The 70,724-nt window shown below is 49.0% G+C and overlaps 1 protein-coding gene and 2 pseudogenes across 3 annotated transcripts; 2 read left to right on the top strand and 1 right to left on the bottom strand.

The window, feature by feature from the left end:
- Positions 1-18,475: 18,475 nt before the first annotated feature.
- LOC101179384 lies at positions 18,476-19,783 on the bottom strand (annotated as a pseudogene).
- On the top strand, positions 18,874-61,344 carry BDH1 (3-hydroxybutyrate dehydrogenase 1). 2 transcript variants are annotated; one of them, XM_030823067.1, is made up of 7 exons: positions 18,874-19,055; positions 28,334-28,459; positions 41,613-41,685; positions 42,657-42,767; positions 52,461-52,602; positions 58,783-58,935; positions 60,574-61,344. In XM_030823067.1, the coding sequence occupies exons 2-7, from the start codon at positions 28,377-28,379 to the stop codon at positions 61,041-61,043; spliced, it is 1,032 nt and encodes a 343-aa protein (XP_030678927.1). In that variant the 5' UTR covers positions 18,874-19,055; positions 28,334-28,376; the 3' UTR covers positions 61,044-61,344. The 2 variants fall into 2 exon arrangements, with proteins under 2 accessions (XP_030678927.1, XP_030678928.1); XM_030823068.1 differs by lacking the exon at positions 42,657-42,767 and having other exon boundaries at positions 18,891-19,055.
- Positions 61,345-66,175: 4,831 nt separating this feature from the next.
- On the top strand, positions 66,176-67,693 carry LOC101177509 (annotated as a pseudogene). Its single transcript, XR_004032417.1, has one exon. The product of XR_004032417.1 is annotated as an uncharacterized LOC101177509 (transcript).
- The last annotated feature ends 3,031 nt before the right edge of the window (positions 67,694-70,724 follow it).

The following is a 70,724-nucleotide window of genomic DNA, read 5'->3' as shown; positions in this document are numbered from 1 at the left end:
AGAGAGAGACAGAGAGAGTTTAGAAATTGTCTCATGTGACTGTAGAGGCTTTGTCAGAGGCATTTGAACCACAGCAACTCCATCTTGAATAGGGGCTCGGTAAAATAAGGCCAAGACCTACTGGGCTGCATTCCCAGATGGTTAGGCATTCTAAGTCACAGGATGAGATAGGAGGTCACAAGATACACGACATAAAGACCTTGCTGATAAAACAGGTTGCAGTAAAGAAGCCGGCTAAATCCCACCAAAACCAAAATGGCCATGAGAGTGGCCTCTGGTGGTCCTCACTGCTACACTCCCACCACCGCCATGACAGTTTACAAATGTCATGGCAACATCAGGAAGTTACCCTAAATTGTCTAAAAAGGGGAGGCATGAACAGTCCACCCCTAGTTTAGCATATCATCAAGAAATAGCCAAAAAAAAAAAAAAAAGGGCAACCAGCAGCCCTCAGGGCTGTTCTGTCTATGGAGTAGCCATTTTTAAAAATCATTTACTTTCCTAATGAACTAGCTTTCACTTTACACTATGGACTTACCTTGAATTCTGCCTTGCATGATATCCAAGAACCTGCTCCTGGGGTCTGGATTGGGACCCCTTTCCTGTAATAGCATGGTAAGTCCAAAATCTGTAGAGTAGGCTAAGAGCCTGGAGACTCAAGGAGGAGTTACAGTTTGAATCTGAAGGCAGTCTGCTTGCAGAATTTCTTCCTTTCCTGGGGAAGTCAGTCTTTTTCCATTAAGGCCTTTAGCTGATTGGAGGAAATCCACCCAGATTATAGAGGTAACTGCTTTACTCAAATTCCATCAGTCAAATCTCATTCAAAAAACACCTTCACAAAAATATCCAGAATAATGTTTTGATGTAGGATTTTTCTTCTTGGTCACTTTGCAAGCTGGGAACCCCCAGCTGGTGATGTCCTGTCCAGGCCTCACTCAGCCAGGCTGGCATGCCCCAGCTTGCCTGTGTTATAGCTTGTACCTGCATTCAATGGTTCCCGAGCTCTTGTACCACACCCAAGAAGAATGAGGATACACTGGACATGGAAGGGTGAGGGGGGTGGAGAAGAATTTTATTGAGTGACAGAACAGCTATCAGCAGAGAGGAGACATGGGAGTGGTCCCCCAGCCCCACAGTCAGGTGGTTCTCACCTCCCAAAGTGGCTGGGTCTAGGGCTTTTTATGGGCTCAGAATAGGGGAGGGGCAGGCCATAGGTAGTATTGGAAAAGGCAACATTCAACTGGTTAAAAGGCATTATTCAGAAAGAATCAATCAGGAAAGGATGGGCAAACAGGAACAGAAGTTCTAAATCTAAGTCGTGGGTTTCATCTGGGACCAGCAGTCCAGTCTTTCAGCTCTATTTTTGGCTTGAAGGTGGGGTTTCACCAGGGACCCACCCCTACCTGCCTATGCATTTGGCTGCATCCCGTAGCCATCAGTTTGACCAAATATCTGGGTACTGGGCTGCCATGAGGAAAGCAGCTGCCAAGGACTGAGCCCCTCCTCTGCATAATAAAACCTTTACAGAAAAAAATTTACAATTTTCACTTCTGCCAAGTTGACACATAAAATTAATCATCACCAGTCTGCTCCTTGTCAATTTGGGACCCACACATATCTCCTTAAATCATATTTAACCTTCAAATAAAGACAATAACAAGATCGTAGTTCTGTCTAACATGACACAACTATCCTCCCTACAACTGCATCCTACTGCAATAATCCTTTTCCCAGAAGAGGATACAAAGTCCTTAGGTGTGTGAAAGGAAAATAAATCTTGGGGCCCCAAAATCACTAAGCTAAAGGGAAAAGTCAAGCTGGGGACTGCTTAAGGCAAACCTGCCTCCCATTCTATTCAAGGTCATCCCTCTGCTCACTGAGATAAATGCATATTCTGATGGCCCCTTTGGAGAAGCTAATCAGAAACTCAAAAGAATGCAACCATTTGTCTCTTATCTACCTATGACCTGGAAGCCCCCTCCCTGCTTCAAGTTATTCTGCCTTTCCGGAGGGAACCAACGTTCATCTTACATATGCTGATTGATGTTTCACGGCTCCCTAAAATGCATAAAACCAAGCTGTGCTCCAACCACCTTGGGCACATGTCGTCAGGATTTCCTGAGGCAGTATCACAGGCCTGCGTCCTTAGCTTAGGTAAAATAAACTTCCTAAATTGACTGAAACTTGTCTCATTTTGGGGGTTCACAGGTGATATTTACTCTTCTTGAGATCCTGTAACTTAAACACTATGATGTGAAGTTAGCAATATTAAATTCTATGAGATAAAGTAATGCATCTTATATTGCATGATAAAGGAATACAAAAGGGAAGGAAACAAAGGTGCTATACGCACACTAACATATTCATAACAAAATAAGGAAGAAACACTCATGACAATTACAGTTCTTGTCTTTATAACTGGTCATGTAGTTGTAGCTGGTATTAATAACTATCTTATTTCACTACTCATTCCATATTCCCTTTGCCCTCAGCAAGCACCTGAGCTGGCCATGGATCATTGCCTGGTGAGGTGACCAGAACCCTCATTCCTAAAGGGTCTGGGTCATTAGTAGTCCTGCCTGGATTGGGTTGTTGTAATTTTCCATTGACTTTAATCACAGGGCATGGGAATGCTAAGAGACGTCCTATGGGATCTCCTGTATTTCAGACATACTCTTCCTTACCTCCATTGCCACATTCAAGGGGTATGGCTTTGGTCCCACCTTCTTGAATCTGCCTTCAGATTCAAACTGTAAATCCTCCCTGAGTCTCCAGCCTCTTCTTGGAAATGGCCCTATCTAAAACCACTTGGCCATTTTGAAATCTTTCTCAGGTCCTGATTCTGGGTTATGCTCAGGGCAGTCTCTGAAGATTTCTCATCCTGTTCAGGCCGGTTCCTGTGCTAATTTATGCCCACACATACCTGGCAGAAAAAGCTAAAGATGGAGTCAGTGGGAGCTGCCCTTTGGCATCATTTATTTTTAATGTATTCCTAAGCTGCAGCATCTGTCCTTGACCCTCTGCTTGTCAGAGGGCCAAACTCACAGACATTTTAAGCTTAAAACAAACAGTTACAAAGCTGTTGAACTTTGCCCGTGCAAGGACAAACACAAAAACATCCCAAGGCCCACCACCCCACACCCCCACTGTACTTGTCACACATATGTGAGAATTTCCATTCTCAGCTAAAGGCAAGAATATACAGAAAGCCTGGAAAAGGTTTCCAGGGGTGTCAATACGTCCTGTCAACTGAGAATTAAGAGGATCTGGCTGGTCACTTGCCTGGAGAGGATCCTGCGTGCTGATAGTGCTGAGGGAACCCTGTAGCACCTGCCAGCTAAGGTGAGAGACAGCTGAACTTGAACGTGAGGGCTGTCACTGAGAGCTGACAGCAGAAGAAAATTTGAGCCATGGGTAAGGCCTGGTAGAAAGGGAGGAGGTTGGGGAGGAGTGAATAGACCTTTGGAAAGAGGTGCTGTTAACCCAAAACAGAGGGGCGGCAGCTTTGCAATTAGATTTTCTTTTTGAAATAGGAGGCTCTGTCCCGGTAGCAATAGGGATAAATAAAAGGTAATATGTATTCATTGGGAAAAGAATTGGAAAAAGAATTAGGCAAAATAAGCATGTGGTTTTGTATCTTGTTTTTTAAAACAGCTTGTTGTAATACATTAGATATTCTTTGAAAAAAACAGAATTTGAAGTTCAGAAAATCAAATCAGTTTTAGGGGTTGAGAATCTCACTACATATTTTGTCTTTCAAAATGGTTTGTTTATTTATTTATTTAGAAATGGGGTCTTGCTATGTTGTCCAGGCTGGAGTGTAGTGGTACAATCATACCTCACTGCAGCCTCAAACTCGTGGGCTCAAGGGATCCTCCTGTCTCAGTCTCCTGAGTAGCTGGGACTATAGGCAGGCACACCTCACCTTGTTCCCAGACCAAAGTGAGGGTCAGGCTGCTTATTCTTGTGGCCCAGTAATGAGATGCAGATGAACTGGGAAAGAAGGCAGTTTATTGCTGTAACTGGGTACAGGGAGAAGGTCTGGAAAATATCACCAGAACAATTCAAAATTACAAAGTTTTCCAGAGCTTATATACCTTCTAAGCTATATGTCTATGTGTACGTGTGCATTCATCTAAAGACATAAGTGATTAACTTCTTCTAATCTATAACTAAGATCTGAGTCCCGAAGGCCTTCCTTTGGAGCCTTAGTAAATTCACTTAATCTAAATGGGTGAAGGTGCTGGGGTGATTACCCTTATCTTGTGTAGTGCTGAATCACAGAGTTTGATTGGGGAGTTCCTTTATTCCCCAGTAAAGCTTGTTTGTGAAGGTCTGGGGAGTTCCTTAAGATCCACAATAAAACTTGTTTAATCCTAGATGGGTCCTGTTAAGAATTCCTTCATTATTTGGTCATGCTTCAAGGCCCGGGAAGGGCCTAGGCCGAACTCTTGGTGGACTTTCGTTACATTCAAGCCTTTGTATAGGGCACTGATGCTATCAGCTTTTAATATGTAACTTAACCACCCAGTCAGTGCTGAAACAGTTGTTATGGAGGCCTACCTGTTCAGCCATTATGGAGACCTGGCCTGCCACAACCTTGCCTGGCTAATTTTTAAATTTTTGTAGAAACAAGGTCTTGCTGTTTGCCTAGGCTGGTCTTGAACTCCTAGGCTCAAGTGATCCTCCCATCTCGTTCTCCCAAAGTGTTGAGATTACAGGCATGAACTACTATGCTTGGCCATCTTTCAAAGTTTATATGTGTATTCATCCATTTCCTTATTGCTGATAAAGACATATCCAAGAATGAGTAATTTATAAAGAAAAAGAGGTTTAATGGACTCACAGTTATGGCAGAAGGCAAAAGGCACATCGTACATGGTGGCAGGCAAGAGAGAGAATGAAAGCCAAGTGAAAGGGGTTTCCCCTTATAAAACCATTAGATCTCATGAGACTTATTCACTAGCATGTGAAAACTGTGGGGGGAACCACCCCCACAATTCAATTATCTCCCACAGGGTCCCTCCCACAACACATGGGGATTATGGGAGCTACAACTCAAGATGAGATTTGGGTGGGGACACAGTCAAAACACATCAATATAATCAACTAGAACCTATAACTTTTCCTCATTGAAGACATCAGAAATTGCCATCTGTATTGTACTGATTGAATGAAATTTCTGTGTAACAAAGCAATTTCAGCTTCTGTTGGATTATCCATATGAATGATGCCCAGCTGATTATAAAAAATTCTGTACTCCATGCTGAGTTCCTGTAACTCTAGAAAAAGGAAAAAAAAAATCTGTACTCCAAATAGCCACAGAAACTGGAATTTTAAAAATCCCTTTCTTCAAAGAAAGAACCTCAGAACAATTGGTGGTGGCTTAAACCAAAGCATTTGGAGTAGGACAGACTTGGGTGGGATCTGTCTTTGCCACTTCCTGGTTGTATTGTTGTGGGCAAGTTATTTGAACCTGCTAACTGTCAATGCTTTCAGTTGCAAATGGGAATAATCTTAAGCTACTTTTAGAATTGTTGCAAAAGTAAGTGAAATAATGCATAGAGGGCACTTGGCACAGTGGCTGGTACATAGAAATCAATGACTTATTGCTAAATTGTAGTATTATTGCAAACAGGGAGGCTGCACTGATTTATGATTCCACTCTAAGAATAAAGCACAATCACTGAGATATCATAAGGACTCAATCAGTGCAAACCGAATGAATGAATAAATTGTATGGGTTGCTGTAGCTTAGGGCAGGATGGGCAGAGGCGTTTTTTTTTTTAAATCAAATATCCTCATATTGTTCCCTCTTCCAAGATTCCAGTTACCTCAAAATAACATTGCTTAAATTTACAGACAACCCATACCCATGCACAAAATGCTTGTGCTGAAACAAACACTCAATTAATGAATACGTAAGAGTTAAGTGATAGAAAGTGGGTGGGGATGCCTGATACTCTCCATCTTTTTCCCTTGAGGTCAAGCACTTGTTTTACTTGCTCATTCACTGCAAGGAAAAGGCAGCTCCTCCAGTTCTCATTCATCCACAGAATTCAGTATTACAGTCATGTTAAGATCAGCTGTCAAAGGCCCTTTTCAACACACTAGATTCTGAGCACGCAGCTTTGTTTTAGAAGCAGCACAGAATAATATACTGGGCTTCTTTCCTTTGCTGTCAATTCCAGTAAAAGCTACTCAATACTTGTAAAATTCTACAGATTAAGGGTATGATTTCTAGCAAAAAAAAAAAAAAAAAACTCACAAAACTTTAATAAAATTCAATTGCATCAAAACAAACAGAAGACTGTGGGGTTTGGGGCAGGAGACAGTGTTTTTATTCTCTATCCCCCAGCAGAACTCAGCAAAGCAGGCTGCACACTGGCTCTGTGAGGACTTGGAGGTGGCTGCCTAAGGGCAGGATTTAACCTGCACTGTCCTGAATTAACACTGAGCACTTAATACTGAGGGCAGAGAAGACCGGGCATTCAGACCCCGGGCAGGGCCAGATCCAGCAAGGGAGGGGCTGGGAATGATTAAATTCAGCTGGTATTGGAGGAGAGCGTGAGCTAGGAGGCAAAGAGACAGGAGAGAACACCATCACCTCTCAGGTCAGGGGCCTCTTTTAGGGTACTTCATTCTGACTGAGAATCTTTCAGGATACTACCTCTTCTACAAAGCCTATCCTGAACCCTTATTAGAGCTCTGATGACACTTATTTGTCCCCTTTTAGAAGACTTACAGGACTTCTAATGATTCATTTAGCTTACATACATGCCTCATTTCCCTCCATGAACCCCCAAAATCTCAGACAGGTCTCTCAGTTAATTTAGAAAGTTTATTTTGCAAAGGTTGAGGATGTGCACCTGTAACACGGCCTCAAGAGGTCCTGATGACATGTGCCCAAGGTGATCAGAGCACAGCTTGGTTTTATACATTTTAGAGCGACATGAGACATCAATCAACATATGTAAAATGAACATTGGTTTGGCCCAGAAAGGTAGGACAACTGGAGGCAAAAGCAGGACAGGAAGGGGGCTTCCAGGTCACAGGTAGATGACAGACAAACAATTGCACTCTTGAGTTTCTGATTAGCCTTTCCAAAGGAGGCAATTAGATATGCATTTTTCTCAGTGAGCAGAGGGATGACTTTGAACAGAACGGGAGGCAGGTTGGCCCTAAGCAGTTCCCAGCTTGACTCTTCCCTTAGTTTAGTGATTTTGGGACCCCAAGATTTATGTTCCTTTCACATTTCCCTCCTTTTCTTTTTAAAATCTTTTGGAGAAAGCATTTTAGGAGAAAATGAGTCTCTCGTCCCAGGTTTCATCTGGTGTCTCATGGCTAGGATGGTTTATTCCTAGATAGGTAGGCCCCAAGTTATTAGGAAAGCTCATATTTAGAAGGTTGTGAAGTCTCATGTCCTTTGAAGAGAAAATAGGGGCAGGAAGGTAGAAAAACAACAACAAACAAAAGAACAATCCTAGAAAATCGATATAGGCCACATTACTCTGAAGTTTATACATCAGTAGGCAGGTATGAAAGTGGCTAATGTATGTAAATAAGGTTGCTGTTATTTTCTTCCGAAGGTTGTCTAGCTTCAGTTTGTGGGGCTTTATGAAAGCACAGCTCATTTTTCAGTAACTCCAAATTAGGAAAAATGGGAAAAGAAGAAGAAAAAAATTGAAAACAAAGTAACAAAAATTACTTTGAAGAGTTGGAGCCAAGAAAAATTAGAATTCAGTTCAAACTTTAAAAAATAATAAAAATCAAGAAACATTAGGCAAGACTAGAATCTAACAACTGCTGTACTATAGTTTTGAATCATAATGTTTCTCTCTCCAGTTTACCATTGTACTAAAGAAAAATCATGGTAGGACTGGTTTGCTTTATTATACTTGGCCTAATTATTTGTATACAGTGCAGCAAGAGTAATTATTTTTTTTACATAGGCTTTTAAATTGGCTTTGATGGAACTTTGTTCCATAGACGGAATCTCAGATAAGACATTTTTTTAAAGCTGAGCCCAGCTATAGATTTGTGCCATCAAGTACCTATGAGTTGAGCGATCCTTTCCTCTTGAGGTTCCAAGATAAACTTGGGGCTCCTGGGCCTGTCAGAAAGTGACATTCTTTACTTACCACACATCAGGAACCCTGTACAACGGCTGTGTAGACAAAGGTATCACAGCAGTTTATCCAATGGGCTTTTATTGCCTCCATAAGTCAAGTTTGAATCCTTAAAGGAAAGCACACCATTCCAGTCAAAACTTTAGTAAAATAACCAGTTTCTCCAATTGTGTCCTGTTACAAATGAAAACAGATTCTTATTGCACTTATGCAAATAACTGTATTGTCATAAGTTAAGAATACTCACGCATAGTTCCCAAATTTTGGAGAAATCAGGTAGACAGAAACAAATATGCTCTAAATTTTGTTCATAGGAGTATACTTTACTCAATTGTTAAAGCTGTAAATAGCTTAAAAGACGTTTTCTTGTTTCTGAAAAACAAAACAAAGGATCAGCAACATTTTAAGCAAAAAGTTTAAAAGATTACTTTAGTCTTTTGTTAGTTCAGCTCATGCAGTTAGCTTTTGTTCTGATATTCATGAACATTTCAGTTCTCCATGAAAGTCCTGAAAGTTTTTTTCTCTATTCTAATGTTCCAATCTCCAAAGTTATCAGAAACCTGCATCTAGGAATACCTGTTAGGGTTCTACAGTTGATTATAATACCACTTTCTAAGGAGGACCAAAACAAGACAATTGTTTGTGGATGACAAAAGGTTTTAAGGCAGCCACAGTCAAAGACACAACTGACAAAGAAACTTATCTCTGTGGCAGCAACAATTTAACATAACAATTATAATTATTACTGATAATGTACATTAAGTATGAAAATTATAGGAGTTTCCTGTGACTTTGGAACACATACCAATAACATATTTATATAAATACAGCCCAAAGAAAGCCAAACACCATTTCATATTTGACAAAGTTTCCTGGATGATTTTTATACCAAATAAGCCAAATTATGTCATTTTGGACTTCAGGAAACCTGATATCTTAAAGGATTAATTGAAGCAGAAAAAGACATAATTTATAATTTGATTTTGGAAAGGTTATCAAATATCAAAGGTTTAAAACACTTGATATCACAGGTTATTGTAAAATGAGTCATTCATTTGACCAAAGTGATAAGTCAAGGATTTTAAAAAAAGGCAAAAACCTTCTCTTTGAGAAAAGAGAGTTAATTTTCCAAACAATAAGCCCTCGTAAAAACAGCAGGAAGCTGGCTGGGTGCAGTGGCTTATGGCTGTAACCCCAGCACTTTGGGAGGCCAAGGCAGGTGGGTCACCTGAGGTTGGGAGTTCGAGACCAGCCTAACCAACATGGAGAAACCCTCTGTATACTAAAAATACAAAATTAGCCAGGCGCGACGGCACATGCCTGTAATCCCAGCTACTAGTGAGGTTGAGGCAGGAGAATCGCTTGAACCTGGGAGGCGGAGGTTGCGGTGAGCAGAGATTGCGCATTGCACCCTAGCCTGGGCAACAAGAGCAAAACTCTATCTCAAAAACAAAACAAAACAAAAAACAAAACACAGCAGGAAGCCAAGTAAATTTGTTCTCTAAAATTTTATAAACATTCTATAAAATTTTAATCTTGACCATAAGCTATAACTTCCATAAGCCTTTCATAATCTTTATAACCTTTACTTAGGAGTTGGTTAATATTTCCTAAAAACCTTGTTAATTTGACACGGGCTCATATGCTGGTCTTGCATCAGTGTGCCTTTGACATTAATGATTAATTTATAGAGAAACTGAACTTATTTTATCTCTCAACATTGGCTCTTACATTCTCACATGCCCCTTTCCTGAGATACTCCCTGGGCCTAGAGAAGTTGAATAACTTGAATTTTTGGCCCTGTGTTTCAGGAATGCAGTTTATTTTGATTGGTACCTTCTACTGAGACTAAAGATGGGACATTAATTGCTGTCAGTGTTTAAACTTTGGCAGGACTTGGTATCTTTTTTACACCCAAGAGTCAAAGCCCTGTAACTAAATGTCACAAGTACTTTAAAAGCTCAGACAGAGAGATATATGGGTGTAATAACCTTAACTTAAAAAAAAATTTAATCTCAGTTTTTTCCCTAAGCAAACCAAAACTTAATAATAATATGACAACTTGATCATCTAGGTTTTTTAAAATAAATCTTCTTCTTGTGACTTACACAGACTGTTCATGACATGCTTGGACTTTCTGGTTTGTTCTGAACATCCCTCTTTCTTAAACAACCAGTCATTTTACTCTAGGACTAAATTTACCATACAAGATTCTTTCTTATATGAAATTATTTATCTTTAAGCTTTCTTACCAGAAAAAACCTCTTTACTTTTATAACTGTCTTTTTTTTTTTTTTTTTAGATGAAGTCTTGCTGTCACCCAGGCTAGAGTGCAGTGGCAAGATCTCAGCTCACTGCAACCTCCGCTTCCTGGGTTCAAGCAATTCTCCTGCCTCAGCTTTCCAAGTAGCTGTGATTACAGTTGCCTACCACCACGCCTGGCTAATTTTTGTACTTTTTAGTAGAGATGGGATTTTACCATGTTGACCAGGCTGGTCTCAAACCCCTGACCTCAAGTGATCTGCCTGCCTCAGCCTCCCAAAGTGCTGGGATTACAAGTGTGAGCCACTGCTCCCAGCCATAACTTTCTTTACATCTCTTTTATTTCCTTTTATATTGTTTTAAACATGACCTTTAAATAAGCTTTGAATTAGACAAAAACTATTCATCTTTTTAAAAATGACACACTTTTTTAAAAGAATGTTTTCCTACAAATATATTTTTATTGGAAAATACCCATATAATGAAATATCTATTACTTAATATAACTTTAGATTCTAAATTATGATTTTGTCTACAAGTATTACATGCACCTAATTTTTAAAATTGTTTTAGATTATTTATGAAAACTGTGATAGTCATCATTTAAAGTTAAGGAACCATCATTGCAAAATTATAACAGAGACGTGAAGAAGATTTGCCTAACTGACTCCATCTTGCTTTTAACCTCCAAACTCTCCTTGTTCATTCTTCTTTTCTCTCCTAGGAAATTGTTGTTTAAGGATCCTAATTCTAGTCCGGAGATGCAGTCTAAAGGGTCTTCTTTTTCTTCTTGTCAGCTAATAGTCTTAAATTTGCATGTTAAGGGAAACAAGTCAGGTAAAAGACAGCAAAATTTACATCATAAGGTACAAAGTGAAAGTTTGGTGAGCTGGAGGGAAATTAAAATGAATTTAATTAACAATTAAACATAAAAATTATAGACATCTATCATAAAGGCCTTCAAATATATACACATGTACATGTACATACACACATACACACACACACAGATTCTATAACTTTTACTCCAGTACTTTAGCCATGAGATAAATACAAATTTGCCAGCTTGAAAGAAAAACCCAAAAAACTGTTAGATCCAAACAGTGGTTTTATCTCAGTGGAAAAATAACAGCATACTTAAAGCATGGCAGAAAGGAAAATAGAGAAAAAGGGACTAGGAACTCTAGAATTTGCAGGTTGACCTTAGGGCTCTTTTTCCTTAATGTAAATTTGCACAAAGACTGTATTACTTCCATTTTACTCTGGCAAATAGAGGTGCCATAAAACCAATAAGGTGCTCTAAAGGGGGTCATTCTCCTTGTTTTCTCCTCATTCTCAGATTATTTGTTTCCCACTTCTTTTTTTTTTCTTACAAGGAAGAATGGAGCTGTGGCCTAGGGTTTGTGTGGTGGATCGATGTGAGCTGCTTGTGGGCAGGACTCCACAGTATGTCATCACTGAGTTGTTTCCAGCCTCTTATGCATCTCAGTTTCTCTCTCCAGAGGTCTATGACCTCTGAGAGGGCTCAGAATGCCAGGTGATCAGCCCTTATATGCATTTCCTAGATGACCCATTTTTAAAATTAATTTTTGTTGGGGATTTCCCTGCAGGGCCACTGCATGTTGCACGGGGTCAACTCCCCAGACACTCTTACGAGGCCCCTGGTCACCCAGGGGCACCTTTCGCTGGGAAGAGCAAATGTCCTTTCTCTTTGGAGCTGAGAAAACTCAGTTTCTCATTTGCCTATGAAAACAACAGTTCAGTTCCTCACATAAATGCACACAGCAAACCGAATTGAGATTAATTTGGGGAGAAAAAGCAATAGAGAAGACGCTTTAGAATGCATCTCTGAACTAGAATTAGGATCCTTAAACAACAACTTCCTAGGAGAGAAAAGAAACCAGCCAAGACCACTTCCTGTAAACTGTGCTCAACCACCTGTAACTTTGTAGTTCTCGTCTGCCATTATATGCTCCAAGGTCAAATCCTCTCACAGTGCAAGGTCATCTCTGGTTCTCCCAGAGCCAAAGAGGTCAGGTCATGCAATACAGGAAAACAGAGCTTTAGATATAAGAAGAATCTGCCCATGACTCTTTTTTTTTTTTTTTTTGGAGACGGAGTCTCGCGCTCTCATCCAGGCTGGAGTGCAGTGGCGCGATCTTGGCTCGCTGCAAGCTCCACCTCCCGGGTTCACGCCATTCTCCTGCCTCAGCCTCTCCGAGTAGCTGGGACTACAGGCACCCACCACCACGCCTGGCTAATTTTTTGTATTTTTAGTAGAGACGGGGTTTCACCGTGGTCTCGATCTCCTGATCTCGTGATCTGCCCGCCTCGGCCTCCCAAAGTGCTGGGATTACAAGCGTGAGCCACCGCGCCCAGCCCCATGACTCTTGAAACTTTACAAAGAAAACAGAACACTCCAAAAGGGGTGAGTGGCCCCTTTGTTCTGAATTCTTTAAAGGGGTTCAAGTCATTAGAAGCCTTCTCTAGATTTTTTTGGTACTGCACATGGCAAAGGGAGAAGGAGGTATAGGGTGGAAGAAAAGTAAATGAAAGGAAAGATTTTTTTTAAGACAGGAAGCAAACACAGAAACCAAGTGCATGTTTTTGTTGTTGTTTTGTTTTGTTTTGTTTTAGCTGCAAGAAATTTTGGCCAGATTAGAGAGGCTTTGTTACCCATAATTTGGAATTCTCACTCGGATTGGACCAAGTCTGGTAGAGTTGGTCAATCTGCTGGGAGTGTGACTAGAACAAACAACAACAAAATCCCAACAATATGATCGCTGAGCACTCTAAGGAGAAATTCAGACCAGCTGGTTGTTAAACTTCAGCCAAGACAAAATCCAACTCAGCTACTTACCTGGGGATGGGTCTCAGGCTGAAGACTGCTTTTTGCCATCCTAGAAGCAGGAAAAACCTCGAATTTATCTTCCCTGCTGGGAGGGAGCTCAAGCTCCCTAAAGGAGTTGCCAGCCTTCTATCATCATGGAAAGGGGAAATACTGCCTTCCTTGTTGGAAGCAAATTAAACTCCAAAAAAATGTAGGTGGGGGGAGTTGTACAGAATAATAAACTCTAGATCTTGACCAAATTTGGGGAGATCAAGGGTTCTCTGGAGGGGGTGCTCCCAGACCTCAGCAAATTGTCCTATTGGTTAGAGCCGTAAGGTTAGCTCATGCTGCTACCAAGCACCAATAGATCTGTCAAAGGTCAGGGGCATCTCCACTCAGAATCCCTCCATGGTTACCAAAATGTGAACCCCCCAAATCTGAGACAGGTCTCAGTTAATTTAGAAAGTTTATTTTCCCAAGGTTGAAGATGCACACCCGTGACACAGCCTCAGGAGGTCCTGACAACATGTGCCCAAGGTGGTCAGAGCACAGCTTGATTTCATACATTTTAGGGAGACATGAGACATGAATCAACATATGTAAAATGAACATTGATTTGGCCCAGAAAGGTGGACAACTTGAAGCAAAAGTGGGACAGGGAGGTGGGTTCCAGGTCACAAGTAGGTGAGAGACAAATGGTTGCATTCTTTTGAGTTTCTGATGAGCCTCTCCAAAGAAGGCAATCAGATGTGCATTTATCTCAGTGAGCAGGGGGATGACTGAATAGAATGGGAGGCTGGGTTGCCCTAAGCCGTTCCCAGCTTGACTTTCCCCTTTAGCTTAGTGATGTGGGGGCCCCAAGATATTTTCCTTTCACACCTCTGTTTGAAATGCTTGTTCCTTGGTGCTGTAAAGAAATAGCACTTGAACATAAATTTAATTTCCTCAGCAAGGCCATTTTTATACTTTCTGCAGAAAGGGTACACTCACCAGCAGTTTTGCCACGAGCGTACACAGAACAAAGGAGACAGGGTCATTTATAACCTGATGCATCTGCCCTACTGCTGTGTCCGGTTTCCATTGGCTGGAACGGGACCTCACGTTCTGTATTTGTCCCGACTGGCTAGTAACTTAGAACTTTTTAAAAGACGTAAAGCAGAGGAGAACAAAGGAAGGAGAAAGTAACTTGTGGAATGCTGAGAAAGGTAAAAATACCTTCAAGTAAGGAAGAGGAACAGGCTATGACCTAATGCTTGCTTGGACCAGTATAAGCATGCCAGGGCAAATATTTAGGCTAAATTGTGGGAGCTAAGAACATATGATTTCTTTATTACGGCTAGCAGATATTTAAGAATGTTAGCACAGGTCTTTGAATAAATTTTGCTTCTAAGAGAAGTTACTATTTATTCCTAATTAGAGGGGAGGAAAATCTTTGAAGACTAACCTCTACTTTACTTTTCACACCTCCTTGAAGGCAGGGACTAAGGACTGTTTCCCTCCCAAAACTAGCTTGCTAATTTGCAACAGTACCTCCCTGGGTTGAGGAGAGTGTGCTAAGTGCTGAATACCCTGGCCTGAGGCCTTGTATCTGAACAGAGAGGAGGTGGTTTTACAGTAGGGGGAGGGAGACAGAATCTTGGTGCGTGCAGTGTTGGGAGTGACCTGATTTCCACAGACTGTCTGTGTTCAACCTCACAGCCGAATGTTCTCCAGTTCCAAAGTCAACAACCAGAATGGCAGAAGGAGGGGAAAGGTTGAAGGTGGGGCTGAGAATGGCTTTGTCTGACCCCTTAACCCAGTCCCAACTCCTCAGCTGGCCCTTTCTCCTGGGAGTCTCTTGCTACTATCTGTGTCAGAGTTCACTCGTGATGCCCTAAGGGGCAGAGCCTTTGGGAAATAAAGGAGAAAAAGCGCAAACCAAACAAATAAATTCTTCCTTAGCAGGGTTGGGAAAGATAAGCTGAGATGTCTCTTTTGGGTTAACCATTGGCTTAATCTGGGTTTCCCCAAATAGCAGAGCCTGAGCAAGGACTTGTGTATAGGTAGTTTATTTGGGGAATGAATCTGTTTTGTATGGTTAAAATAAGGAGAAGATCAAGGTATGATTTCATGAATCACACAGTTTATTGCCATACAAAGAGGTCTTTCTTTTTTACAATTGTTAAAAAGGGGGAGACTAATGAGAACAAATCTCACAGGGGATACACTCAACAGACAAGTTACATTAATCACATAATGAATGAGTTCCAATTTCATTTAGAGTCCAATTATTAAAGTTCAATTGAGGCTGAGCGTGGTGGCTCATGCCTGTAATCCCAGCACTTTGGGAGGCCGAGGCGGGTGGATCATCTGAGGTCAGGAGTTCAAGACCAGCCTGGCCAACATGGTGAAACCCCGTCTCTACTAAAAACACAAAAATTAGCTGGGCGTGGTGGCAGGCACCTGTCCCAGCTACTTGGGAGGCTGAGGCAGGAGAATCGCTTGAACCCGGGAGGCGGAGGTTGCAGTGAGCCGAGATCATGCCATTGCACTCCAGCCTGGGCGACAAGAGTGAGATTCCATCTCCAAAAAAAAAAAAAAAAAAAGTTCAATTGCCCACTCAGGATGGAAAGCAGACTTCTGTGGATGCAAAGTCCAATCAGAGTTTGAGACACAACTTTCTAGGAGAGGTTCTAGGGAGGGACAGCTTGACTAATACAATGGAGATCCATGAAGACACGTGAGGTCTCTTGCTGCTAGAGAGTAGTGCCAGTTTTGTGAGATGAGGCTTCAAAAATAGCTTCAAGGCTTCCAGAGAGTGGCCCAGCCACATCCTAAACTCTCCAAGTGTCTGTCAAAATCTCGGGTTTCTATGTGTTTTGGAGTCCAGTGGTTGAGGTCAGTAGCTCCCATGCGGGGTCTGATAAGGTGTGACATGACATTCCCTTGGCTAGGGAGAGTTCACTGCATGTTCTAATCACAGTAAAACAATGTCACTCTCACAGCAAAGTGAAAGGGTTTGGAATCATTTAAAGCTACATAACAAAATCCCAAGGAATTGGAGGGGAGTGCTGGGAAGAGTCAAATAGGGAAGGAGGGAAAGAGAATGGCATCCAAGGGTGTATTCGTGAGTTGATCAAGTTGGTCACTACTATTGGCAAACAGAATGCTATCATTTTAGGAGCTGTATAGAACATATCTCAGAATTGCCCGCTGGAAGACTGGAAGAGCAGAGTATTTTTCCAGCAGTTCCTGCCTGCCCTTCGGTCAAAGTTTGTCCCTTGAGGTGTTCCTTTGCACTTCCAGGTTTACTCATGTGTCAGAGTGGGCCGCGGATTCCTGCGAGGGTCCCAGGTTGCAGTGCCAGAGACGCAGAACACCAGGTGCAGCTGGGGCAAGGTGCCCTCAGGTTATACCTGTTCACAGCTGGTTGTCACAGCAAAGCTGGGCTGGGAAGATGTAAGGCCAGGCGTGTCATACAACCTCAGAAAGGTCAAATATCCTTTTCTGTCTTATGCAAATAGGACTACAATTCAGTTTAATTCTCAGAGTCAGGATCTATGTTTTTTTCCCTTGGGGTAAAGATGAATTCTTCCTTTAACTGCTTTTCTAGCAAAGCATAATCCTCAAGGTGTAATTTCAGTATAGTGATTTATTTTTAACCCTGTGGTACTATATGCCTAATGTTCTGAAACACCGTCACTGGAGCAAATCCAGGCTTGAGTCTATCTGTGAAATGGGCACAGAAAACCAAGTGCATCCTCCCTTCATGATTCTCCCAGTCTTCAAGGCTGTATGTGCCAGGAGCTGGGGATAAAGAAGATAGCCTTAGCTCTCCAGAAGCTCACAGAATGGACGGACAGAGCCAACAGTTTTATTTGTTTGTTTGTTTTTTGAGACAGAGTCTCCCACTGTTGCCCAGGCTGGAATGCAGTGGCACCATCTCAGCTCACTGCAACCTCTGCCTCCCAGGCTCAAGCAATTCTTCTGCCTCAGCCTCCCAGGTAGCTGGGATTACAGGCATGTGCCACTACAAGGGGCAGGGTGTCACCACATTGGCCAGGCTGGTCTCGAACTCCTGGCCTAAAGTGATCCACCCGCCTCAGCCTCCTACAGTGCTGGGAATACAGGCATGAGCCACCGCACCCGGTCTACAGTTTTCTTTAAATCTTCATCAGGCCAGTACTTCCCTCCTCCTGTTTTCATCTTCCTGTATTTGTGAGTTTCATTCATTCTCTTCATTCTATTCATTCCTTCTCTTTACTTTACCTAAACATAGTTGTGAACCCCCAAAATCTGAGCCAGATCAATTTAGGAAGTTTATTTTCCCAAAGTTAAGAATGCACGCAAGAGAGACGGCCTCAGGAGGTCCTGACATGTGCCTAAGGTGGTTGGGACACAGCTTGGTTTTATACATTTTAGGGAGACATGAGACATCAATCAACATAAGTAAGATGAACATTGGTTCAGTCTGGAAAGGTGGGACCACTCGAATTGAGGAGGGTGCCCCCAGGTTATAGGTAGATAAGAGACAAATGGTCGCATTCTTTTGAGTTTCTGATAAGCCTCTCCAAAGGGGGAAATCAGATATGCATTTATCTCAGTGAGCAGAGGGTGATTTTGAATAGAATGGGGGCAGGCTGGCCCTAAGCAGTTCCCAGCTTGACTTTCCCCTTTAGCTTAGTGATTTGGGGGCCCCAAGATTTATTTTCCTTTCACATGGCTCCGCCACTAATGTGTCCTGGTATCTTCTCTCCTCAGCCTGTTTCTCATCCTGGAAACTGAGGTGTGCTGGCGCAGGGCGATGGCGCGGTGGGGCGGGGTTGGGAGGAAACCCTTATCTGTGGCCGATGGCCCTCCGTTGTTCTATTATTAAAACTCTGGGAAACTGCTATTCTTAATTTATTTTTAAAGACCCTGAGGAGCAATTCTTTAATTTTTTTGTTTTTGTTTTTGTGAGACGGAGCCCTCTGTCGCCCAGGCTAGAGTGTAATGGTGCAATCTCAGCTCACTGGAACCTCCGCCTCCTGGGTTCAAGCGATTCTCCTGCCTCAGCCTCCGGAGTAGCTGGGATTACAGGTGTGCGTCACCACGCCCTGCTAACTTTTGTATTTTTAGTAGAGACGGGTTTTCACCATGTTGGCCAGGCTGGTCTCGAACTCCTGACCTCAAGTGATCCACCTGCCTCAGCCTCCCAAAGTGCTGGAATTACAGGCGTGAGCCACCGCCCCTGGCCTTTAAATAAATTTCATCTGATCAAAATAAATTTAAAAACCAACCAACCCTAATGGGCTCTAAAGACAGCAACACGCACAGGACCTGGAAAGAGCATCTTCCTCACCGGAGTTTTCCTCACTTCGGGGAGCGGCCCCTTCACCCACACCCCCCCCCCCCCCGCCGCCTCAGCCCCCGAGGCTGAGACCCTTTCCGCACCTGGCTCCACCTCCCTGGCCCTCGCCCCCGCCCAGCGGTCGGGGAGCGAGAAGGCGGCGGGGGATCTGGCGCCCGGCTTAGGGGCGAGCCGGCCGCACTGGGAGCCTAACGATCAGGGCATCTTGGGCGGGAGAAGGGCCAGCCGGGCGCCCAGGGCGGAGGAGGCGGCTCGGCGGCCCCCCCACAGCCACGCCGCCGTGAGCCCCGCCCAGCGTAGCCCCAGCGAGCCCGAGTGTCGGCGCGTCCCGGTGGCGGAGGCGGCAGGCCGCGGCGGTGCTGGTGGAGGGGCTTCCAGAAAGACCCTGCGGCAGCGCCCCCACTCGGCTCTCCCCGCAGGAGCGCGGGCACCTGCGCGGCGCCGGGTGAAGGCGAGCGCCTCGGCGAGCCCTCTGCAGCGGAGCCCCCTGCCCATTTGGTTGTGGGTAAGAGGAGGGGTCCGCGTCTCTGCAGCTCGGGCGGGATGCCCCGGCGCCCTCTACTCGGCTTGGTTCGGCCTCACGTGTTCCTTTAGCTCGGAAGCCGGGATACGGGTGGGGAAGGGGGGCTCGCGCCCTACAGGCCGAGCCCTGCGGCCGCAGCGGGGTAAGGGTAGGATGGGCCGATCGCGCCCAGACCCCAGGGGGTCCTCACTCGCCTCCCTCTCGGCTTCTCTGTCGGCGTCTCCGGCAGCATGATCTGGCATTTATTATTCGGAATAATGTGCCAGGCAGGAGGGGGCCTTGGGTTAAACACGCGGCCCTGCAGCTCCCAGGTGAAACGACTCATCGTTTCCTGCCGGCGCATCTTACTGAAGGGGACCCAGGCCCCACGAAGGGAAGGAACCGTCCTCAAGGTCACGTCGTAGTTAAAGGCCGAGCCCAGACCGAAGCCAGGTGTCCTGCCTTCTAGCCCCGGGCTCTAGGCCGTGTCCCCTTCCCGACCGAATCTCCCAGTCCTGTCCGCGTCCCTCCTCCTCCTCCCGGGTCCTCCGCAAGGCTCTGTTCCCGGGGTTTGGGGAGTGCTCCCTCCGCGCCACAGCGCCCCGGGGAAGAATGCTGGGCAGCAGGCAGGCCACAGGGCCGGGGAAGGAGGAGGAGCCGCGGGGACAGGCTGGGGATGCCAGAGTGGTGACTGGCCAGGTTGGGCGCCCAGGAGGCGCACCCGCGCGAGGACAAAGGGGCTCTGGCTGGGCGGTGCCGTCTCAACCAATGGGAGGCGCGGTCCTGGCCGAGCCCCCTGTCTCCCCGCCCTCCGGCCGGCCGTTGGGGAGCGCGGCTCTGGGATTGGCTGCGCCGCCGTCTCGGGCGTTCTCGCGCTCTGCTTACGTGCTGGCGCGCGCCTGATAGATACCCTGTGGGTTTGAGCGCTCGAATCGGTCCCAAGCGGCCCAGGCGCCTTGGGCGTGCGTCCTGCGCGCGGCCGCTTCCAGGCTGCGCCCTTCTGGGGAAGGGTTTGGTGCTGCGCGCGGCGTCGAACTCCGCGTTTTTTTTTTTCTTTTCCAGCCAGTCATCCTGGAAATCTGCCTGTAGTCAGCTGATGCAGAGTCACCCTGCAGTTCCTACTTTGAGGGGTTGCAGCAGCACATATTTCATTATGGAGGGCCGCCTGCAGGCCTTGCGCTCACAGGATCTTTTGTGACGCTGCAAATGTCCTGGTCAATGTCCTTCTTTCTATAAGAGGCGTTGGAGCCGGGCTCTGCATAGGGCATCTATATCCCTGGCCGGCAAGGAAGCTGACCCTTGAAATTTGTGAAGCTTTCATATTCACTCAGTACACATTTACAGAGCCTCTGCTTCCTGTCAGGCACCACACAATAAATATTTGGAGGAGCAAGAAGAAAGTGATTCAACATTTGGGTCTTGCCTGTAGGGCGCTCACAGTCCCGGTGGGGATTGGTGGTAGGATGGGGGCTTGTGAATGTTTATAAACAGAAATCCCTCCAATACGACCCTGGTTAGGTAGGTGCTGTTACAGAGGCACAGAAGGGAGGAGATTGGGCGAAAGATTTTTGAATTAGGGGATTAGAAAAGGCAGGTTGGGAGAGTTATTTGAACCAGCTAGGACTTGGTCAGATGCAGTCAGCGTGGTATAGGATGAGCAAGGCTCGGAAATTGGAAAGTACAGGGCTTGCTGAGGGATGGTGTAGCAAATGGTTTAATGAGTAGAGGAAAAAAGTATAGTTGGAGATACGGTTTGGAGGAGCCAGGTGAGGACTCGGGGGCTCAGCTTGTGTACTCGGGTTTGAAATGCAGTAAGCACTTGTGAATACAAAGGCTCCTTAATCATTTGCACTGCTGTCATTTTTTACACCTAGACCGAATGTCTTGGAAATGGTTTGATTCTTCCTTCTTTCATATCCTACACTCAATCTGTTGGTAAATGGTAGTGGACTCTACCTTCAATATTAAGCCAGACTTGCCAATTGTAATCACTTCCATGGTTTTCACCAAGGCTGGCGTACATTTCTAAGGAACGCGTTTTCACATCTCACTGGAGTGCTGCAATATACAACCCTCGTGACTGCACATGGTGGCTCTGGATTACTGCCACAGATCCTAACTGGTCTCCCTGCTTCTGCTCTAGTCCATCCTCAACTTATTATTAACCCAATGAGAGTTATCTTTTTAAAAATGTAAGTCTGATAATGGCACTCCTCTTCTTAAAACTCTTTTTTTTTTTTTTTTGAGAGTCTTGCTCTGTTGCCAGGCTGGAGTGCAGTGGTGTGATCTCGGCTCACTGCAACCTCCACCTCCTGGGTTCAAGCATTTCTTCTGCCTCAGCCTCCTGAGTAGCTGGGACTACAGGCAAGCGCCACCACACCCAGCTAATTTTTGTATTTTTAGTAGAGACGGGGTTTCACCATGTTGGCCAGGATGGTCTCGATCTCTTGACCTCGTAATCTGCCCACCTTGACCTCCCAAAGTGCTGGGATTACAGGTATGAGCCACCACACCCAGCCAAAACTCTCTTAATTCATTTAATTATGTGCCAGCCAGGCGTGGTGGCACACACCTGTAATCTCAGCAGTTTGGGAGGCCGAGGTGGGCAGATCATTTGAGGTTAGGAGTTTGAGACCAGCCTGGCCAACATGGTGAAACTCTGTCTCTACTAAAAATACAAAAATTAGCCAGGCATGGTGGTGCATGCTTGTAACCCCAGCTACTTGGGAGGCTGAGGCAGGAGGATTGCTTGAACCCGGGAGGTAGAGGTTGCAGTGAGCCAAGATTGCAACCCTGCACTCCAGCCTGGGTGACAGAACGAGATTCCATCTCAATGAATCAATCAATCAATACTGTGTGTCTGTTGTGTACAGGGCACTGTTGTAAATGTTGGAGATACAACAGTGAACAAAACACACAAAAATTCCTGTTCTCAAAGAGCTTATATTCTAATGAGACTGAACAACAACAAACAAGATAAATATGTACAACATGTAGAATGCTATAATGTAATGAAGTGCCAAGGAGGAGGAAAAAATGGAAGCAGAGAAGGGGGATAGTCAGGGTTGGGGTGGGATAGATGGGGTGGCCAGATAATGTCTTAGTAAACATTTCAGTAAAGGACTGTGGCTATTGGGGGAAGAGTGTTCTAGGTAGAGGCAACAGTAAGGACAAAGGCCCTAAAGCAGGAGGTGGCTTGCCATGTTCCAAAGACAGCAAGAAAGCCACTGTGACCAAAGTACAGTGAACCAGGTAGGAATGAGGTCAGAGAGACGATGGAGACCCAGAACATGGAGGGCCTTGTAGGCAAACTCTAGATTCGGCTTTTACTCTGGCAGGAGTTTGGTGAGGCGTGACATGATCTGATTTATGTTCCGCAAGGTCCTGCAGGCTGTGTTGACCAGAATCTGGAGGAACCACAGTGGAAGCGGAGAGTCTAGTTGGGAGGCTATTGCAATAATCCAGGCAAGAGGGGATGAAGGCTTGGACTAGGCTGGTAGCGGAGGATCCTAGATATACGTGAAGGTGCATTGATAGGACTTGCCGAGCACTGGGCTGTGGAGTGTGCAGGAAAGAGGAGTCAAGAATGAGGAAGATTTAGAGGAACAGGCCTGCGGGACAATAGCACAGGCTCAGTTTTGGACAGGTTACATTGGAGATACCTAGTAAACATTCAAGTGGAGACATTGGATGCGCAGTTGTCTGAGTTCAGGGGAGAAGGTTGGGTTGGAGATCAACCTTCGGGAGTTGGCGGCATGTGAACCATATTTAAAGCTATGAGTGCTCGTCATGGTGCTGAGAACAGACCAAGAACAGAGTCCCGAGACTCCGTTGTTTAGTGGCCTGCCTTTAATGTGGTAGGCAAGCCCTGTTCTCCTAGCGAAAGAATGCCCGCTTGATCTGGCCGTTGTAATTATGGCAGTTTTGACAGCTCGGGTAACACTTTGTCTTGGGGAAGGACAGAAGAGGAGTGGAATGGGGGAAGCACATGTTCCAGTGTCGTTATAAGGTCATTATAAGTGAGGCATTCTCAGAATAGGGGTCAAAACTGAGAATTAATACACCTCATACGCTGTTGGTGGGAATGTGAATTAGTACAACCACTACAGAGAACAGTTTGGAGGTTCCTCCAGAAACAAAAAATAGAGCTACCATACGATCCCGCAGTACCACTGCTGGGTATATACCCAAAAGGAAGGAAATCAGTATATTGAAGAGATATCTGCACTCCCATGTTGGTTCCAGCACTTTTTACAATAGCTAAGATTTGGAAGCAATCTAACTGTCCATCAACAGATAAATGGATAAAGAAAATGTGGTCCATCTACACAATGGAGTACTATGCAGCCAGAAAAAAGAATGAGATCTGTCATTTGCAACAACATGGACGGAACTGGAGGTCACTATGTTAAGTGAAATAAGCCAGGCACAGAAAGATAAACCTCACATGTTCTCACCTATTTATAGGAGCTAAAAATTAAAACAATTGAACTCATGGAGATGTAGTAGAATGATGGTTAGCAGAGGCTGGGACAGGTAGTGAGGGTCTGCGCAGTGGGGAGAAGATGGGATGGTCAATGGGTACAAAAAAGTTAAAAAGAATGAATAAGAACTAGTATTTGCTAGCATAACAGAGTGACTATAGTCAATGATAATTTAATTGCACATATAAAAATAACTAAGAGTATAATTGGATTGTTTGTAACACAAAGGAGAAATGCTTGAGGGGGTGGATACTCCATTTTCACTGAGGTGATTATTACACATTGTATGCCTATATCAAAATAGTACCCCATAAATATATACAACTACGATGTACCCACAAAAATAAAAAGTTAAAAATAATAATGTTCTGCCTTCGGTATGTTTTAGCTACTATTGATTTGGCGGCAAGTGGCAGAAACTTTGAGCTTTGCTTAAATTACACAGAGGCTGTAAAGGCCCAGCATGGCTTCCGGAGCTGGGGGGCAGGATGGCGGCAGCTGCTGCTGCTGTTGCTTTTCTCCCTCCCTCCACCTCCACCCCTGCTGCTTTCTGCATGAGCATCTTATCCCCCCCACCTCCTGCAGATTGGCTTTCTCCCTCTCTCTGTGGCTTCAGGGCCCAGTGGAGTATAGCTGCCGTCCTCCAGCAGCCCCATTGCATGGCCCTGCGCCACAGAGCATGGTTCCCATTCTCTCACGGTGCCAGGGGACAGAACAGCGGGTTCACCTTGGGTCTGGTGTCTCTTCCTGGCTTAGTCCTCCTTGACCAAAACATAGTCTCTGCAGCTGCAGAGGCCAAATCCTATGGGGGAGGGGCAGGTCTGAGAGGAGGGGGCATCAGGTGAGCAGGACAGACCCCCGAAAGGTAGTCACTGCAGAGCGTTTGTGGTGTGTTATCGGAGGAGAACTGGTCACCACCCAAGCCTAATCTGGTGACTGGAGTGTCTCTCAGGACAATCAAGGTGTCTGCACTGGGTGTGCCTAATGTTAGACCCGTGGCTTTTATTGAAGGTCCCTGTGAAACAAGCTCTGTGAGTGTCATCTCTGCATGTATGATACAGTGGTGGTGAGAACACTGTCTACTGTATCACTTGATGTTCCTATGTAATTATTTCTGACTTTTGTTTGAGAATGGTTACTTCTCTAAGGAATGTTAGGTGTCTTTTTGAATAAGGGCTTGAAAACTTGTCAGGTTTCCCGTTTGCGTGACCTCAAGGAAGCTCCCACGTATAGCTGAGCTGGGCTGGAACTTTCAAGCAAGACTCTACGAAATGTTCGGAAGAGGAAAGGCCATATATATATAAAATAGTTCTTTGATTACGGTGCATATATATATATAGTCAGGAATCTCAAAACTCAAATGCCCATAGTGTCCAGGCAATTAACAAAGATGATATGGATAGTTTTAACATAGTAAGTACAAACTGTTTGTATTGAGTTCAAGCATAGCTTAGCTGCCTAGTTACACTGCTTTTTAAAACAGCAGGCTGGCCAAACAAATCAGCCAAGTAGAACATGGTTAGGTAGGCCGCCAGTTGTGGGATTTGGGAAGCCGACACAAACTTGCTGGTCTGAAGCTCTTCAGTGTGGGGTCTCTGCCCTGGATGTTTCCCTGCCTAAACCCAGCTTGCCCTCCTCGGGGGCAGGACCTTTGCCTCCCACTTGGGAGTGCCAAGGGCCCATGTAGGCTTCATGTCCAGAAACACCTGAGTTCTCTTTCCTGCCTCCTGTGAGCTGCTTTGCTGCAGATGCCCTGCCTCTGCTGAGAATGTTAGTGCTGGGAATGCCTGCCCCTTTGAGGGGAGCCCTTGCTGCTGCCTCACAGGAAAGCCCACAGCTATGACCTCTGCAAGATGGTCATGTCAGAATGGGACACAGCGAGCCCAGCAGTGAGGAAGGATGCGCACACCGTTTTCTTTTCTTCTGGAGTAGGAGTGCTTTCCATGTGTTATACCTTGACAGTGGAGAGGGCCCTTGAGAGAAGGCCCAAGTGTTTCTAGCATTTAAAAATGTCTCCAAGATTCCAGGTTGATATGTGAGCATCTTGATGTTGTGACAGTATCTTATGAGTTTGGTCCCTGGGAGTCAAGCCCCCTGTGCTCAGTCACCTCAGGGCAACTAATTACTTGACTTTCAAGGCTGAGGAGACTGAGCACCCGCCTCCCACAGCCATTTCTGTTCCCAAACTAGAAGGCAAGAAAGTGGTGTGTGAAGTTTGAGAACTTAATATTTACAGAGAATAAGGCCTGGCACAAAACATGAAGATGGCAGACAGCAACCCTGAAGAATCTTTGGGAGCCCTGCAGTGGAAATAGCTGCATGTTTCAGAAACACGCGTGCAACAGACTACATTGAGAACAGTGCATTGTTCAAGGGCCTGAGTTTTTTGTTTGTTTGTTTGTTTGTTTTTTGAGACGGAGCCTTGCTCTGTCACCCAGGCTGGAGTGCAGTGGCGTGATCTCAGCTCACTGCAACCTCCGCCTCCTGGGTTCAAGCGATTCTCCTGCCCCCGAGTAGCTGGGACTATGGGCGCCCGCCACCACACCTGGCTATTTTTTGTATTTTTAGTAGAGACAGGGTTTCACCATGTTAGCCAGGCTGGTCTCAAACTCATGACCTCAGGTGATCCACCCGCCTCAGCCTCCCAAAGTGCTGGGATTACAGGCGTGAGCCACCGCGCCCGGCCAAGGGACTGAGTTTTTATGCACTTTTAACTATTTTGACTTTAGTACTTTTAGATATTGCTGACTTCAAGGAAAACAAAATGGAAAGCAGCTGTCTATTTGGAGATCAGATTAAAGCATTCTCTGCCACAGGCATTGAGCTAAGGGGTGGAAAGGACTTTAATTATAGATGACTGAGTGGGAAGTCTCCCAGTGATGGTGACCTCAGGCTCTGGTCCCGGGTCTTGGAAGGAGGAGGTAGAGATGTATGTGCTTAGCCAGCTGGTCAGTACTTAGTTGGCAGGAGGGGGTGCCTCATTTAAAAGTCTGAGCCAACACGGGCCTGTGCCTTCCATAAAACCATAAAAAGCCAGTCTGGGCTCCATTCTGCTGCTCTCTGCAAGGAGCTTTCCATGGAAACTTCTTTTGTGGCCACAGGCCGACTTTCCACCCCCAGACTGCCCTGCGGGAGCCCACTCAGCTCCCGTCCACTCCCCAGGGACTCAGAGCGCCTCCTTTGCGTCAGGCTCGTTCTAGGCACTGAGGATTTGGTGGTGAACCAGGTGGACAGGGTTCCTGTGTCACTGAGCTTAGGATCTAGTAGAAGAAGATAAGGTAAATAAACATGGTAGTTTTGAATTAAGGTAGCTGCTAGGAGAGTGATCTTACAGAGAGCAACCTGTGTATTGAATGGGAGCCACTTTAGTGAGGGAGTCAGGGGCTCAGCCTCCGGGATGAGAGCAGAGCAGGAGCCAGTACTCTGAGGCAGGAACACCCTCACAGAGGCACGGAGTTCTCGGAGTCGGTGCTGGCTACGGCGCAGTGAGCAAAGAGGAGGGTGGCCCAGTGAGCTAGGGGCCTCCAGGGAGGGAGAGGCCAGCCCCCGCGGGCATGGAAAGTTGGCTTTAAACACGGACGTCGCATAGGTTGACCGCTGTTAAAAAGGTTTCTTGGGCTGCTGTGCTGAGAGTGCGGTGTGGCAAATAGGGGCAGGAGTACAAGCGAGAGTGTCCTGTAGTTCTGGAAAGGTAACACCAGAGGGATTTCTGCCTGCTTTCCTTTCCTGAGGATTAAACAGATTAAATGTCTCCACCTGCTTCCAGTAGAGTGCATGGCAGTGGTTGCTCAGTTAACATTGCTGAGCTCTGGGCCCAGGTGGCTGGTTATCAGTAAGGTTTGGGGTGGCAGCAAACAGGCAGGGGAGGAGCCTCCCAGGCAGTACCTTGTTACCGGGAACAGTATGACAGACTACAGCCAGGTAGGCAAAGGAGAGGCTGGAACCCATTTACCAGCCCGCCTTCCTTCCCTTAGGCCTGGAGGAATCACTATTAACAGAACAGGAGGGCAACGCACACCCGTGCTGATCAGCGGTCAATAATGCTAAAGAGTCGCGGTGCCTAGTAGCCTTAAGGTGTTACCAAGAGATTCTTGTTGCAATAAGGTTGCTTTAACCTCAGATGGGGAGGGAGCGGGGAGGGGTGTGTGTGTGTGTGTGTGTGTGTGTGTGTGTGTGTGTGTGTGTTAGTTAATTACAAGAGTCTCTTATTTGGCAGCTCCAAACTCTATGCTATAATGAATTACTGATTAATTCAGCCTCAGAGCCAGAGCCCCCTTGTTTGTTGGGATGGGGGAAAGAGGTGGGCAGCCGAGTCAGATGCTATGTGGCATGAGGACAAGCTGCCTGCAGGGGTAGGTGGGCGCCTCAGGAATGGAGGCTGATGCCCTGGGGCACCACAGGTGGGTGTTTCAGCAGGTTAGAGGAATAGGACTTACCGAGTCAGAATCCCTGAGGGGTTAGGTCCCCAAGTCTCCCAGCGGTTGGCAGGTTTGAGGATCACTGATCTGGGCCAACCTGCTCACGTTATGAGTGGGTGATGACTTGCCCAGGGTTGCCCAGTGCGTTTGGTGGCACAGCTAGAGCCAGAACCCAGGCTTCCAGGCACCCTGGCTCTTTCCATCGTGAGGGTGCAGCTTGAGAGAGGAACCAGAGTGGACTGCCTGGTGGTACCAGGACTGGAGCTGGGTGGAACAGATGCAGCCTAGTTTGACTTTCACAACCTGAGAGAAACATGACTGCTCCTGATTAAAGCCCGGAAGGCAACAAAGTAATGCTGAGGGTGCGTTTGTGTTTCAGAATCACCGGGAGGAACTGGGCCATTCTAACACCTGTTGCTACCATGCTGGCCACCCGCCTCTCCAGACCCCTGTCACGGCTCCCAGGAAAAACCCTAAGTGCCTGTGATAGAGAAAATGGAGCAAGGTAAGCAACTAGAGGTGGAGGTGGCCTTGAGGGGACACTTTCTGAGCAGGCAGAGCTTTTCACACATGGATGGTGTAGGCGGTGATGAGGCCTGATTCTCAGAGATGCCTCTGAGTACCTATGTCTCCCAGCAGAGGAAACTCAGAGGTGTCCTGGGAAGACATTTCCCAGGGCACACAGGGCAAAAAGGAATATCTTTCATAACCGCTTTTTTTTTTTCTTTTTGATGGAGTCTCTCTCTGTTGCCAGGCTGGAGTGCAGTGGCGTGATCTTGGCTCACTGCCACCTCCGCCTCCTGCGTTCAAGCGATTCTCCCACCTCAGCCTCCTGAGTAGCTGGGATTACAGGCACCTGCCACCATGCCCAGCTAATTTTTATATTTTTAGTAGAGACGGGGTTTCACCAGGTTGGCCAGGCTGGTCTTGAACTCCTGACCTCAGGTGATCTACCCACCTCGGCCTCCCAAAGTGCTAGGATTACAGGCATGAGCCACTGTGCCCGGCCATAACCACTTCTTAAAAAACCCTTTTTTGTGGCTCACACTTGTAATCCCAGCACTTTGGGAGGCTGAGGCGGGCGGATCACGAGGTCAGGAGATCGAGACCACGGTGAAACCCTGTCTCTACTAAAAAATACAAAAAATTAGCCGGGCGTGGTGGCGGGCACCTGTAGTCCCAGCTACTCGGAGAGGCTGAGGCAGGAGAATGGCGTGAACCCGGGAGGCGGAGGTTGCAGTGAGCCGAGATTGCGCCACTGCACTCCAGCCTGGGCGACAGAGCAAGACTCCGTCTCAAAAAAAAAAAATTTTAAAAACCCTTTTTATTTTGAAATAACTTTAGACTTATACAAAAGTTGCAAAAATCGTTGGAAAGGGTTTCTGGATCCCCTTCAGCTAACTTCCCTAAATGTTAACATCTTGCAAAACCATACTGCAATGATCAGAATCAGGAAATTACCATTGATAGAATACTATTAACTAGTCTACAGACCTTATTCCAGTGTCGCCAAGCGGCTGCTGATGGACTTTTTTCTGGTCCCGGATCGAATCCCGAATCCCACGTGGCATGGAGGTGTCACGTGTTTTTACTTTCTTCCTACTGGGGACAGGTCTTCAGTCTTTTTCGCTCACGACCTTGACACCCTGGCTGGTTATGTTGTACAATGTCTCTCAGTTTGGGTTTGTGTGGCAAGACGCCCGCGGCAGTGAAGCGGTGCTTTTCTCAGCCTATCGTGCCAGGAGGTACATTATTTTATGTGGCTCATTACTTTAGCCACCTGGATAACTGCTCTTTTAAAACTTTATGCATGAAATCAGTTAACTGAAATGTCCCAAGACTTCACTGAATCGTTTGTGTGATTTCGAGGAAGGATTATATAAGTACAAATTAGACAAGCAGCTGTTCTTCTTTGAGAGCTTCTGGAATTGCCTTTTCCCAGGGGATTCAGTGGGCTCTGCTGCCACATTTTACTCTTTTGCAGTCTGAGCAAGGAAAAAACAAGAAATGCCTTTTTCTTTCTGTTATATTTGAGGGGAGTGAAATTGAAGATTAGGTTAAATTCCAAAGTCCCAGGAGCTAGAACACTGATATTTCTATAACAATAATATGTTTAGAAGAACATGCATTTAGACTGAGACTCTGTTGCCCAGGCAATGTGGCAACCTCTTGGCTCAGAGCAACCTCTGCCTCCCGGGTTCAAGCAATTCTCCTGCCTCAGCCTCCCAAGTAGCTGGGACTACAGTCACGTGCCACCACACCCGGCTAATTCTTTGTATTTTTAGTAGAGATGGGGTTTTGCCATGTTGGCCAGGCTGGTCTTGATCTCCTGACTTCAAGTGATCCGCCTGCCTTGGCCTCCCAAAGTGCTGGGATTCACCGCGCCCGGCCCAGCTTTTAGCAGCATTTGCTTGAATTTATTTCTAAGAGATACAGAGGCGTGGCTTGGAGCTGGGGCTCCACCTACCTGAGGACCCCACGTGAGAAGAGTTTAGAATGCCCCATTGGCACAGGCGGCAGGAGGCCCCTGCCATCAGAGCGGGGACGGAGGGGGCCCCTGCCATCAGAGCGGGGACGGAGGGGGCCCCTGCCATCAGAGCGGGGACGGAGGAGGCCCCTGCCATCAGAGCAGGGACGTACGAGACTCCTGCCATCAGAGCGGGGACGGAGCTCGGCTTTGTTGAAGGGCTTTTTAAAGAAGGTGACTTGCTGCAATTGTTTTTTCAGTGAGTGATTCATAAAAACGGCAAGATCTGTCTCCAATATGGCTTTTAGAGATTTCTGGAGTTTTTTTAGAGAGGAGAAGATATTCCCACAGGAAGTTAAAATACTTTTACAGAAGTTTTGTTCTCAAATGTAAGGAAAGTGAGGCATTAGTCAAGCTCCTGGCTCACTTGAGGGGAAAGAAAGGTTGTCAAAGGGAATTCGGAATCTTCTGGATGGACTGAGAAGTAACTTGGTGAGGTTGAGGGGCCTGGGCGGTGGGTGGGCAGCTGCAGAGCTGTCAGAGTAGAGTCAGTGTCGTAGGGTGAAGGCGTGGGCAGCGTGGAGGGGGACCCAGGCACAGAAGGAGGCTGGCATGGTGGGTAATCGCCATGCCTAGGGTCCCACAGTCCCTCAGAGGGAAAACTTTGGCCGGGTCGTTTTGCTTGAGTCTCGGTTTGAAAGGGCCTCATACTCCAGCCTCCACCCGTGAGTGAATCTTGCTGATAGCATCCTGACCAAGTGACCTTATCGCCTCTCTTTGGATATGTCCAGCGATGGACAGGTTCGTAGCTCTCATAGCAGGCCTCCTGTGTTTGGACATCTCCTTACTGAGGAGAAATCTTTTCTCCTGTTAATGCCACTCCTTGTTCTTGGGTCTGCCCCTGCATTCACACTGAATGAGTTATTCCCTTCTCCCCAGGGGCACTGTGCCACCTCAATACCCACCCACTTGCCTACTCTTATTCCACCCACATGGTTTTTCCTTGTTTATCTCTCATGGTTTCCCCACTATCATCCAGGTCTCCCCCCTGAATGATCTGCACTTTGCCTGTGTTCCTTCTTAAGATGTGATGCCTGAACAAAACACCCACCACTGTTGACATGCCCAGAGCAGGCATCACCCAGTACACGTGGCTCCATCCAGATGAAAACCTTCCCAGGAGTGGCTGGACAAGGCCCCCAACCCCAACACCTGACAACCTGCTGTGCTCACTGGCTCCCCATGGCCCTCCGATTTCAGATTTCTCAGATTTCTGGCTTTGCCAGAAGACTGGCATCCCTGGGGCAGGTGCCTTCCTCACATCTGGGACCCCGCCTCCTGGGCTGTGGTCACCAGTGCTCAACTCTGCCAGGCCAGGTGCAGCACATAGTGCTCCTGGGGTGGCCTGACCCGGGCAGAGTGGAGAAGGGCTCTTGCCTCCCCTATCCTAGTTTCTTTCCTGTCCAGCCTAGGCTCACATGGCTTCTTTTGGCCGCCACATCACGTACGTGATTCATGGTCAAACAGGCTAAATTTTTTTTACAAATGCTGCCGTGAGGCCATATTTCTCCCGAACTGCACCTGTGCCACTGATGTATGTTCCTCCTAAGCCCCGTCTTGTTAGATTCAAATGGACTCATGGCTCCTCTCAGCAGAAAGCTGGGTTACTGGTTATTGTTGCTGATTCCTGATGGGGACAATAAAAGGCACAGACACACAGACTGGTAAGATAGAGAAGAAGCCAGAATGAACGCCCTGGCCATCATAGGGGGTGATCTCAAATGCGGCCGGGACGGCCAGGGCTCTGAGGACAGCAGGCTCTTCCACAGGGCCTTGGGGAGGTGCCAGACTGCACCTCTTCCTCCCTCTCTTATTCTGTTCCTGGGTTAGGGCAAAAATCAGGAAGCTCTCGTCTTCTGAATCTCACAGCCACCCCTTTGGGTTCTCCCTTCCGAAAGTGTGTTGACCGGTGGGGCGCGGCGGCTCACGCCTGTAATCCCAGCACTTTGGGAGGCTGAGGCGGGCGGAGCACCTGACGTCGGGAGTTTGAGACCAGCCTGTCCAACATGGAGAAACCCCGTCTCTAATAAAAATACAAAATTAGCCGGGCGTGGTGGCGCATGCCTGTAATCCCAGCTACTTGGGAGGCTGAGGCGGGAGAATCGCTTGAACCCGGGAGGAAGAGGTTGCAGTGAGCCGAGATAGAGCCATTGCACTCCAGCCTGGGCGACAAGAGGAAAACTCTGTCTCAAAAAAAAAAAAAAAAGAAAGAAAGAAAGCGTGTTAACCATCTTGAGCTTAACTTGTGCCTCCCGAGAGGCTGACACCGGCATAGCTGTTGGTGTTAGCGGCTTGGTTGGCCAGCAGCTTGCTGTTACTGCAGGACCCTCCTGGGCAGAGGAGACCCTCCAGGGAAATACACACTATTTTATGTGTTTTGGGCCTAACGCCTCATGGGCATTCTTAGCCCTAGGAGACCAGTGTATGAACTGGGATTGCCTCACGCTAAGAGTAGCAGGAACCCCTAGAAGTCCAGGGCCATTGTGGCTGTGGGGAGCCCAGGCTCCTTGTTTTTTTCTGCGGTGTTGTTCTGAAGGCAGCTCAGGATCCCAGGATGCTGTGATAGCCCTCCACCTCCAGGCTCAGTCCAGGCGGGAAGAAGCAACGCCCCTGCATCGGGAAAGCGAAACGGCAATCGTGGTCGACCTCCGCTTGCAGCCTATTGGCCAGAGGCAGGTCACGTGACCACTAGGTGGGGGGTGATCTGGAAAGCGTTGGGCGCACTGCTGTCCCCCCCGAACAAAATCCAGACTCTTGTTAGTGAGGCAGATGAGAAGAACGGATGCTGGCAGGCAAAGAGCAGTGTCTGTCACAGCTCAGCTGGGCCGTGGCCTCCAGCTGTTCACAGGGATACTGGGGCTTTGGTATTCAAGGGGCTCCACAGGGGAACCCCCTGGGGATAGGTCTTTGTTTTTCTTTTCCTGTAGGGCTGTGGTATTGAACTTTGGTTGTGGGTTAGGATCACCCAGAGAACAGTGAGGGAAACAGTATCTGTGCCTCATCCCCGGGTCAGGAGTGAGGCTAGGCAAAGGAATACTTTCAAGAACTTCCCTGTGATTAAAAAGAAAAAAAAATCATTCTATGGAGAATCTCAAACATATGCAAAAGTAGAAAGCTGAGTATTGATCCCTGGTGTACCTGTCACCTGGGTTTCCATAATTATCAGCGCATGGCCAATCTTGTTTCAGCTACGTCTCCATTTTCCTCTCCCCCTCATACTAGATTATTTTTCGAAGCAATTCCTGGACGTGGTATTTCATTTGCAAATATTTTAATATTTATCTCTAAATGATAAGAACTCGTTTTAATAACATAACCACACAACCATGATCACATTTCCAAGTGATTCTAATAAACGGGCCCAGAGAAGAACTGCTGTGGCTCTAGATGAACCAGTTCTTCCCCCAGGACCTGGTGGACGGGAATCCCCTGAGGTGAATGACACAGGCGGATTTCTGGGGCCACCCCTTCCTACTGAATCAGAATGTCAACGAGAGGGGCCTGGGAGTTTGCATTTTAACAAGCTCCCCAAGTGCTTGTTAACTAACTTTTGAGAGCTGAGGCAGTAAGGTCTTCCTGGGCCCAAGTCCCCTTCAAATTAAGAAGCAGTCCCAAGATGGGGATCCCACAGGGACTGTAAGAGCTGCAAAGTGAGGGAAGAGGAATTAGAGTAGGATGAGGCAATCCCAGCAGTGGCCAAGAAGGAAAGGCCGAGAAGTCCAGCAGTGCTCAGGAGGCAATCTCATGCTAGCTGGAGCTGCCCGCCCAGGAATATTCATAGCCCCACCTTACCCACCTTGTCAGGGTATTGCCCTGGGGGGGCAGGTGAGTCGAGATAGAACCTTCTCCTCTCTGGAAGAGTAGAAATGCACCACTGACTGTTGGGTATGAATGGTATAGCCTGGTATAATACACCCAGAGTCAGTCAAGTTCAGGTCTGAATATATTTGACAGTGGAGAGACAGTTTAGAGAAAGACGGGCAGCAAGTCAATCTGAAATAAGCTCTCTTGCCTAGACCTTTTTGTTACTTGTTTTCTTTTGTTTTGTTTTTGTTTTAAGACAGGTCTCGCTCTCGCCCAGGCTGGAATACAGTGGCACAATCTTGGCTCACTGCAAGCTCTGCTTCCTGGGCTCAAATGATTCTCCTGCCTCAGCCTCCTGAGTAGCTGGGATTATAGGCGTGTGCCACCACGCCCTGCTAATTTTTGTATTTTTAGTAGAGATGGGGTTTCACCATGTTGGCCAGGCTGGTCTCGAACTCCTGGCCTCAAGTGTCTGCCCGCCTCGGCCTCCCAAAGTGCTGGGATTACAGGTGTGAGCCACCGCTCCTGGCCACAACCTTTTTGTTACTTTTAAAAATGTCAGGTAGGCTGGGCACGGTGGCTCACACCTGTAATCCCAGCACTTTGGGAGGCAGAGGCAGGTGGATCACTTGAGGCCAGGAGTTCGAGACCAGCCTGGCCAACATGGTGAAACCCCATCTCTACTAAAAACACAAAAATTAGCAGGGCGTGGTGGAACATGCCTATAATTCCAGCTACTTGGGAGCCAGAGGCACGAGAATTGCTTGAACCTGGGAGGCGGAGGTTGCAGTCAACCGAGGTTGTGCCACAGCACTCCAGTCTGGGTGAAAGAGAGAGACGCTGTCTAAAAAAAAAAAAAGTGCTAAGGGTGTGGCCCTTGAGGAGACAGGAACAAATCATCTAGTTCCACTAGGGATGTAACTGCCCAATGGATTCACCTTGCTCGCTGCCTAGACAGAACCGGTTTATCAAGACAGAGGAATTGCAGTAGACAAAGAGTAATTCACGCAGAGCTGGCTGTGCAAGAGACCAGAGTTTTATTATTACTCAAATCAGTCTCTCCAAACATTCAGGAATCAAGAGTTTTTAAGGATAATTTGGTGGGTGGGGGAAGGCCAGTGAGAGAGTGTTCATTGGTTGGGCCGGAGAGGAAATCATGGGAAATTGAAGCTGTCCTCTTGCACTGAGTCAGTTCCTGGGTTGGGGCCACAAGATCAGATGAGCCAGTTTATCCATCTAGGTGGTGCCAGCTGATCCATCAAGTGCAGGGACTGCAAAATATCTCAAGCACTGATCTTAGGAGCAGTTCAGGGAGGGTCAGAATCTTGTAGCTTCCAGTTGCATGACTGTAAATTATGGTTTATAATTTGTAATCTGGTGCCTAATTTGTTAGTCCTACAAAGACAGTCTAATCCCCAGGCAAGAAGGAGGTTTGTTTTGGGAAAGGGCTGCCATCTTTGTTTTAAACTACAAACTATCGGCTGGGCGCGGTGGCTCACACCTGTAATCCCAGCACTTTGGGAGGCTGAGGTGGGCAAATCACCTGAGGTCAGGAGTTCGAGACCAGCCTGGCCAACATGGCGAAACCCCGTCTCTACTGAAAATATAAAAATTAGCCGGGCGTGGTGGCGGGTGCCTGTAATCCCAACCACTTGGGAAGCTGAAGCAGGAGAATTGCTTGAACCCACGAGACGGAGGTTGCAGCGAGCCAAGATCGTACCACTGCACTCTAGCCTGGGTGACAAGAGTGAAACTCCATCTCAAAAAAATAAAACAAAACTATAAACTATAAAGTAAGTTCCTCCCAAAGCTAGCTCAGCCCACAGTCAGGAATGCACAAGGATGGCTTGGAGCTTAGAAGCAAGATGGAGTTGGTTAGGTCAGCTCTCTTTCACTGTCTCAGTGTTTTGCAATGGTGGTTTCAATGCCACCTTCTCATTCTTTCTGCAGAGCAACACTGGGGGTCATGGGAAAACAGAGTGATGCTCTTTGGATGGAGTCATTGGCGAGCTTTGGGTGTACCGACCACACTATCCTGCTTACTTGAGACCATCCATGCACAAGGACTTAAAATCCAGACTCCTCTGTGGCAGTGCAAGAGGACAGGGGGTTACCTTGGCAGGTTTTCCTAGTGAACCCTCATTTCTGTCTAGTGAATTTAACATTCTTTAAGAACATATTTTAATAATTTTTTAAAAGCTTAATATGTTGAATAGGTAATCTATTTACATGGTACAAAATTTGAATGGCAGGCCGGGCGCCGTGGCTCATGCCTGTAATCCCAGCACTTTGGGAGGCCAAGGCAAGATCACCTGAGGTCAGGAGTTCGAGACCAGCGTGGCCAACATGGTGAAACCCCATCTCTACTAAAAATACAAAAATTGGCCAGGTGTGGTGGCACAAGCCTGTAGTCCCAGCTACTCAGGAGGCTGAGGCAGGAGAATCGCTTGAACCCAGGAGGCGGAGGTTGCAGTGAGCTGAGATCGTGCCACTGCACTCCAGCCTGGGCAACAAGAGTGAAACTCTGTCTCAAAAACAAAACAAAACAAAACAAAAAACAAAATTTGAATGGCATCAAATGGTATACAGAAAAGGTAAGTCTGTCTCCCATCTCCTTTCCCCCGTTACCACCTACTCATTCACCCCTACCTCCTCCACTTGTCATTACTGGGTTAATATTCATTTAAAAATTAACAGGACCTCTGCTTCTGGGAAGATGGAGTAGGTGTACTTTTCTCTATTCTTTCTGTCAAGTACAACTAAAAAGCCTGGATATTACATCAATTATAAATAATTTAGTAAATATGTAATATATAAAAAGCCTCTTAAAAGGCGGAGAGAAGAAGGCAGACCAGCTAAGGACCTCAGGACCCAATATATGACACAGTGATGAGTTCTCTAGGTTTTCTTTTTGTTTCTTATGTCCCAGACTTGGAGTTGAAGAAGCCGGCAACCCAGAAATACCAGTAGGCTCAGACGCAAAAAGCCCCAACAAAAATTTGCTCTCTCTAGCCAAATGACCAGCCCAGTAAGACAGAACAAGTGGGTTTGTTCCAGGGATATAAGGATGGTTCATTATTTGAAAATTAGTCTCATCCACCAAATTAATGAACTAAAAGAAGAAAACTTACGTGATGCTCTCTACCAATGCAGAAGATGCAAAATTTGGCACATATTTATGATTTTAAAAATCTCAGGAAAAATAGACATAGAGGGGGAATTTCCTGAACTTGATGAAAGGTATATACCATAAGCCTTCAGCTAACATACTTAAGGGTGAGACTGAATGCTTTGACCCTAGGATGGGGAACAAACCAAGGATATTAATTTTCACCACTTATCCAACATAGGTTTATAATTTCTAGCCAGTGCAATAAGGTAAGAAATGGAAATAAAAGTCATATAGATTGGAAAAGAAGGAATAAGACTCTCTATTTGCAGATTACCTGATTGTCTTTATAGAAGATCCCAAGGCATCCACAAAAAACTCCCAGAACTAATAAGTAAGTTTAGCAGGGTTACAAGATACAAGATAACACACAAAAGTCAATTGCATTTCCGTATACTAGCCATAAACATATGGATATCAAATTTTAAAACAATACCATTTCGACCGGATGTGGTAGTTCGTGCCTGTAATCCCAGCACTTTGGGAGGATGAGGTGGGAGGATCACTTGAGTCCAGGAGTTCAAGGTCAGCCTGGGCAACATGGTTAGACCCTGTCTCTGCAAAAAATACAAAAATTAGCTGAGCCTGATTGTGCATGCTTGTAGTCCCAGCTACTGGGGAGGCTGAGGTGGGAAGATTGCTTGAGTGTGGCAGGTGGAGGTTGCAGTGAGCCGAGATCACGCTACCGCACTCCAGCCTAGGCAACAGAGTGAGACCCTGTCTCAAAAAATGAAATAAAATAAAATAAAACAATACCATTTGTAGTTGCTCAAAAAAAGAGAGAAACAGATGTAACAAACATGTTACACATAACAAAGCATGTGTAGGATTTGTTTTTTGTTTTGTTTTTGTTTGGTTGGTTGGGTTGTTTTGAGATGGAGTTTCACTCTTGTTGTCCAGGCTGCAGTGCAATGGCACGATCTTGGCTCACTTTGACCTCTGCCTCCTGGGTTCAAGCGATTCTCCTGCCTCAGCCTCCCGAGGAGCTGGGATTACAGGCACCCCGGCACCACGCCCAGCTGGTTTTTTGTATTTTTAGCAGAGTCAGGGTTTCACCATGTTGGCCAGGCTGATCTCGAACTCCTGACCTCAGTTGATCCACCCACCTTGGCCTCCCAAAGTGCTGGGATTACAGGCATGACCCACCATGCCCGGCTGCATGTATAGGATTTAAATGCTGAAAACGACACAACACTGATGAAAGAAATCAAAGATCTGTGTAAATGGAAACCCCATACTGTACTCAGGAATTGGAAGACTCAACAAAGTAAAGATGCCAACTTTCCCCAAATTGATATACAGGTTTAGCACACTTTCTATAAAAATCCCAGTCATATTTTTTATAGATAAAGACAAGATGACTCTAAAATTTATATGGAAAGGCAAAGGAAATAGAATAGCTAAAAGAATTTTGAAGAAGAAAAATAAAGTAGCAGCACATATATCAATGAATCAGAATAGAAAATCCAGAAATAGGCCCACCCAAATATGCCCAACCAATTTTTGACAAAAGTGCAAAAGCAATTCAACGGAGGAAAGATAACGTTTTCAAAAAATGGCGCTGGAGCAAATGGACACAAAACTTAGACCTAAGTCTGACGTCTTATACAAAAATTAATGGATCATAGACTTAAGATGTAAAACATAAAACTATAAAACTTTTTTTTTTTTTGAGAGAGGGTCTCCCCCTGTCCCCCAGGCTGGAGTGCAGTGGCGCGATCTCAGCTCATTGCAACCTCCGCCTCCTGGGCTCAGTTGATCCTCCTGCCTCAGCCTTCCATGTAGCTGGGACTTACAGGCATGAGCCACCACGCCTGACTAATTTTCGTATTTTTTGTAGAGATGGGGTTTCGCCATGTTGCCCAGGCTGATCTCGAACTCCTGAGCTCAAGCAATCCGCCCACCTCAGCCTCCCAAAGCGCTGGGATTACAGGCATGAGCCACCGTGCCCAGCCAAAGCTATAAAACTTTTAGAAAAGAACATAGAAGAAAATCTTTGGGTTCTGGGGGCAAAGAGCTCTGAGACTTGACACCAAAAGCATGCCCCATAAAAGGAAAATATTAGACTTTATTTAGGGGTTAAGAGTTTAGACTCTGGACTGTCTCAGCCCTGGTTTCACTGGTTAGCTCTATCACTAACTACACTGGGCATTGAAAATTCCTCTGTTGTCCCACGTGGTGCATGGGTGATTGCAAACGAGGACACTGAGATCCTGAAGGCAGAAGTAATTTCTCCAAGCAACGTTGTTGGTTGGTGGCAGAGTCTGGGTTACAACCCCTGGTTTCCTGATTCCGAGTGCAAGTGAAACACTTTTGCCCCCGCACTAGACCCTGCTACAAGGATAAAAAGGCACGTTATAGACTGGGAGAAAAATGTTGCTTTTACCACGTATGCAACCAAGGACCAGCAGCTGGGACATCTGAAGAATTCTCAGCATTCAACGGGGTAGAAGAACAAACAGTTCAATAGAATATGGGCAAAAGACTTGAAGAGGCATTTTACCAAACGTACGGCACTGTGGTCTGAATGTTTGTGTTCTCCTCAAATTCCTGTGTTGAAATCCTAACCCCCAAGGTATTGGTACTAGGAGGCAGGGGCCCTGGGACGTGATTAGGTCATGAAGGTGGAGCCCTCGTGGGTGGGATTAGTATCTTTATAAAAGAGACCTTTGCCATGTGAGGTTACAGTGAGAAGACATCTGTCCGTGAAGAAAGTGGGCCCTCACCAAACACAGTCTGCTGGCACTTCGCACTTCAACTCCCCAGCTTCCGGAACTGTAAGGAATACAATTCTGTTGTTTATAAGCCACCCAGTCTATGGTATTTTGTTATAGCAGCCCAAACAGACAGAGACAGGTGACAAATAAACATGAAAAGATGTTCAACATCATTAGCCATTAGGGAAATACAGATTAAAACCACAGCGAAATATCATGATACAGTTTTCAGCATGGCTAAACTAGAAAATAGTGACACCACCAAATGCTGGCAAGGGTGTGGGGAAACTGGGTCGTTCAGACACTGCCACTGGGGATGTAGCATGCTTTAGCCACTTTCACAAACAGTTTGTCAGTTTCTTAAAAAACTAAACCTGCAACTACCATATGACCCAGCAGTTACACCCCTGGGCGTCTACCCAAGAGAAATGAAAACTCAACGTTTGCGCAAAAACCTGTGTAGGAATGTTCAAGCAGCTTTATGCATAATATGCCCAAACGGGAAACAACTGAGCTGTCCTTCAGTAAGTAAATAGTTAAGCAAATTGTCATACCCCTGTGTCACGGAGCACTACCTAGGAATAAAAAGGAGCAAATTATTGATACATAACAATCTGGGTGAATCTCCAGAGAATTATGTTGAATGAAAAAAGCCAGCCCCTGAAGGATACATACTGTATGATTCCATTTACATAACATTCTTGAAATGCTAAAATTATAGAGACGGGGAACAGATTTGTGGTTAAAGATGGAGTGGGGTGGGAAGAAAGTCGGCGTGGCTATAAAAGGGTAACATGAAGGATCCTTGTGGTGATGGAAATTTCTGTATTTTTATTGTATTGGTGTCAGTATCCTGGTTGTGATATGGTAATACAGTTTTGCAAGATGCTACCCTTAGGGGAAATTAGGTAAGACCTGGCATCTTTCTGTATTATTTCTTAATTGCATGTGAATCTACAATTATTTCAAAATAAAAAGTATGATTGAAATAACTATCAGGAAGCTTAGCCTACTAGGGATTAAGACATTGAAATTGCAGCAGGCTTTAACAAAGCTATACTACTGCAAGGATAGTTCACACTTGAATTAGCTTGAAACATTACCTATCTATGTCATCTTGGAAAGCAGAAAATGGAACTTTATTGGAGTGGGACACTGCATGGCCAGGGTTTAGCAGAGCCTGCCCAACAAAAGCAGCTTCAAAATTGGGTTTACTCTCAGGAAGGCTCTTCCTGGACAGTGGCAAACGTCGCCGTAGCAAATGCTGGCTCACTTCCTATCAGCCAGCAACCCTGGTGGAAAGAGGGTCTCTTACTCAGTTGTACCAGCAAGCTGTCTGCAGGAGCCGGGGCTGGAGAGACACCCAGCGCTGCTTTAGGCCAGTGTGGCTGAGGGTCTGTCTAGTCTGTCCTTGTACTCACGGCTTCCTTTTCTTTTGCAGACGCCCACTATTGCCTGGTTCTACTTCCTTTATCCCGATTGGCCGTCGGACTTATGCCAGTGCGGTGGAGCCGGTGAGTGGAAGCCCAGCTACCTGGGAGCCAGTTGGATGGTCAGAACCCTTTCTTCTGGGCCCCTAGGCCCTGAGCTACCCTCAGAGTGGGGCCTTAGTGTTTCCAGGACACTCGGAGCCACTTTCTCACTTAACCCTCCCCCAAAGCCCCTCATCAGTAATGAGCTCACACACCCCCATCCATGTGGGGAGGAAGAAGTAATGAGGCACTCCAGCCCCTCCCAGCCAGGAAGGTATCACTGGAGGCCTAGTGGGAAGCCAGAACTCCCAGCCCCACCCAGCAAGTTAGGGGTTAAGAGTTTAGACTCCAGAGGCCCAGCGAGGTGGCTCACTGCTATAATCCCAGCACTTTGGGAGGCCGAGGTGGGTGGTTCACATAAGGTAGGGAGTTTGAGACCAGCCTGGCCAACATGGAGAAACCCCATCTCTACTAAAAATACAAAATTAGCCAGGCATGGTGGTGCATGCCTGTAATCCCAGCTACTTGGGAGGCTGAGGAGGAGAATTGCTTGAACCCGGAAGGTGAAGGTTTTGTGGTGAGCCAAGACCGGCCATTGCCCTCCAGCCTGGGCAACAAGAGCCAAACTCCGTCTCAAAAAAAAATAAAAGAAGAGTTTAGACTCTGGAATGTCTCAGCCCTGGTTTCAGTTCCAGCTCTATCACTAGCTACATTGAGCGTTTTAAAAAGACCTCTGTTTCTCACATGTAGCATGGGGGATTGTAGATGAGATCCTGAAGGCAGAAGTAATTTTCTCAAGCAACATTGCTGGTTGGTTGGTAGCAGAGTCTGGGTTAGAACCTGGCCTTTCCACTATACCATGGTGCTTCTCCAGACAGCAAGAACAAGGTAGGGAGGGCCAGGCTTGGGCCACTCAGGAAGCACTAACTCTCACTGCACAGAGGGTGGAGAGGCCTGGTCACTTTGCCCCTGTACCCCCGGTTCCTAACATGGAATCTGACCTTGTGAAACAGGTTGGCAGCAAAGCTGTCCTGGTCACAGGCTGTGACTCTGGATTTGGGTTCTCGTTGGCCAAGCATTTGCATTCAAAAGGCTTCCTTGTGTTTGCTGGCTGCTTGATGAAGGTAAGAGACGAGTTATCTTCTTCACCATTGTCTTTTACACATAGTCATTGTTTTATAGTCTTTTAAAAATTGCTTCGCTAACAACTGGCTCAGCTTTGCTTAAACCAGCCTGTCCATTTTCCACTGGCTTTAGTCCCACTTGTTCTTCATAGCTTTGTCCATCCGTCATCCATGCATCCATCCATCCACCCATCCATCCATCCTCTCATCTATCCATCATTTGTCAAATGCTGTGATGTACCTGACACTTTGCTAGGTGCAGTAGAAGAATGAGACCTTGTCCCTGCCCTGAAGTTGCTCCCGTCGAGTGGTGAGGAGACAGCCATGCATAGACACAGCTGAAGAATTAGAGTAAAGAAGATTCTCAGGGGTGTGTGAGAATGTTCGGCGAGACTGTATAGAAGGAAGGGATTGATGATGGCATGCCAGAGGAAGTGACGTTTGTTCTCGGCCATGGCGAGTAAATGACGCTGCCATAGGTGGAGACTGGGAGGAGTTACCTGCCGGACAGGAGGAATAGCCTGAGCAGAGGCTTGAAAGCATGAGGCTCCTTTGGGACACATGAAGTAGAATTTAAGGTGCGTGAAGGGAAGCACTGAGACCTGAGACTGCAAAAGCAAACAGCGGGCAGTGCCCCAGTTAGAGAGTTGTGCGCCCACCACCACAATCCACTTTAGAATACGTCCATCACTCAGAATTCTCTCTCTTGACGATTGGCAGTTCATCTCCACATACACCTCTAGCCCTGAGCAGCCACTGATTTCTATTTATGTAGGTTTGCATTTTCTGGACTTTTCATCTACATGGAATCATACAATACATGGCGTTTTGTGTCACGCTTCTTGAACACTTAGTGTAATGTTTTTGAGAGTCATCCATGTTGCAGAATGCATCAGTAGCTCGTTCCTTTGTATTGCTGAATGGTATTCTGTTGTGTGCCTATGCTATATATATATATATTTTTAATTTAATTTATGTTTTTGAGACATGGTCTCACTTTGTCTCCCAGGCTGGAGTGCAGTGGGGGCAATCTCGGCTCACTGCAACCTCTGCCTCCCGGGTTCAAGTGATTCCCCTGCCTCAGCCTCCCGAGTAGCTGGGACGACAGGCATGAGCCACCATGCCCAGCTAAGTTTTGTATTTTTATTAGAGACGGGGTTTCACCATGTTGGCCAGACTGGTCTCAAATTCCTGTCCTCAGGTGATCCACTCGCCTCGGCCTCCCAAAGTGCTGGGATTACAGGTGTGAGCCACCATGTCTGACCCAAAGCACTATTTTTAAAAGCTACTTGGATTAATTTTTGTTTTTTCTTTATCACTGTGTTATTTATTTGAAATATAATGCCATTTATTTGTGATCTGTTTTCCTTGTTGTTGGTTCTTGTTGATGTAATTTAATTTCTGAATATGTAAACCATTAACAAGGCTGTAAAGTCAAAAATTATACAAATAGGTAAAATCAAAGTAGTGTTATTCCCTCACCCCCTATCTGTTCCACTCCATTCTTTCATTTTCCTCCATGTTACACAACTGTTGGCATATTGCATATACTCTTTGGTTTTTTAAAACATTAACAATATATCTTGGAAATTAGTTTGTATGACCTCACAGAGATCTCTTTCATTTCGTTAACAGCTTTGAAGCACCCCACTGAGTGGGCGGATCATAATTTACTTCACCAAAATCTCCTGTAAATGAGCATTTAGGTGTTTTCAATATTTTGCAATTACAAATAATGCCACAATGAATAACTTTGTATTTTTATTATTGGGGGGTTATCTTTTTTTTTCTTTTTTTTGAGATGGAGTTTTGCTCTCGTTGCCCAGGCTGGAGTGCAGTGGCCCAGTGTCGGCTCACTGCAACCTCCACCTCCAAGGTTCAAGCAATTCTCCTGCCTCAGCCTCCCAAGTAGCTGGGATTACAGGTGCCTACCACCACATCTGGCTAATTTTTGTATTTTTAGTAGAGAGGGGGCTTCACCATGTTGGTCAGGCTGGTTATCTTTAGAGTAAATTCCTTGGGAGTGAGATTGCTCTTAGATCAGAGTGTAAATAAAATATATTGCCATTTTAAAGATATTCCCAAATTTTCCATCCTAGGGGTCATGTAATTTTACATTCCCTCCAGGAGTGTATGAGTGCCTATTTCCACACAATTTCACCGACAGAGTATGCATCAAGCTTTTGGTTTTTGCCAGTCTGATAGGTGGGAAATGTACCTCAGTGTTGTTTTTATTGTATTTCTCTTCTGAGTGCATACCCCTGTTCTTTAAGGACATGACCCAGAAGCTTCCCAGATATCACCTGTGCTCTCATTCTCTTGGCCAGAACTTAAGTCACGTGGCCTTACCTGGCTGCAAGGAAGGCTGGGAAATGTAGTGAGTATTCTGAGACAATCTGTACCCGGCCTAAAATGTCAGGCGTTCTACTGCTATAGAAGAAGGATGAAGGGAAGAGTGGGCATTCAGGACAACTTGCTTTCTCTGCTCAGTGGGTGAGACATTTTTCTTTATTTTCAAGGCAGTAGGAACCCAGGGGAGGAATTTCCCGTACTATGTTGATATCTTTGTAATATTTGATACCCAATGTAAAATTTCAATAATATAAACAAGTACAAGAAATCATTTACATTGCCATGCTCTAAACATCATTCCATCTGGATCAGAGAAGGTTTTGTTTGTCCTTTTAATCTTTACTTCTTTGAATTGTGAAAGTAATACTACATGTTCGTAATAGATTCAAATAATACAGAAGTATATTATGTAAAAAAGTGAAGTCTTCCCAATCTCTTGCTCCAAGGCAGCTTAAATGCAGGTGTATACATTATTTGTGACTTTTGCTATTACAGGTCGAGTATCTCTTATCTGAAATGCTTGGGACCAGATGTGTTTTGGATTTTGGATTTTTCCAGATTTTGGAATATTTGCATTACACTTGCTCAGCACCTCTGATCCGAAAATCCAAAATCCAAAGTGCTCCAATGAGTATTTCCCTGGAGCATCATGTCGGCACTCAAAATTCGGATTTTGGAACATTTCAGATTTGGTATTATTGGATTAGGGATGCTCAGCCTGTATTAACAAAGCCTTGGTGAGCCATCTTGCACGTACGTCTTTGCCTCCTTCCATTGGCGATTCTTAGGAACATTTTGTAGATGTGGAAGTGCAAGTTGCAAAGGTGTGCAGGTTTTAGGTTTTGTTCAAATCCCCAGACTGCTCCCCTGAAAGGCTGTCGCACTCCTGACAGTGCTCAAGAGAACCCGGCCAGGGAGGGTTCTGGGGAGTGGGTGTGGCATCCCTGGTGCTGAGTTCTTCTGCAGAATGTGGACCTACCTCAGCAGGTCCCAACAAGAACCATGATGCCATAAAAATGTTGCAAAGTCCCTTATCCTATGTTAGGCTTCTGTGCCATTGTGCTGGCTTGTCCAGTGACACAGGGAGCCACACTCAGACTCCACAGCACAGGGCAGAGGCTGCTCGATGCTGCAGAAGACTCTTCAAAAGGCCTTGGGTTCTGGTCCCAGATTGACCACTAACCCCAGAAGGGGGTAAACACATCCCCTCCCTGGGCCTCGGTTTGCTCTTACTTACACTAATAGGATTGGACTGGTGATCTTAGGCCCTTCCACTCCTGCAACAGTGATTCTAGAATTGGTTGACTGGTATTTTGAAGAAAGTACCAGACAAGCTCATGGGCAGGTTATGTCTGTTGGTGTCTACCTCTTGACCCATTCCATCTGCTATCTGAGATCAGTCAGGCAAGTCAGAAATAGTTAGCGCCACCAGAGACTTTGGATAAGGCACCATGGGGCCTGAAAGGGGGAATTTGTTTCTAGCCTGATTCTGTAGCGTTAGCCCCACGATGGATTCTGGCTATATCTGTACCTGAACACTCTCTCTGCTCTTGTTCAGAATTAGTGTTGCTCTTATCTCTCATATCTCACTGCCTTCGGCCAGCTCAGGAACTTAGCTCCAGCAGACGTCTGCCGCCTCCTACGTCACTGGCTCCACGCCCTCTCCTGGGTCATTTCAGCACATGCACACACACACACACATACACACACACACTCACTCACTCATACACACAGACCCACACCACCACACCCTGTGTGCATTACCTCCCCGCGGCTCTGCTCCTGTTGCAGAAAAGCACCCCCAGAGGGGATGCAACCCACCTGGATCAGGCTTTGCCCCATCACACTGTTTATGTACTTGTTTATTTATTCAGCAGATATTTACTGAGCACCTAAGATAAGCTGACAGTGTTCCCTGCCGGAGATACAGCATATAGCACCTCAGTGAAAAGTTCTTGCCCTTGCGGAGCTTATATTCCAAGGGGGGACAGTAGGCAAGGAATAAGAGAAGTAAATTGCTTCTCTGCAGGGTGGTAAAAGCAGATAAAAATAAAGCAGGGAAAGAAGCTAAAGCATGAATGTGGTGGATGGGGTGTCAAATTTTCAAGAGGGAGGAAAGATCACACCAAGAAGGTAAATTGGAGCTCCCTCATCCAAAGGAGGTGCGGGAGGGAGTGTCACAGAAGCCAAGGAGGTGCGGGAGGGAGTGTCACAGAAATCCAGGGGATGAGGATACAGCCCAGTACAAAGCTCCAGGAGGGAGTGTGCAGGGTGCGCCTGAGAAACAGCACGAAGCCTCTGGCTGAAGCAGAATGAGGGGGGGAGTAGTGTGAAGTGAGGGGCACAGGAGCAGATCTTGTATCAGCACAGGGAAGGCTTAATGAGAGGTGGCGTCTCACCCCCATCTGGAAGGATGAACGGGAGCTCCCTGTGAAATGGGGGCAGGTGGCATATGAGGCACTGCCAGTAGTTTGAGGTCGCCAAAGCCCAGTGTCCCGGTGAGCTGGGAAAAGAAGGCAGGACCAGGCCAGGAAGGTCCCTGCGTGCCTCGGACCCAGCTTTTATCAAGGATGTCAACAGCCCCCATTTCCCCAAATCCACTGGCCGCTTCTCAGAGCACATCATGCTCAACCCAGCAGCAGCTTTTGACCAAATAAACCACCTTGCTCACAACACTTCGTTGCTTGACTCCGTGCTCTCAGGGTTCTTCCCCATCTCGCCTGCTAGCTCCTCCTCTTGCCTATCCTGTGAACATCACAGTGCCCAGGCTCGCTCCTCTCTGAAGTGTTTCTAACACGTGTGATAAGATGCTGACGTATGACGTGTGTCGAGTGTCCTCATCTTCTTCCCTGAGGTGATAACCACCTGAACGTGTATGCTAGAGACGAAAACCTTTCTGCCAGAATCAGCTTTTCGGCTGCCTCAGTATCATAAGAAATGGAGGTAGAAGATGTTGAGGAGCTGGAAAGAGTTGTTAGTGTGCTGATATCTTCCCTCTGATGGCAACTAAAACGAAGCGGGCTTCATATGAACGCCTTGGAGAGCTTCTGGACTTCTCCAAGTTCTTGAACTCCGCGGAGAGCTTCTTGGCTTACCGTGTGTGCCCTGGAGTCTGGCGGCCACAGAAGGTGATGCTAGTGTCTACCAGAAGAAGTCTAAAGGCCTGACATTGAGACAGGAGTGGCTCGTCTGGGAGCGGAGCATGGAGAGCTGGTCGGGAGAGGGCTGTCTTTCTACCTGGGCAGGAAACAGGTGCCTGGCCCTGTGTGGACAATGAAGAGAGCTGCTTGGAGTCACCTTAAAGGTAACCATCCAGTGAGCTGGCTAGGAGGATCCACGTGGCCCCAGCCAGAAGGGGGTACATCACCAAGGCCAGGGGCTGAGGGAGCAGATGCCCGGCTGGGAGAGGCATGCTGCCCTGCCTGTGGAGTGGCGGTCGGAGGTCTCCGTGGCAGAATCTTTGCGGACTCCGCAGAAGCACCCCAGGAAGGAAGAGCTGGCTTTTGTGCACCTGCCGTCTCAGGGGCAGCAAGAGCAGACATCAGCCAGCCTCAGACGACTACAGGCTTGCCCCTAATTTGCTGCCCCTGGATCCAACCTTGGAAGTGTCAGAAGTTAAGAATAGGAGGGGGGAGGAGCTAGAAAACAGTGAGAAAGACAACCTCCACCAGCACCTACTTCCCACAGCCCTCAGGGCTGGGCACGGGAAAGCTTTACCTCGGATACAAGTTTGGGAGTTTGGGTTTTCAAACCGGGCTGGGCTGGAATTATTTGCTTAAGAGACTGAACAGGACTCTTCATGCCAAAACAAAGAGGCTGTCTGTCCACTGTCTGAGAATGAGCCGAAAAGCTCTAAGACTTGCCTGAAGTTTCATCCAGGGCTGGAAAAAATAGCTTACAGGTGAGGTTGAAAGGGACAGGAAGATAAAGAAGTGGGTTTATCAGTAAGCCTGTTGCACACGCACCAACACAGCGGGACCAAAAGCTTGTCCCTGAGCAGCCACACAGAGGTGGACAGAGACTCCAGACACCTGCAGAGGGAGCACAGAGACCTGCAGAGGGAGCACAGACCTGCAGAGGGAGCACAGACCTGCAGAGGGAGCACAGACCTGCAGAGGGAGCACAGAGAACTGCAGAGGGAGCACAGAGAGCAGAGGGAGCACAGAGAACTGCAGAGGGAGCACAGAGAACTGCAGAGGGAGCACAGAGAGAGGGAGCACAGAGACCTGCAGAGGGAGCACAGAAATCCTGGGTCCAGGGAGGTGGTGTGGCCTGTGGGGGAGTCTTGGCCTGAGGACAGGTAGACCCTGAAGGGGACGGGCCACCAGAGTCTGCAGCCAGCGGGCTGAGGGTGGTTGGGAAGGTTTCCCTGAATAACTGGGGGCAAACTGGTAGTTTCTGTCCCTACTGGCTTGGTTGTCAGGAGCAGGGTGTGGAGGCTGCCCAAAGGCAGATGAGGGTTCCTGGGGTGGGTCAGTGAAGATAGGAGGGTAGCGTTGCTGTCCTCGGGAGCCTGAACTCTAAGCCTGAAGCCGTGGGCAGTGAGATTAATCCCCTAGTTTCCTCTGAAAGAAGACTCTTCACTGTCAAACTGCCAAATTAAGAGTTTACATGGGCACCCTGACTTGGAGTGGGGGGTTTCCCCTGAGGACTGCAGGGCCCTTGTCGTGACGCTGTCTAGGGGCACCAGAGAGGTCTTGTATAGGGTCTGAGAAGAGCCGAATGATAGCAACAGTGTTAACCAAGTCCCAAGAGGAAGGACATTTAGATACCTCTTGTGCATTTCAGCTAGAATCCACCTTTCTGAGGTTCAGACCATGTGAGCTCCACGCCAAGGGGCATTTGAAGAGCCACCAGGTAGAAGACGGTATTAAAGCAAGACACGTGTTTTCCTGGTACCTGTGTGCCGTCTGTGGTAGGCAGGGGTCTGCAGGCGCCACATCATCGCACCCTAGACCTGAAGATGGCATTAGTTCTTTCTTGGTGGAGCCCTCTGTGGGAAGGACAGCATGAGCCCCAGGCCCATCTGTCCCGTGCATCTCATGCCTGCGTCTTGTTTGGGAAGGTCGGCACATCTAGGAGATTTCAGAGCCAAACTTTAGACTCACCGAGCCTCCAGCCTGGCTGCTGTGTCCGAAGGCATCCCTGGGGCCTCTGCAGAGACTCAGTGGGTCATGTCACATTGCCTTTTCAAAGGGCCACTGGGGAGGCTTCCTTTCGATGGAAAACCAGGCTGTGAAGATGACAGTCTAGGAAGGGAAGGGGTGTTAGGGGAGATCAGCCCGACCTCCTGGCCAATGCCTGGATTGTCTCTGTACCATATTTCCCACACCCCATCCTCAAGCATCCGCCTAACCCCCAAACATCCCTCCTACCTCCAAACAACCCCCCACCCCCACTCATTGCCTAAACACCTCCAGGCAGCTCATGCCATCTCCAGACTGTGAAGATCACACTTCATTGTGGGCCGAACTGGACTTCTTGGTCCTGGCTCTGTTCTCTGTGGCTGCATGGAACAAGTTGGCTCCCTCAGTCATGTTCCACTCAAGTCTTCTCTCCGGGTGACTATGTCCAGCACCTCCGGCCCCCTTGGGCAGTCCCTTCACCATTTCCTCCTGTGCCCTCTGAAATTGCATGATGCGATGTCTCCATTCCCGGGGTTAGGGTTCTTCTGGTTGAAAGCATTCAGAAGGCTCAGCCTAACCAGTAGAGGACCTTCCATCCCTGACAAATGCGGACCGTCCTGGGCTTTCCACCCTTGCCCACTCCTGGGATGTTTGCTTCAGTAGCAGCTGTGTGTGCCATGGGCAAGCCCTTGGCTGGAGAGTGGGCATTTCTCTACCCTTTTATTCTTGGCAGCTAGTCCAGTCCTCTTACAAGAGGTGTCACTATGCCATGCACCACTCAGGAAAATTGCTGCCAATTAAGTCATTTGTGACCAGTTATGTTTAATTTTCACATCGAGTGTAGCTCATCCCTATGGTGAAAGAAACCATGTTTCATAGAATAGGACGAAATATGACAATACAACCTGCCTGGTGACACGAGGGTTCGTGTGACAAAGCACGTCAGCACTTAGCACAGTGCTCAGGACAGTGGACACTCAGGAAATGCCGTCTACTTAGATGAAAGACCCCCAGCGGCTCAGCAGTGCTCACAAGCAGACTCCTGCCCACCTCTCCAGCCCTGCACCCCCCACTTCCTTATGCGTCTGCACTGCCTGCAACTGATGGCTTATGGTGGCGTCCTCTTACCTCTTCCCGCAGTGCCCTGTCCCCATCGGCCCCCTCTTATGAAGGTCCTTAGCTGCTGTCACTGCCTTTGGAAGGTCTCCCCTGCTCGTCCCTCCTGTGTCCATCCCACCTCCCGCCAGTTTCCATATAGCACACACAGTCACTGTGTTGGTTATGTACTCACCTGTCTCCTTCCCTAGAACATGACTCTGGGAACGGGCTGAATGATTGATCTTGACCTCCAGTTCCTAGCACAGTGCCGGAACACGATAGGGGCCCAAGAAATGTTTGCCGAGCAAGTGACGCCTTTCTCGTGTTTAGCAGGACCTGAATTTGTGTGGTGCTTTAGACTCTAACAGGCTTCTTACGAATCCATTTCCTTACTCCATTAATCTGAGCAGGTCAGGACAGGTGGTGATGTTCCTGTTTTACAGCCAGAAAAAATGGACACCTATTCAGGGGCACCCCTGAGTGCACAAAGCCTGCTCAGTGACTGAGCTGGGATTAGAGGCTGGCTCTGGCTTCTTACCAATTTGGAGTTGATGGGCCCTTGGCTTAGAACAGAGGTGGCAAACTGGCAGCCTGCTGGTCCTGTGTGGCCTGCGGACGTGCTTTGGCCCACGCAGTGTTTTTTGTTTTTTGTTTTTAAATGTGCGTAAGGTGCCAACACTTAAAAGAATTAAGAGATTTCCCAATTACTAGCTAAAAACGTAAGCATCTGGCAGCCCTGGGCTTCCAGCCCCATATGGTAATTCCTGATATGTCCTCTACTCCCCAGGGCCCCCACCTGCCCCACAGAAGTTGGCAGCCCCTGCTTGGAGAAAGAATCCTGTCGTGAGGCCTTGGGGACCGGCTCTCCATCCTATTCGTGGTTGTGTCTGTGGCACAGAGCTTGGTGCCCAATAGGTCATCAGTGCTCAGGATTAAAAAGAACCGCATGCTGGTGGGCCAGGCCTGGCCAGGCCTCCAGGGAATCCCATGGGCAGTTGCCAGTATGCCTGAGGCTTTGGCTGGGACTTGAGGCCAGCTCCTGCCTTGGCAGGGGTCCTCAGGGTCTGCCTCAGGGTGGGAAGGAAGGAGGTAGAAGCAGCTCTTCTCTCCTCCCTAGGACAAAGGCCATGATGGGGTCAAGGAGCTGGACAGCCTGAACAGTGACCGATTGAGAACCGTCCAGCTCAATGTCTGCAGCAGCGAAGAGGTGGAGAAAGTGGTGGAGACCATCCGCTCCAGCCTGAAGGACCCTGAGAAAGGTAGGACGTCCCTTCGGGCGGCGGGGGTTGTGTATGGGGCCATTCCAAGGGGCACTTGCTAAACACCACCTTCCGTTGGCTGGCATCCTGCCACCGCACTCCTTTCCTTATTGTTGAGGCTCTTCCTCCCGCGTAGTAGGAGGGAGAGGATTACACTAAACACACTCGTGCGATAGGGCAATGGAAAAATACAGTCAGGAGGTGATCTCAGAGTTCATGGAGTGCTGGGTGGCTACGCACTGATTCAGGTCAGTTCAGCCAACACCCACTGATGCCCCCTCTGGCCCAGGAGCTGGGTTGGGTGCCGGGGACACAAAGATGGTCAAGGTACACAGCCTGTCCCCAGGACCTCGTAGTTCAGCCAGGGGACCGAGTTCAAAATCAGGGAGCCGTGCATTGAGAGAGGCAGAGCAGCTCAGGGAGGGGTCAGTCCAGCCACAGGGGTGCAGTGGAAACAGGCCAGTTAAGGCAGATTGTGGCGGAGAGCAGATGTGGTTGTTCCAAGAGGAGGAACCACAGCTGGGAGCAGCACGGGGAGGGTAGCGGGGGCTGTTGGTCAAGTGGTGGGATTGGCCGGCACCTCAATATGAGTCATGGGTCAGGTCACGCAGAGGGGGTGGCAGCAAAGGAGGTTGGGGAGGGAAGTCTTGGATCCCAGGCGAGTGAGACTTGTGAGGATGGCAGTGGCAATGTGGAGGTGGATTCAAAGGGGGAGTTAAACATGGGTTCTAGAGTCCGGAACCAGGGTGGTAGGTGTTGGGAAACAGGAAGGGTCAGGTGTGAGGCGTGTTGAGAAGGCGGAGCTGGCTGGACTTGGTGACTTGGATGTGGGGATGAGGTGAGGCGCCAAGTCTCTGTCCCGGACACCTGGTGCCCCGCACTGCAGGAGCAGGTGGGGAGACAGGGAGATACTGAAGCGCCCACCCTGAGGGAATGTCCAGGCTAGAAGAGCAGGTGCCCATGGCAGGAGGTGACGCTGGGAGTCGGGGAGATGCACAGAGGGACCCCTGGGTGGGGATCAGACGAGGGGGAGAGGCAGCTGTCAGAGAGGTTGGATACAGTGCCCCAGAAGCTAAACAACAGGAAGTTTGGGGGAGGGGGCAGTACCAGCAGCCAACAGGGTCAAAAGCTACAGAAAGTTCCAGTAGCATAAAGACTAAACTATCCTTCGAGTTCAGCCAGTGGAGGGCCTTGTGGGAGAAGCATGTGGAATACAGCAGTGGGGGATGGAGCTCCCTGGAGCGGGCCGCTCAGCAGCATCTGGAGAAGCGAATCTATGAAGTTCACCTTTGAGCTCCCTGACAGCCCAGGCAGAAAGGGTGTGCCTCATTCAGGCCTCTGCTTTCCCTCAGAATTGGGTGGGGCAGCTCTCAGGAGCAGCGACTTCAGTGGCTGGGGAAGGAGGAGGAAAAGGCAGGAGTGACCAGATTCCCTGCCGGGAGCTCTGCTGAGCCTGTATCAGCCAGATGGATGTGCTGTCTGTCAGAGCAGCTGCCTCAGAGGCTGCGTTTGTGGCTATCGGGGACGCCGCTGCTCTGCCTGTCACTGATGTGCCGCCTCATCAGCCCACTGTCGCTCCCATCCTCCCAACAGGCCATTCACAGGCCCCTCTGTTCTCTGTTCTCTCTGAACATCTGTTTAATAATTAACAGGCAGAGCCAGCCCATTAAGAAAAGGCAGGATGGGTCCCGCTGGGATGATTCCCGGCTCAGAACCTGCAGCCTGCTTCGCCCCTCCCTGGCGGTGAATTCTCCTCCCTCCCACCTTCCCTGGGCAGCTGCTCTATTTTCCTTCATAAACGATTGGGCAGGAAAACAGCCGCATCAGCACCATAAAGCCCCTTGATTGTAGTGTGGGTTTTGCGGTGATCTAAAATGCCCATGGAAAGGCATCATCACCGGACACCCGAGCGGAGAACGCACCAGGCCGGCTTGCTCAGGCCGGCGGTCCTCGTCCCCTGCCCCCTGCCTCTGGGGCAGAACCACTTCCATTCTCTGTACTGGACTGGCCAGGTAGCCTAATCTACAAGGCAGGGTGGGCCCCGGCCCACACAGAGGGGAGGCACTGGCCCCCTGCCCGGGGATCTGGGCTCCAACCCCAGCACCAGCCTGATGCGCAAACCTTCCCCTGCTGCTTTGTCCACGCGGAGCATTCCGGAGGGCTGGATAAACCACTCACCGTCAACTTACTTAACCAATACTGCATTTTTTTTTTTGGAAAAAGATTTGAAGACTTTTGAGTCTGAAAAAACAGTACATCTGTCAGATATGCAGTGGTGTGTCCCCCACCTCCTGCTCTCTCTTTCTTCCCGTCTCCCTCTCCTCCCTCTCCTCCCTCTCCTCCCTCTCCCCGCCTCCCCTCTGCACTCTGCAGTTTCCGGGCCTTGCCTCGGCGATTCCCCCTCAGGCAATGCCGGCTGTGAACTCCAGGGGGCGCCCTCCCAGAGCGTTCCGACCCGCAGTGGCCGCCACCGACCCACACCCCACGCAGGACATGTCAGAAGGGTCCTCTTCCCCTTCTCTACCGTGGGGGCACATTTGGATGGCGAGTCTGACGCCCTGCAGCCTGGCTCTGTGGAAGTTGCTGCCAAAGCCCGGGGAGCCAGCCACGGGGGCGAGATGAAGGAGATTGTCTGATGAGAGCCGCGGAGCCACCTGCCACCGGCCCTGACCCCCGCAGGACGCTGAGGGACGGGACGTCTGGAGCCTGGGACCAGCCCTCCCTGTCCCCACCCCAGGGGACACCGAGCCAGTGGGCCCGAGGGCAGGCTGTGGGCATGGCCTGATCTTGGCACATCACTTACCAGTCAGTCAGTCAACATTTAATTAATTAATTAATTAATTTTTTTGAGACGGAGTCTTACTGTGCCGCCCAGGCTGGAGTGCAATGGTGCGATCTCGGCTCACTGCAACCTCCACATCCCGGGTTCAAGTGATTCTCCTGTCTTAGCCTCCCGGGGAGCTGGGATTACAGGCGCCTGCCACCATGCCCAGCTAATTTTTTTTTTTTTAGTAGAGAAGGGGTTTCACAAGGTTGGCCAGGCTGGTCTCAAACTCCTGACCTCAGGTGATCCACCTGCCTTGGACTCCCAAAGTCCTGGGATTACAGGCGTGAGCCACCACGCCTGACCTGGGCTTCACTTCGTATTAGAAATGTGACGTTGGGCTTGCACCTGCCCCCTGTGTGGGCCTCAGCTTGCCCATCTGTGAAGTGGGAGAGTGCTCTGAGCCATCCAGCGCTCACACCTGGATCAGACCACTACAAGAGCATGGGAAGAATTTCAACACAAGCTGCTCTCAGGCTGACGGCCAGCAGAACACATGTCGGGGAGTAAGGGAGAAGCCTGGGAAAGGCCTGGCCTACCATGCTGTGGGATGGAGACCACAGAGCAGGAAGTGACTGATGGGTCCGCCTGAGTGGTGGGGTGAAGATGGAGGTGGAGGAGTGAGTGAGGCAGAGAGACCCAGGAAGAGGCTTCTCCAGCAGCCTAGGAGAGAGGCAGCAAGGACCCAAGGGAATGCTAGTGGAAACAGGAAGGAAGAACCGGCCCAGCAGAGGAAACCAGCAACAGCCTGGGGCGTGGGGGCTTTGTCCTCAGACAGATCTGGGTCCAAATCCCACCCTCCCTGCCTGTTAGCTGGGTGACATTGACCAAGGTGCTTAACCTCTCTGAGCTTCAGTTGCCTCAACCGGATATGAGACAATTTAGGATCTATTTTACAGGGTGGTTGTGAGGATCAGGGAAGTTAATGAATGTAAAGGGCTTAATTAGGGGCCTGCCAGCTGTCATGCTGATCTTGATCTGTAATGTTAGCAGTACTTGGTGACTCATTAGGTGGGGGAGGGGTGGAGGAGCCGGAGGAGTCACAGACGAAAGTATAATCATTAACAAAGAGGAGGAGCAGGCTTGGGCAGCTTGGAAACTTGATGTGCTGGTTGTGGTTAGGGTGAGTCGGACCTGTGGGACATTCAGGTGGAAGCGAGACAGGAGATGGGATGAGGAGAGAGAGCCGTGACTCCCAAGGAGAACTGGGGGGCCACTGGTGTGGAGGCGATCTTGGGGATGTTACAGGAAAATTGCTGTCGCCCAACCAGCGGGCATGCCTCTGTGAGTTTATTCAGAACATTGGCTGAAGATTCCAGATGGCAACTAGGTCACCACTCTCAACACTCATTAAAGCTATAATCCAGGGGCTGTGCATTTTGACAGGTCATGTTTCATTAAACTTTTTTGGATGGTAGTGTCAAATGTCATTGTTTTACTTTTAGGTAGAAAAAGGGCTGTATGCATTTTAAGTCATGGGATATTGTCCGTTATGAATCAAACACGAAACAGCTGGAAAATTCACAAACATGAAGAAGATGAGGACACCTAAGAGTTGAGTGTATTTTGAGAGGAGCAGGATTAGGCCAGGACATTGGGGGCCACTTGTGTCTGGGGGCAGATGGAAGAAAGGTGTCAGGGCAGATGCAGGAGATGCCTGGATATCACTAATGCTGAGGGAGAAGGGAGCCTCAAGGAGTACTGGCAGTACCCATATTGTAGTGAGCCTGAGGAGAGTGAAGACTGGGGGTGAGGTCCTTGGCGTACCACCCTGGAGACCCTGGAGAGTGCATGGTCAGGACAGCTGAGGGCTGGGACCCAGTGTGGTATGAAAGGGAGATGGAGAGGATACAGCGTGTGTGTGTGTGTGTGTGTGTGTGTGTGTGTGTGCTCTGTCTCCCAGGCTGGAGTGCCGTGGCATGATCCGGCTCATTGCAACCTCTGCCTCCTGGGTTCAAGAGATCTTCCTGCCTCAGCCTCCCGAATAGCTGGGACTACAGGTGCCCGCCACCACACCCGGCTAATCTTTGTATCACAGGATAGAGTGTGTTCTTGGAAGCCTGGCGTGGAGGGAGGGAGAGCAGGTAGCATAGTTACAGAAGGATCTTTGGGATATGGAAATGCGGTATTTGTGGACATTCATTCATCTAACACACATTTGTTGAGCACCTAATGTGTATAGAACTGAAGGGATGGAGTCATGGGCAATGGAAAAGCTGAAGTTGCATAAAAGAGAGAGAAGGGTCAGTGGCTATGGTCTCGAAGATGACGTGGAAGTGTCAGCCATGACAGGTGGGGAGTGGCCTGCTGCTCCTCCTGGGAAAAGAAGAAGGTGAAGACTCAGGGCACATCTGCAGGGAGACAGTGGGAGCTGTGGGGTCGTTGTGGATGATGCTGATCCTGTCATTAGCATCTGAGCGAGGTCACAGGTGAGACCTAGGGCGGGGAGACACCCGCAAGGCTTTGGTGGAGAGTGGGAGTGAGCTCTTCATGGAGACTGTGTTAACCAGCAATTCCTTTCCCTAATAAATGCCCTAAATTCTCCATAATTGAAGGCGAAGGCACCAGAGGGCAGTGAACGAAGCTTTAATTTGGGTAACACGGAAGGAAAGCAGCTAGAGACCAATTACTCTGTCATTTACACAAACTCATTTCCATGATTAACTTGGAAAATGAAGCAGCACCGAGTTCCCACAGGCAGGGGAGGGCCCCAAGACAGGAGCTCTGCTCTGAGGCTGCGCCTTGGGAAGGAGCACGGGGCTTTCGCCACGGGAGACTGAACCCTGAGGGTTTCCACAACAAAGAGGCAGGGCCCAGCTCTGTCCTGAGGCTCTGACCCATCCAGCCTTTGCACCCCAACAAACTGAACTCAGAGAGGTCCCTGCAAAACATAGCTGCCTCCTCGTGCCCGCCTCCCCTGTGCTTTCCCTGGCTTCTGGCAAGAGCAGAGAAGATGTGAGCGAAAGCTCAAGGGCAGAGATGAGTAAACAGGAACTCGGTGTGAAACTCAAACTCAGGGTGGGGATGGGATGGGGTGGAGTGGAGTGCAAGTGGGAATTTGAGGTGAGGTGAGACTCAAGGCTGGGGGACACGGCAGGCGGGGTCATGATGGGCCCAGAGAATCGAGCCAGGCAGATGTGACGTGAGGACTGGACATTCTAGACGCAAGGGAGGGCTGCAGTCAGCACTTTAGGCCTCTTTACCTCCTGTCGTTCCTGAGTGACTCTAGAAAGTTTCTTGAGAGCACTGGGTGAGAGGCTGGGAAGTCACAGGAGAGAAGTGGAGAGGAGACTGGCCTGCAGCATGATGGGCAATGATAGATGTGGTAACTGCACATCTATCCCTCTCCTGTCCAGGGATGTGGGGCCTCGTTAACAATGCCGGCATCTCAACGTTCGGGGAGGTGGAGTTCACCAGCATGGAGACCTACAAGGAGGTGGCAGAAGTGAACCTTTGGGGCACAGTGCGGATGACGAAATCCTTTCTCCCCCTCATCCGAAGGGCCAAAGGTGAGTGGGAAAGGGAGCTCCCTCCTGCCCCTGAACCTTCCCCACATGTTCATCTTTGCTCAGAATGGAAATACCTGTCCCAGCAGCTCCAACGTCCACAACTCAGCAGGGGTGAGCTCGTGAATCCCAGGGGCTATGCTGGGCCTGGGGTGATGGTGGGCAGAGGGGCTGTGGCCGGGTAGGGGAGGAGGAAGCAGAGCAGGTAAGAGGTCGGTGGTCTATGCAGCAAAAGCTTAAAGATTTGAGCAGCCATCCACTCTGAACCTAATCTATAGGGAGAATCACCCTTTGCACAAAACTGTGTGTACATATCTTTGTATCAATCAGGTATGGTTAAGTAAAATCTGGCATATTCATTCTATGGGTTATTTATACTGTGGTTTAAAAAATGAGATCATTGTGGTATTAGGAAACAATAGTAAAAATCAAGATTAGAAATTTGGAAAACCAACAAAACACCCAAACCATATGGGTGGCCAAATGTGAGCAAACCACTTTGGAAGTCATTGACTTGGATTTTTCCCTGGCATAGCAAGCAATTGTGACAAAAAGGGTAAGATCCATACATCTATGGTGAAGTCCTAGCAACAACAGGCATGAACACAGACTGCAGCTGTAGGATTTTAGATGAAAACCCCACCCCTTCAGTGACTTCAAACTTAGAGCTTCCTGAAAGGTGCCTCCCCCAGGATGGGCTGAGTTCCCTCCCGGGGGCACACCTGGATGGGCTGAGTTCCCTCCCGGGGGCACACCTGGATGGGCTGAGTTCCCTCCCGGGGATACACCTGGATGGGCTGAGTTCCCTCCCGGGGATACACCTAGGGAAAACTGGCCCCAGATCCGCCTGGGCTTCCCCGGCCGGGCCAAATGCAATCCACTTCCAACCCCTCTGTTCCCAGGGCCAGGAGGAGCTGTGGGAGGCCCCTGATGCCCCCAGGCTGGGCCTGTGGCCTTTGGACGGGGGGAGGAGGAGGGGGGTCACCACACTCTCCCAGTGCCCAGGACTCTGTCCTCATGTCCTAGCCCTGAAGTCAGGTTCAGAAACCCTGCCTCTGCCCCTGCCCCTGCCTGCTGCCCTGTTGCCAGGCTTCCTGGGCTCCACCCAGGCTCCACCCCCATCGCCAGTGCTGCGGTCAGTGGATAGACACTTGACCTTAGTGTGTTATTTATCTGCACATCGTACTACTGGAGCTGGATTTTAAGCTCCATAAGGGGAAGGGGAAGCTTTTAGGCTGTATTTCTCCCTAACCAGCACCAGCCCTTGCCTATAGTGAAAGCTCAGATCCACACAGACAGCTGTCTCACCTCCCACTTCTCCCCTTGTGTTTTCACCCCAAATTGTCACTGCATCGGGCTTGATCTGTTTTTTGAGTCAGTTGTGTGTTGCCCATTACACTGTGCCCTCCTGCTTCTCACTCACTTGTCCTCCCCTGTCCTGCCTGGCACAGCCAGGTTCCCAGGGAAGACCAGGGGTGCCGATGCTGATGCGTGGGCCTGAGCTGGCCTTGCCTATTGAATGAGACGGCTCCTGGGTGGCTCAGAAGTGGTTCCAGCCGAGCCTCTGGAGACATGCCAGACTCTGCCCTCTGTGTCCCAGGGCAGTGCCGCCTTAGCAGGTATCTCTGTCTCCCTCTGTAGGCCGCGTCGTCAATATCAGCAGCATGCTGGGCCGCATGGCCAACCCGGCCCGCTCCCCGTACTGCATCACCAAGTTCGGGGTGGAGGCTTTCTCGGACTGCCTGCGCTATGAAATGTACCCCCTGGGCGTGAAGGTCAGTGTGGTGGAGCCCGGCAACTTCATCGCTGCCACCAGCCTTTACAGCCCTGAGAGCATTCGGGCCATCGCCAAGAAGATGTGGGACGAGCTGCCTGAGGTTGTGCGCAAGGACTACGGCAAGGAGTACTTTGATGAAAAGATCGCCAAGATGGAGACCTACTGCAGCAGTGGCTCCACGGACACGTCCCCTGTCATCGATGCCGTCACGCACGCCCTGACCGCCACCACCCCCTACACCCGCTACCACCCCATGGACTACTACTGGTGGCTGCGAATGCAGATCGTGACCCACTTGCCTGGAGCCGTGTCCGACATGATCTACATCCGCTGAAGAGTCTCGCTGTGGCCTCTGTCGGGGATCCCCGGTGGAAGGGGAGGGGAGGGAGGAACCCAAATCGTCAACTCTTGATTATCCCCGTGTGGATCATCCACCATCCCAGGAAGACCCATAACCGGTTTTACCATTAACCAGAGGGAGTGACATGGGCCCTCGCAAACAGGGTGTGGAGTGGCAGGCAGGGGCCTCTCAATCTCAGGGCAAACACGGTGAATCTGTCTCTCTGGAGATAATTTCATACAGAGATTTTAAGAAAACATCTTTATATTAAAAACAGATTTATCGTAGAATAGAATCAAAACCCCTTTATGTCTTCAAGTCAAATTATCAGTTTTTAAAAATTATCTCATTTGATCCTTAAGCCAGTCTCATGAATGAAAAGGACAGGTTTTTTTCTTTTGTCCATGAAGCATTTGCAGCTTAAAGAGGATGCATGAAATAACCCTTTTATCGCTTATAAATAGTGCCAGTCATGTGTTCCTGCCACTGCTGTGGAAATACTTCACATTTTGCATTCCAGGACTGTTTTGGATCCATTTGCCCGAGAATCTTCTGACTAACTCTGTGTCCTCATCTGAGCCACACACACCAAGTGCCCACTGGCACCTCTGCATGTCCATGGTGCTGTGTGACTGGCCAGCCAGCAGCCAGTGACTCAGAGCTGGCTGTATGAAGGGGGTGGGAATGTTTCTGGATATTTTTTTTTTTTCCACACACAGTCTTGCTCAGTCCCCTAGGCTGGAGTGCAATGGCACCATCTCGGCTCACTGCAACCTCCGCCTCCCTGGTTCAAGCGGTTCTCCTGCCTCAGCCTCCCAAGTAGCTGGGGTTATAGGCACCCGCCACCATACCGGGCTAATTTTTGTATTTTTAGTAGAGATGGGGTTTCACCATGTTGGCCAGGCTGGTCTCGAACTCCTGACTTCAAGTGCTCTGCCTGCCTTGGCCTCCCAAAGTGCTGGGATTACAGGCGTGAGATTTTTACTTGAGATTTTTCCATCCTCTTTTAGGACTCAGGATAGACTTGTGTGGAGGTGCTCTCTGGCTAAGAGGATAGGTTGTTACTGGTTTGGGTCTGCTTGGTTTTGCCTTGGGTGGGACCAGTGTCGATGGGGCAGGCTTGGCACGAGCAGAGGTGCCATGGCAGGGCACTGTGGCATCTTCTCCCCTAGCAGTGGATTTGGGGTCCCTGCTTGCCTCACATGGTGCTTACACATATGCAAAGCCACACACACACACACACACCACACACATACACCACACACACACCACACACACAACACACACACACACACCTGCACACACACACACACACCACACACACACCACACACACACACACACACACACACACACCACACACACACACACACACACCACACACACACACCTGTTCTGCAGGCTTCAGCGTGGCCTTCATTCCCGCCTCGGCCTTATTTTTAATTAAGAAGTGATGCCACTTTAGGCAGGGTCTGCATGATCACTTCTTGGGTTTGAGTTTGAAAGCTGCCATCCCTGCAACTGCCCAGCGCCTGTATGTTTGGACCAACACCAAACACCACTGTCCTCCAGGTGGCTTCCGGCCTGGGGCAGGGTGCCAAGTGCCAGCCTTACAAATCGGACTGACATTTCCGCCTCTCCCTGGGCGGGCTGGGCCTGCCGCTAGAGGGCGCCCGCCGCCTCCGCAGCCGGCTCCGGCCTCCAACGCCCCAGACTCCCGAGCTGCACCCGAGCCTGAGGTTTCTCACGGCGTTCGGGATTCTCACCTCGGAAACTGGGAACAAGGAAGCAAGCAACACCCTTTAGAAACAGTGTTCTCGCTCTTCTAGCAGCTGGCCCGAACCTGGAGTCTGGTGCCAGGAGAAGGCAGAAGAACCCGGGCAGCTGGAGTGGGCTATGGGGTTCAGGCAGTGCCAAGGAAAAAGGGCCTCACAATGGGCAAATTCAGCTTGCCTCTTGGGCCTTTGTCCCGCGGTCTTCAAACAGGGATCCCCTGTCCCAGCTCCCCTAGGAGGAGGGAGGGGAGGCAGGCAGGGCTGAAACCCTCCAGAGCCCAGAGGGGGACGCTTGGTGGCCACTGCATTTACATAACCACGGGATGCTTTTGTACCGTGGACCGTGTTCCAGCAGAATCCTTTCTGAATTGCATTTTTACATGTTGGGCGAATTTGTTTTCGTGCTGAAGTTTATTAAAGGAAAATAGATGGAGCCTTGGAGTTGCCTGTGTGCGTCCCTGCCTGGCAACTAGAGGAAGCGGGGCCACGTACTCTGGGTCCAGATCAACAGACCCGAACGTCGGAGAAGCTGCATATGCGTCTATTGGAAACTTCCAAGTAAGCCAGAACTGCTGGGCCAGCCTATATAGGCTGTTCTGGCTTTTAATCATTTCCAGTGATTGAAAAGCCCAGGCTACCTTCCCTCCAAATAACTCCAGTGCTAACTCAAACCTCATGTTTACTATTCGCTTTCTGGCAGCTTAGAACCTACTGGGGCGCAGGACGTAGTTTTCATCTTTACCAGAGTGCGTGGCCGGGCGCGGTGGCTCACACCTGTAATCCCAGCACTTTGGGAGGCCCAGGCGGGCGGATCGCCTGAGGTCAGGAGTTCAAGACCAGCCTGGCCAACATGGTGAAACCCTGTCTCTCCTAAAAGTACAAAAATTATCCAGGTGTGGTGGCGGGCACCTGTAATCCCAGCTACTCGGGAGGCTGAGGCAGGGAGAATCGACTGAACCCAGAGGCAGAGGTTGTAGTGAGCCAAGATCATGCCACTGCACTCCAGCCTGGGCAACAGAGTGAGGCTCTGTCTCAAAAAAATAAAAAAGGGTGAGAGGACAAAACAGAGGGGTATATTCCCATTTTAGAGACGACATAACTGAGGCCCAAAGAGGGAAAGTGACTCACTCAGTGTCACGGTAAATCCAGGGCAGAACCAGGGCCAGAACAAAAGTCTCCTGAGTGGCACTCTTCACTATCACATTACACTGTGGCTCGCAGCAGCCCTGGAAGCGAAGCCAGCTGGGGTCACCAGGCACCTAGACCCTCACTGCTTGTCTGCTGGCAGAGAGCCGCTCCTTCTTGTCAGAGTGAGTAGGGAGGACGCCTTTGCCTGTGTGGACCTATGGTCTGGTGACTCCAGCCAGCACAAACCCCTCCCTTGATGGTTGGAGGCTGGGCAAGGGCTTTTTGCAAGATGCTCCTGACAGTGCCTTGTTACAGAGCACCTGCTGCGCTTAGCATTCCGCCTGGGGCCAAGAGGCTGTGTGAGCAGGTGACAGCCAGCCTGGCCCCGCCTGTCACAAGCTGCTAGGTCTGCACCCTTGCCACCCATGGCAGGGGGTCTGACAAAGACTCCCCATTTGTGAGGTCCGTTCGCTGCCTGTATTTCGAACAGGGCCTGGCTCTGCAAACCTGTGTGAACTGCATTGATATAGGAGCTGACATGAGCAAGCAGAGGCTCCCCTGGCTCAGGCAGCCCCAGGTTGGGTTGGCCAGACAGCAACCAGGCACAGGTGCCCAGCGCAGGTCCTGCTACCCAGCCACCACTGCTGCCTCTCACCTGATTCTCACAGCAACCCAGGCAGGTAGGCAGGGTGGGGTTATCTTATTTTGCAGAAACAGGCTTCCCCAAGTCTGTCACCAAGTGAGGGGTAGAGCTGGGTGTCAAGCCAGATCTAACCTCCAGCCCAGAGCTGGTGATGCGGAAAATCAGGGCAGATGGCACCAGGATCTAAAATAGGGAGGGAAGAAGACCTCAGTTACCTAACAGCGAGGAGACTCTCAGCCTATGCACAGCAACAGCCACAGGGTCCTGCCACTCGAGCCAGCCCCTCCTTCCCTTCCCATTTTGGGCTCTGAGCGCTGCCCCCTGCAAGAGAATGTGCTGGAGGAGCCCCTAGTATCCTTCCAGCAGGAAGTCGCCTCTGTCAAGGCCGTTCCTGAGAGCAGGCTCGAGGAATTCAAAGACCAAGCAGGCAGATCCGGATTCTGGAGCTGCCCTCAAAGGGCTTGAGGGTTATATGAGCACAGCGCTTGAGAAGTTAGTGATGATTTCTGCTCAAAGAGACAGAGCAAGAGGGCTGAGGGGCTCGGGTGCTCTGGGGGAGATGAAGCAACCCCACAGCATATGAGGCCTCTCTGGTGTGTGCGGGCACTATGGAAGGGTGGCTTGTGAGTGGCGCGTTCAGAGGCACAGAGTGGGCAGCTGTTGAGCAAGGGACCAGGGCTGGGACAGGCTGCCAGGACCCCCACAACCCCAGGGGAGGAAAGGGGACTCAGCCGTCATCATGCCTGACTCCCAGGCTCCCGGATGAGGAGGCTGCTAGCCAGGGCTCGAAGCCCTCCAGTGACAGGGGGTGCATCACTTCCTAAGACGCCATTTCCTTGGTTCAGAAACATCCAAAGACTGGGCTGAAATCTGCCACCTCACTTAATACTTTTGGCGTCTGGTTATGACCCAGACCTGCACAGAATGATTTAACCCTTCTGAAATCGACTTCCAGGTATTTGGGAATGGCCAAGCCAGGCTTGAGAGCTCAGGTCTCCCATTTGACAAGCTTTCCGTCTCCTCACTGTCTGAACAGGTTTCAGCTGTGGTTATCCAAGCCCTCATTCTTGATGGCACACACCAGGCTGAATGGTCATTAGAGTTCCCCTCAAGCCGCCAAGTGCTTGGAGAAGGTTTACTAGCTTTGGTGAGATGCTGACACTCCTCACATACACGTGCCCCTCCCAACTACTCGAGTGAGTGCGTGGCAAATCTCTCATCTGATCCGCATAAATGGATTATATATTAGGCAGTACCGTTGTCTGCATTTTACAAATAAGGAAACTGAGCCTCAGGGAGGTGAAGTGATTTGCCCAAAATCACAGAGTCAGGAAACGAGAGAGCCAAGATCCAGACCCCACAAGATCCAGACCTTGGCTATCTGGCTTCTCTTTTTTTTGAGACAGAGTCTCGATCTGTCACCCAGGCTGGAGCACAGTGGTACAATCTCAGCTCACTGCAGCCTCTGCCTCCCAGGTTCAAGCGATTCTCCTGCCTCAGCCTCCTGAGTAGCTGGGATCACAGGTGTGCGCCACCATGCCTGGCTAATTTTTTTTTTTTTTTTTTGTATTTTTAGTAGAGATGGAGTTTCGCTATGTTGGTCAAGCTGGTCTCAAACTCCTGACCTCAGGTGATCCACCTGCCTCAACCTCTCAGAGTGCTGGGATTACAGGCGTGAGCCACTGCACCCAGCCCCATCTGACTTCTATGCCCGCAGCCCCTTCCTTTACCCTCAGGCTGCCCCAGTCTCCACATTGGGGCCCAGAGCTGGGCTGGACTCAGTGCAGTCAGAACCTGGCCTTGCCCGTGGTGAAGGAGCGGCAGGCGGGCGGGGGAGCAGTACAACCAGCTTCCTCCTGGCCCGCAGTTTCGCAGAGCAGCCTGGAAAGGGAGGCCCAGGCTTCCCTCCCTCGTTGCACGTGTGTCTGCAGTGTCTGTGCTATCTCCCCGGGGCCTGGACGTCGATGGAAGGCCTGAGGGTGGAGAGAGCAGGGACGCGAAGCATCCCCAGGGCTGTGGCTGAGGCCCACCCTGGCGGCCTCAGCCTCTGTGGAGATGTGTAGAGACAGGGAGAGTGAACGGGGACCAACCTCAGGAGACGCTGGGTCCCAGAAGCACCATGTGCTGCTCGTTTGGTGAGACTTAATTACTCTATAAAATGTAAGGCTACTCCCACTTATCAAATTATAGATGAGTTTAATTACAGCGCACTGAGTAACCACACTGGGCTCCTTCAGAAATAGCAGCAGGCTGACTGCTCTTCTCAGCTTCAGCTGTAGCCACCCCAGTTTCAGGAGGAAGTGCCCGTGGTTCCTGGGGCCTGGGAGCGCCACTCAACTCTGCTGCCAGACAACAAGAGCGGGTGTGGTGGACTGCACTGGGTACACTGCCGTACCGGCCACCACCCTCCGGCCACTCTCAGCCGGTGAGTGCTCTGTGGGGCCATCTGGCCACGTGTTCTGTGACTGGGTCATTTACTCTGCTGCGACCTCTCTTTCTCCTACCTACATTGCGTTCTGGACAAAGGTTTTGGCTCATAATGTCCGACCAGAGGTGGACAAAGTGGTGTGGGACCTGCCGTAAGAAACAGAGGGAGTATGGCGCGGGGAGGGAAGCCTGTACCTTAGGGACACTCGGGGCACCTTCAGGAAGCAGGGTCAACAGCAGCAGGCCACTAGGGAGTGGGGAGAGCCCGGTGACATCACGAGGGGCATCAGACTCTTCCCTGCAGGCTGGCAGGACTGATGGGCTCTCGTTCCAGTGGAGGTACAGTGGGACTTCCAGGGCTGTGATGGGAAGGGCGGAGGAGCTGCCGACGGTCCCAGTGCCGTATTAGTGTCACATTCTGAGGGGCAGCCCTGTGCCGGACAGCAGCTGCTACCTCTCCCTCTGCCCCTTTATTACTTGAATCTCTTTGTTGTGCCAGGCCCTATCTAGGCACGGGCGGCCAACAGCAGGTAGCCCACTGCCCTCCCAGAGCTCACTGTCTAGCCCAGGGTAGCCCAGGGTAACCCAGGGTAACCGTGGCCATGACTTGGGCCAGGAACTGAGAGGCTTGATTCCATCACATGTAAATAAAAATAGTCATTTTCAATCGAACACAGTCTGTCTTCTTCCCCGCACGGCCTTGGAGCCCCTCAGGACAGCTGATGTGAGAGATGTGAGTGGGCAGGGGTCTCTCCTTACTTAGGGAGTCCGTGACTTTGTCAAAGGAATAATAAAACATAAGGGCCCCTGGAAACCCAGAGGCCAACGACCTGAGGCTGCCCAAGCAAGCGGTGCTGGGACTGCTTGGAGAATAACCAGGCAGGGGGCTCTGGATATGCGGGACTGGGCACGTGGTGTGGAGGCTGAGGGCAGAACCGGACAAGAGGCTCAGGCTGCACCCAGATGCGGAAGAATGCACAGCACTGCCAGCACCACGACAAACTGGAGTTTTCAGCCCTAGGGCTTATTTTCTGTGCGGTTAAGTGTACAACAAAAGAAAACAGCAGAACATTAAAAAGAGATAGATAGGCTCTTGGTTTACTGCAGCAGAGAAAGAAAGGGCGCATCTGGAGGGTTCACACTTCTCCTCCCCTTGCCCCCTGAGGCCCTCCAATTCCCTCCCCCTCCCGGCCTCCCCGGGCCTTGCAGCTGGCAAACCCCTCCCCGCTGCTGTGCACTTAGTGACAGTGGGGCCTTGGTCACTGAGGGTTAGTGACAGAGCTGTGTGTCTGGCGTTAGTGCCCGCTGGTCCTCTCCTCGCCTGTGTGGATTTACCTAAGTGGTCCCTGGGAAAGAGATCCCACAGGTGATGCCCTGTTAGAGGTGAAAGAGGCCTCAGAGACCCTGCAGCCAGAGGGATGGGACAGAAACAGGCCTTGCTGGCAACTGTGTTCTGGGTGAGGTCAGTTAGAAGGAACAGAAGTTTTGGAGCCAGATGCACCTAACTTTGATCCTGCTCTGCAACTTCCTGGTTGCATAATGCTGCCAAGTTATCTACTTTCTCTGAGCCTTAGTTTTTTTTTTTGGGCGGGGTGGGGAGGGTCACTAACACTAACACTAGGGCTGCTGCCAGCGAGCATTGCACACCTCGATTTCTTCATGTCTATGATGGGGATAACCCTCTGTACTTTGCAGAGTTGTTGTATGGATAGGCGAGTGGGTAAGCTCTCCAGCCCAGCGCCTGGCACAGCGGGGGGACTCAGTAGGTGCCCCGGCTGGTGCAGTCACCGCCTAAAAAATCCTTTCCCGTCCCCACCCCAGCCTTTCTGAGAAATGCAGACACTGTGGCCCAAGGGTGTTCTAGAGGCACAGACAGAAATGGGGACACGCTCAAGGTTGAACCACAGCAGCCAGAGCCCACCTTCCGGCTCCTCCTGGAGGCCTAGGGCAGAGGAGGCCATTGCCTTCTGCAGGCCCCTCCTGACTGCTAAATGCAGAACAGACTCCACAGCCCTGCATCGCCACCTGACTGGAAATCCCTGAAGATTTCCTGAGTGGATTAAGAAATTATTAGCCAGAAGGCCTGAAGCCTAAAAGCCTAGACAAGTCCATCCTAGACAAAGAAGGGGTTTTTTTGTTTTTCTTTTTTCTGGAATACAAACCCTCAAAATCATCCAGGAGGATCAGCCCATTCATTCATTCAGCTTAGGGGAGGGGAATGGACCCGTGCTTCCTGCCCTGGTTATCTGTGTTTGGACTCTTTATTTATTTATTTTGAGACAGAGTCTTGTTCTTGTTGCCCAGGCTGGAGTGCAGTGGCACGATCTCTGCTCACTGCAAGCTCCGCCTCCTGGGTTCAAGCAATTCTCTGCCTCAACCTCCCAAGTAGCTGGGATTACAGGTGCCTGCCACCATGCCTGGCTCGTTTTTTTGTATTTTTAGTAAAGACGAGGTTTCACCATCTTGATCAGGCTGGTCTTGAACTCCTGACCTCGTGAACCACCTGCCTCGGCCTCCCAAAGTGCTGGGATTAGAGGTGTGAGCCACCGCGCCCGGCCTGGGCTCTTTCTGTTAGCACTCAGTTTGTCCTACCCAGGCCCTGGCTTCCTGTGTTTTCTCTTTAAGCATTCAGGGTTAAGAGTGATCTATAATCAGGCTGCAGGATATCTACGGTGAGATGTGATTCCCAGCCTGAAGGAGTTCCCAGTCCTGTGGGGCTGAGGGCGTGAGGGGGTGGAGCAGATAGGATGCACCAACCTGGAGAGCTAACTGTCACTCAGGACAGCCTGGGCTATACTGGATGTACGAGCAAAGCTCATGGCAGCCCAGGAAGGGAGCAGGAAATTCTCACTGGGCAGGTTACGGATGCTCCCTAAAGGAGGCTGTGTTTCAACTGGGACTTGAGAAGTGAAGAGGGTTTTGACATATAGAAACAGGAGGTGGGGCACCTGACAGGACATTTCACAGCCAGCAGAGCAGGATGAGAATGGCTTAGCATCTCAGGGGGATGGACTCTGAAAGGAAAGTGAATAATCTGGGGAGGCTTGAAGAACTCCAGCCCCTGGGAAGAAAGGGCTGTTAGAAGTGTCCCCATCCCCCAGGGTACTGTTCAGACAGCTCCGACCCGTCAGAACCAGATCACTCTAAGCTGGACCGTGAAAGCTATCCAGCCCCTTGGATCCTAAATGCACCGCACATGAATCTCCTGGGAAACTGGTTCAAAAACAGAACCAGTAAGTCTTGAGTGGAGCCCAGGAACCTTATATCTAAAAAGTGACTCCAAGGCACAGCAAGGAAAAGGACGGTCAGAGAAGAGGGGATGCTGCATCCCGAGTTAGTGACAGATCTAGGGCTAGGCCTGGGAGGGGGAGAGCGGGAGCACCTGTGGCTGTGGTTTTGCCTGTCCCCTGGTGGCTACTAGTAGTGAAGGTCCGGGAGCAGAAAGGGCCTGAGGGCTTGTTTCAGACGTGCCAGTGTGGGGAGATGCAGGCAAGTTTTCCTCCCCTTCTCAGAGTCCTTTTTGGGATAAAAGCAAGCCCAGGAGGGAGGGGAGACAGGTGTGTGGGAGCCTGGCAAAGGCCAGATGGCCTGCTCGAGTGTTCTCATTAACAGCATGAAGAAGGGCGGAGCTCCCAGTGCAGATGTGTCCGTCCAGTTAGGCACTTGGATTGTGGCACTGGCTGGTGGCCCGGCCTCCCCACAA

Source organism: Nomascus leucogenys, chromosome 11 (genome assembly GCF_006542625.1).
Source record: "Nomascus leucogenys isolate Asia chromosome 11, Asia_NLE_v1, whole genome shotgun sequence".
In the NCBI taxonomy this organism is placed as follows: Eukaryota; Metazoa; Chordata; class Mammalia; order Primates; family Hylobatidae; genus Nomascus; species Nomascus leucogenys.
Note: the sequence above shows the minus strand (reverse complement) of the source record. Positions and strands in the feature narration are given on the sequence as shown.

Bases quoted from the DNA above. Each gene is read 5' to 3' on its own strand.
- BDH1 (XM_030823067.1), top strand. From the start codon at position 28,377: ATGCTGGCCACCCGCCTCTCCAGACCCCTGTCACGGCTCCCAGGAAAA. The intron at 41,686-42,656 runs GTGAGTGGAAGC...CTTGTGAAACAG, and splicing joins ATGCCAGTGCGGTGGAGCCG to GTTGGCAGCAAAGCTGTCCT. The intron at 52,603-58,782 runs GTAGGACGTCCC...TCTCCTGTCCAG, and splicing joins CCTGAAGGACCCTGAGAAAG to GGATGTGGGGCCTCGTTAAC.